General features: G+C 54.8%; 1 protein-coding gene across 7 annotated transcripts; it reads left to right on the top strand.

The window, feature by feature from the left end:
• The first annotated feature begins 16,338 nt into the window (after positions 1–16,338).
• Positions 16,339–42,742, top strand: CTDP1 (CTD phosphatase subunit 1). 7 transcript variants are annotated; one of them, XM_061131122.1, is made up of 15 exons: positions 16,860–18,186; positions 18,276–18,357; positions 18,920–19,008; positions 21,716–21,799; positions 22,302–22,395; positions 23,598–23,726; positions 25,448–25,598; positions 26,480–26,570; positions 28,102–28,268; positions 29,052–30,029; positions 30,226–30,367; positions 30,886–31,086; positions 36,161–36,323; positions 37,505–37,659; positions 41,942–42,742. In XM_061131122.1, the coding sequence occupies exons 3-15, from the start codon at positions 18,974–18,976 to the stop codon at positions 42,081–42,083; spliced, it is 2,532 nt and encodes an 843-aa protein (XP_060987105.1). In that variant the 5' UTR covers positions 16,860–18,186; positions 18,276–18,357; positions 18,920–18,973; the 3' UTR covers positions 42,084–42,742. The 7 variants fall into 7 exon arrangements, with proteins under 7 accessions (XP_060987101.1, XP_060987100.1, XP_060987107.1 ...); XM_061131121.1 differs by having other exon boundaries at positions 18,276–18,367; XM_061131123.1 differs by lacking the exons at positions 16,860–18,186; positions 18,276–18,357 and adding an exon at positions 16,706–16,788.
• The last annotated feature ends 27,550 nt before the right edge of the window (positions 42,743–70,292 follow it).

Genomic DNA, 70,292 nt, shown 5'->3' with positions numbered 1-70,292 from the left:
ACTCGGACGGCAGGGGCTCCTGCCAGTGGACATGCTCCCACTGGGAGTCTGAGTGGGAGGAGAGGGCAGGTTTTATGGGACTTGGAAAAGAAGAATGACAACCACTTAAAACATGTCACAAATTCCTTTCATGAGATGGACGGAACGTGGCCAGCCACACTCTCGGAGTGAAAGGGCGGGGAAAGGGCGAGGACACGGCCGCTGCGCACGTCCAGGGGAAGCGGCCATGCCAGGCGCTCGGCTTCTCCCCAGGGCCCTGCAGTCCGTGTCCTGGCAGGTCCTCAAACACCTGCTGCGAGTGCTGGTCCGGGAACCTCACTGTGAAGCTGGAAAGATGCGTCTTTGCTGCCTGAAGATCGAGCCTTCTGAGCAGCCCTATCACAGTACAGTGACACCCAGCTGTATTTCAATATGTGACTCCATCTCTCTCTAAGCTACTTGTGACACAGGTTTGTAAAACAACTCATTCAATACAGTGTGCTGTCCCCTCAGCTGTGTCTGACTCTTTCAACCCCATGGACTGTAGCCCACCAGGCTCCTCTGTCCACAGGATTCTCTAGGCAAGAACACTGGAGTGGGTTGCCGTGCCCTCCTCCAGGGATCTTCCCGACCCAGGGATCAAATCCACATCTCTTGCGTCTTCTACATTTGCTGCTGCTGCTAAGTCACTTCAGTCGTGTCCAACTCTGGGACGGCAGCCCATCAGGCTCCCCCGTCCCTGGGATTCTCCAGGCAAGAACACTGGAGTGGGTTGCCATTTCCTTCTCCAATGCATGAAAGTGAAAAGTGAAAGTGAAGTCACTCAGTCATGTCCGACTCCTAGTGACCCCATGGACTGCAACCTACCAGGCTCCTCTGTCCATGGGATTTTCCAGGCAAGAGTACTGGAGTGGGGTGCCATTGCCCTCTCCAGCCTACATTTGCAGGTGGGTTCTTTACTATTAGTGCCCCCAGATACATCTGTAATGACTGTTTTTGACATTGATGACCAATGTCATCTTCAAATAAGTTTTCTGCTAATAAAAATCTGTGATGAGAGAGAGACCTGAAGGGGGAGAAAGGGACTTTGGAGCCCTTGTCAGCTCCCAACCCAGGCCTCATCCCTGGCCGTCCCAGCGGGTAAGCGCCTCTCACCCGCTCCTGTGGGTGTGGTCCCCTCCTCCTCTGCAGCCCCCACATCCTGGACACCCCCCCCCCCAACTCACACAGACCCTGCTCTTGAGTCTCAGGTACTGCCTGACCTGTGTTCCAGGTTTTTCATCTCAATGACTGGTGAAGACTATCAGACCCCCATCTGGATTGAGTGGAGGGTAACGCAGAGAGCCTTCAAAGGCTCCAGGTGGCCACAACCCCCAGGCACCTTCTAACATCCTCACCCCAAGCCTCCCAGCCCTGCAGCCCCTTGGTACCAACCACCACCCTCAGGTTTTGATGGCTTGATGCAGCAGCCCTCGTGAGGCCACCAAGACACTCACCTGAAGACCCCCTGCCCCCCATCCTGCTGTGTTACAAGCAGGGCACTCGCGCGTTCTCCGTAACTGGTGACAGGCGCCCTGCGCGGGGCAGCGGCCGGGCCCGGGCACAGGAGTCAGCGCCTGAGGTCTGTGCAGCTGGCACAGGCTCTGCTTCCCGCCCGTGCTGGGCCCTGCATACGCCTGGTGCTCCGTGCCTTCCAGGTCCTCCCCAGAGCCCTCTCACTTGCTCTCCAGCCAGACGAGAGCACGGCTCTCTCCTCGGCCCCGGCCTTTCCTCCCCTTGCCGAGCAGACGGGGTTTTGCCATTATCACGTGGCAGATACTGACGACAGAAGTACAGATTTCCTCTTGCACATGTACTTCTAAAGGCAAATTGTGCCCCTCTGTGGTGACAGGAAAGAGTGCAAACCAGGGAGCCTCACTGCCACGTGCCTGTGACGACTGGCTCGAGGTCTGATGGCAGCTGCAGGAGGGGACCCCACCGGGGATGGGCAGCTGCCTGGCTTCCCTGCAGAACCCTGCATTTTGCAATGATGATAGATTTTGTTAGCTTGTTAATTCCTTCAGACCAGGTACTGTGTTTATTATCTAATTTATTAATTCATTCATTTGCTCTTTATGCGTGTATAACACCCTCTCCAGCATGGTAGGCAGACACTTTTCTCTAGCACGAGAATAACCCCTTTATGGAATATGATCACCCAGTTCAACATTTCATTCTCACAAAGGCAATTACTGCATGAATCCCCCTCTTCAAACTTGCAACACTTTATGATGAGAAGAAATGCTTCTTCATTACAAGTGTTTTCCCCACAAAAAAGCTGGCAGTTACCATGACAGGCGAGTGACGTAGGTACTTGTGTAAGTGCATTGTTGTGCTAGGGTGGAAACAAACGTAAGAAAGAATAATACAGTAAATGAAAACCTGGAGTCAGAAGACCAAAGTTCAAACGCCGTTTCTCCAGGGACCAGTTAAGTTGCTAGCTTCTCTGGACGTCAGTTTCCTCGTCTAGGAAACAAGGATGAAGCAACCTCCTGCCTCTCATGGATGTCACAGAAATGAAATCAGAGAGGGGGTGAGCACATCTTGAGGACACCTTGGGGGCAGGCAGCTCACTGTAGGGAGGTGAAACCTGGGCAGAGAGCCGCTGAAGAGCACGGAGCCGCTCACCCACTCCGTACCACTGCTCAGGGCATTTCCAAATCCTGGTTTGCAGCTGAGCCTGGATAACTGCCGTCCTGCCCAGTGCTAGCGTGTGCAGGCCACAGTCAGGACCCCAAGCACACACAAGTGGCCTCTCGTTCTACAAGCATCGGCTTCCAACTGGCTGTCCAAACGACTGAGGGCAGCTCTCCCCATCTAGGACCATCCCAGAGCACAGAGGAAACCAAAGGCCTCCGGCTGTCGGGCCTGGGAGGACCAGGCAAATAACCTGGGATTACTCCCCCTGACCAGCACGGGGAGGACGCCCCTCCAGACATGAGAGGATCTTTCGTCTCTGGAAATGAAATTTCCCCTTCTCATGGTGGGTAGGGGTTCTTACCGAATCCTCCCAAACCTCAGCACTCTGAGCGCTCACACAACTTTGCCATATTTACACAACACTTGTGCTATTTAGTTACTTAATAATTTTCTTTGAATTAATTTTAAATGTAACCCTTAAAAAAAAAAACTCGTCCTTATCCTAAGTAAAATGAATAACATCATAGGCTTAATATATTTGTTGTATTTTTTCTATTACACATTCAGACAAATACATAATAACTATGTAATGAGTAAATTAAAACATGTCTGTCCGTCAGCTCAGTTCAATCGTTCAGTCATGTCCGACTCTTTGCGACCCCTTGGACTGCAGCACGCCAGGCCTCCCTGTCCATCACCAACTCCCCGAGTTTACTCAAACTCATGTCCATTGAGTCAGTGATGCCATCCAACCATCTCATCCTCTGTCGCCCCCTTCTCCTCCTGCGTTCAGTCTTTCCCAGCATCAGGATCTTTTCCAATGAGTCAGTTCTTCGCATCAGGTGGCCGAAGTATTGGAGTTTCAGCTTCAGCATCAGTCCTTCCAATGAATATTCAGGACTGATTTTCTTTAAGATTGACTGTCCCTACGCTACCTAAAAAGTCTCAGCGTTTCAGTCTGGGAAAACCGCTTGAAAGAACCCCGTTTGCCTTTGGGGAAGGGCGAGAGGGCGTGGCAGAGCCCAGACACCCCGCGCCGGAGCGCCTCTCTCCCCACCCCCACCCCGGCACAGTGCTGGACCGACTTCGCGGAGAAATTCGCTGAAGGAACGTCTCCATCTAGTGGCAGAGACCTCTCATTACAGCCGGAAGGCAGCTCTGGCTAAAAGGCGCCGGGGGTTTCCTTTGAGGGGGGACCGAGTTCTGGAGAGTGAGGACGGCTGCTTACCTCACTGAATATTCTAAAACCCTCTGAACTGTACACTTTAGAGGAGTGAGTTGCCTGGTAAAAATTGCATCTCAATTTTCAAAAACAGAACGATTACGGGAGGATTCAATATGAACAGAAAGAGAAAACACTGCCTGTGCCTTCTCCTGGTGAAATTATATCATCTGAAGCGTGGCAGTGAGGGCGTCTTTTTCTTCGCTCTGTCTTGGGGATGTGAAGTTTACATCCAGGGGCCAGAAGTCCTACCAAAAATAGATTCTTTCATTTGTTTGTTTCATTTGTTTGTTTGTAAACCACGGCTATAGCTCCTATTAAACACAATTTTCCCATGAGTCCTTTAGCTGATATTCTAAAAAGTTGTCTCTCTTTAAGGCCTTTTTACCCTAAAAAGTGCTTTCAAGCTGCAATTACACAGATCTGAAATGTGCAGCCTGTGCCTTCACATTCACTTCACAGTGGAGTTGGTGGGTGTGGTTAAATTATGATGTTTTATTCTAAGGGGAGGCTGAGAAACATCTGCTCCTTGATGGAAACCATGTGTTGTTGCAAGACACTACCTCAGGCAGTTTAATACGATGTATCCCTTACAATTACAAGTGCTAAACAGAACCCGTTACAGAATTCCCACTCATGTTCTCGTCACACACCAACTCAAGAATCTTCCCCTGTAACTCGTAGGGGATTGATCAGTGCAATTATTTTGTAAAGGTCTTTGTCAGTGGATTCAAAATAACCAGAAACAGTAATTATTATTATTTAGGATTCAAGTGTTGATTTTCCAGCTGAGATGCAGCCTTAGCCTCACGCGGCTACAGGTGTGGATAAAGCAGATAGCAAACCCTTCTGTGTGCAGCACATTTTCTGGGAGGGCCTCTCACCCTGCCGGGCATATGCTCCCACTGCAGTGTGTAGGAAGGTGGTCCCAAGACTTCCAGACAAGCCAGTGTGAGCTCAGTTCCGCACCGGCCACAGCTCACGTCCTCACGCCCTAAGCAGGTCTCCCTCACTGGGAGGCTTGAGAGAAGGTGCCTTCCCCAGCCCACCCCCTTCCCCTCCTCCCCCCCACCCAGAGGGCTTTGCTTGCCCTGCTGCTGTAGGAGTGAGGCAGCCCCTCCAACCTCAGGGCCTCAGCCAGAGCTGTCAGGACAGGGGGAGAAGCCGGAGCAGCGTCTGGCAACAGCTCTCACAGCCCCAACTCCACTTCCCCCAACCTCAGTCCTGCTTCCTCTCACGTCTCATACCCCGAGGCCCGTGTACACATGACGTCTGTAATGTACAGGATGAATTATTTAGCCCAAAATGTCATTAGTTCTCTAACTAACGAGAGAGATCTCATTAGTTAGAGTTCTCTAACTAAGTTGAGAGATCCAGAGCTAAACTGGCCAAGGAAAAAGAGAGGAGACAGTGAGCAAAACTGACAATGGAAGAGGAGCTTTCACAAGAAACCATGCCAGAAATAAAGAAATGTTACGATGAAATGGACAAATCCCTAGAAAGACACAAATGACCACAACTGACCCAAGAGGAAACAGACAACTGGAATGAACCCACAACAAGCAAAGAAATTCAATTGGTGATTTTAAGTCTTTCAACAAAGAAAAACTCAGTCCCATGTGGTTTCAATGATGAATCCCATCATATATTAATATTTAGAGAAAAGCCATGAAATTAAAAGATGCTTGCTCCTCAGAAGAAAAGCTATGACAAACCTAGACATAGGTTATTAAAAAGCAGAGACATCACTTTGCTGACAAAGGTCATTAGAGTCAAAGCTAAGGTCTTTTCAGTTAGTCATGTATGGATGTGAGAGTTGGACCATAAAGAAGACTGAGCACCGAAGAATTGATGCTTTCGAACTGGGATGCTGGAGAAGACTCTTGAGAACCCTTGGACTGCAAGAAGATCAAGCCAGTCCATCCTAAAGGAAATCAACCCTGAATATTCATTGGAAGGACTGATGCTGGAGCTAAAGCTCTAATATTTTGGCCACCTGATGACAAGAGCCGACTCATTGGAGAAGACCCTGATGCTGGGAAAGATTGAGGGCAGGAGGAGAAGGAAACAACAGAGGATGAGATGGTTGGATGGCATTACTGACTCAGTGGACCTGAACTTGAGGAAACTCTGGGAGAGAGTGAAGGACAGGGAAACCTCGTGTGCTGCAGTCCATGGAGTTGCAAAGAGTCGGACACTACTTAGTGACTGAACAACTGTTGGGGAAGTCATATTAGGAATTTATATTTGATTATGACTCTTTTGTGCTGTGTGCTCTTGCATGAGGGCTAGTGTCACTTTAAGGACCCCACAAGCCACTTGGCCAAACAAAATGGGTGCTGAGATAGCAACAGTATGGAGTAGCTTCCATTTTATAAGAATACAGTATATAATACTTACAACGTACAAAATATGTATTAATCGACCAGTCGTGTTATCAGTAAAGCTTCCAGTCAACCTTAGGCTTTCAGTAGTTAAGTTTGGGGAGTCAATAGTTATACACAGATTTTTGACTGCACAGAGGGGTCAGTGTCCTGTTCTTAAAAAGTCAAGTGTACTGTCATCAAATAACCTGAAATGAAATTAAGAAAATAATTCCAAAAAAAAAAAAGACTATAATTCAATGTACAATAGCATCAAAAAGAAATAAAGTACCTAGCATTGAATGTAAAAAAAAAAAAAGAAGTTCAAAATTTATTCACTGAAAACTGTAAAATATCACTGAGAGAACTTATAGAAAACTTAAGTGGAGAGATATCCCACGCTCACAGAATCAAAGATTCAATATTATTTATATGTCAGTTCCCTACAAATTATAGAGAAACAGTGCAGTCATTATCAAAATCCCATCATGTTTTTGTAGAAATTGACAAACTGATCCTAGTGAATATGTGGACATGAAAAGGACCTAGACTAGCCAAAATAATTTTGACAAAGAACAAAGTTGAAGAACTTACACTGTTGGATCTCAAACTCACTATAAAGCCACAGAAATCAAGATCAGCTGGTGTTAACATAAGGACAGACGTAAAGGTCAATGGAACAGAACTTGAAATTCTAGGATGTTCATGGTCTGTATCGTAAAATTTAACACAAAATAACATTTTAAAGAGTCATTGGAGAGAGATTTCTTCCTATTAAGGACTCTCTCAACCCCATAGTTTATTCTTATGTCTGTCTTGTGCTGGATTCAGAGCAGGGACCGGTGGGAGATGACTCCAACCCATTCCCTGCTGTGAATTACACGAACGTGATTGTCTTGGGACCTGCTTTTTAGAAACTCTCTCTCCAGCAGCTGTAACGGAAATTTGGTCATAAGATGAGAAGCAAATTAGGAGGTAATTTGTACATAAAAAATCATGTGGAATTCATGCAGGAACATTACTTCCTATCACACAACATCGTACTTTTTATTAGGAAAGTTTTCAGATATGCAAAAATACCAGCGTTCCTGATATTCCTCTGATCAGGACAGAACCTACCTTGTTCAATCACACTTCCCATTCAGTAGGCCTGATTGATTAGAAATAAATCCCAGGTATCCTATTATTTCATCTGTAAATATTTCATCACACATCTTTAAATGATAAAGGTTGTTCTTAAAACGATACTCAAATAAATCACCAGTAATCTCCTATAGGTGGAGAAGGAAATGGGAACCCACTCCAGTATTGTTGCTGGAGAATCCCATGGAAGAGGTGCCTGGTGGGCTATAGTCCATGGGATCGCAGAAGAGTTGGACACGACTTAGCGACTGAACAATAGTCTCCTACAGGAATTGAAACAGTAAAAGGAAGCAATCCTCTGTAAGCTGCACAGACTCTGCCTATAAAGTCTAGCTCTCTTTAAACAACCTTTTTATACCCATCTGATGATGTAAAATCAAATGAGTCTCATGTTCATTTTTCCAAAAATAATAAACTTTTCCGAGCAGCACAGTAAACAGCAGAGCGTGCCGTGGTCAGGAGCCTGCTGTCCCAGGGGGACACAGCAGTGCCTGCCGATGCACCCCCTTCTATGGGAGCACACCGGGCCCAGCTCGGACCTAGGAAAGTGGACCCTCAGTCCAGAACAAGGGCTGACTGCCTAGTTCTAAACCTGATAAAGAGAAACTTCTAGTGAAAACCGCTGGCTTAGAGATGTGAATCACATTCACTCTATCTTTTCTCAACATCTGACTTGAAATAATAATTTAAAAAATTAAACCCAAGCCTTGTGGGAAGGGATTCCAAGGTGGCTCAGTGGTAAAGAATCCACCTGCCAATGCAGGTGGTGTGGGTTTGATCCCTGGGGCCAGAAGATCCCCTGGAGTAGGAAATGGCAACCCACTCCATATTCTTGCCTGGAAAATTCCGTAGACAGGGCTGGCAGGCTACAGTCTATGGGGTCGCCAAGAGTCAGGCATGACTGAGCAGCTGAGCACACCTTCACATGTAACTGCCTCCAGGCCGCCTCTCCCCACCGTAACAGACAGCGTGCCGGGAAGATGCCAGGAGACCAGTGCTGCTGACCCGCCACTAGTCATCCCTTCATGTGAGTGGTGAGTGCTACACTACCGTGGCTTAACCCAGGGAACACTGACTCTCCGCTCCCACGGGCTTGGCTGCACAGACAGCATTTTACTGTGGTTGGTCCAGGAGATCCCAGGGGACACCACAACATCCCCCTTTACTGGGGAGTAAGACCATAGAGAGAGCAGGGAGACTCTCCTGATCACCCAGCCACCCTGAAGGGCCGGGACATGCTCCTGGTAAAGTCGCTGTTCCTTTCCCCCTCCCTCTCTTTTTCCCTCTGGTTTTCTCCCTTTTCTGTCTGTATTTCAAGGTACTGGTCTAAGAGGAGTCATGTGCTCACTGCCCCTTCTGTTTTGGTGAGTGGGGCAGAGGGAAAGCTGGAGATGGAGATAGTTGCTGTTAGTGGGAGAGCACTGTTGACATGTCTGGGGGCTCCCCCCAAAAGAGATTCCTGGGAGGGGAGGAGGGAGTGGGGGGAGAGAGTTGGGAGGAGGGGAGAGAGGGGGAGGGGAGGGAGTGGGGGGGGAGGGAGTGGGGAAGGGGAGGGGGAAGGGGGGAGTGGAGGGGGGATCACTTTTGTCCTGTGATCCAGTTAGAAACAGAGAAGAAAATCTAAGAGGTTTCCACTTTGGGTGGGACAGCAGTCTGGAGACTCTAGGGGCCCCATACTAAGAACACTTAGATTTCTGTCTAGGACATGAATTTCCATGACAGCACCAGGTTTGAAGGAAGCTAGGGACATCCTGAAAGTGAAGGTGAAAGTCGCTCAGTCATGTCTGACTCTTTGCAACCCATGGACTATACAGTCCACTGAATTCTCCAGGGCAGAATACTGGAGTGGGTAGCCTTTCCCTTCTCCAGGGGATCTTCCCAACCCAGGGATCAAACCCAGGTCTCTAGCATTGCAGGCAGATTCTTTACCAGGGACATCCTGAAGTCTCTCAAACCAAGGAAATCCTAATGACCTTGACCCAGGGAGGGAAGTCCAGTAAGAAAATACAAGAAGCAGAGTGGCCCTCAGGGAACTTGCCAATATCACAACTACTGATTATATATTATGCAAATATTTCAGATATCCATCATGTGGTTGGACCTGTTTCTTTTCATTGGAATGTAGCTCTTTCATAATAATTACCCAAAAAAGGAAGCTATGAAAAACAACGGTGAGAAACAAATCGGTTAATATGGTGGTAGTTCAGTCACTAAGTCGAGCCCATGGACTGTAGCCCTCAGGCTCCTCTGTCCGTGGAATTTCCCAGGCAAGATAACTGGGGTGGGTTGCCATTTCCTTCTCCAGAGGATCTTCTTGACCCAGGGATTGAACCTGCATCTCCTGCATTGCAGGCAGATTCTCTACCGACTGAACCATCAGTTGGTAAACATAGGTTAAAGAAAAACAGTCTATGAAACAATGACTAACTTGGGAGTTGTAAAAAAAAATGCAGAATTAAAATATTAGATAATTATAGTGTATAAGTCTGAAGAACAGAGGTATAGTGTTTTGAGATCTATATGGTGTTTGGAAGGAAAGTGGAATATTAACTTTACATTTAGTAAGTTAGGAATGCAGGTTTTTTGGGTTCCTGAACCCAGTTCCAGTTGTGTGTGTGTGTGCAGGCTTCCCTACATCAACAAGCAATTCTTGGATGCCAGCAGGATATCCAGGAATCCAACTCAGTCCTGATACTGTCTCCCTAGAGACAGAATCAGACTACAACTTAAAAGGCTCAGTCCCACAAGACAGCCCTCCACTTCAGACTCCAGTCGAAAGCCCGGGTTCTGTCCTCCTTACAGACTCATCCCGAGGACTCCTCCACCTCAGGATGTCAATCACAAGACCAGTTGTCACGTGCACTTCTGACCAGCTGGCTAGAATCAGAGGTTCCCACAGCCCCCTCCTCAGGTTGGATTAATTTGCTAGAACAGCTCACAGCACCTGGGAGCTTTCTTACTGGATTACCAGTTTGTTTTAGAAGGATGTGGCATCAGATGGAAGAGAGACACAGGGTGAGGCATGGCAGGGGAGCAGGGGGTGTGAAGTTTGCATGCGCCCTGCAGGTATTAATATAAAACTTGGAAAGGAAGTAATTAAACAATAATTTGTAAATAATATGAAAACTCCAAAGAATCTACTGATATACTACTTAAAATAATTTATTAAAGTAAATGGATCATTGTACAAAAATCTGCATTTTTACATACCACCACCAGTCAATTAGAAAGTATCAATTTTTAAAAGTATCATGCATTGACAAAAGTATCAACAATGAAAAAAATGGACAAAAGTGTCAACAACAAAAAATAAAGTAACTAGGAATAAATGTAACCAATATACAAATCCTACATGCAGGAAATCATAAACTCTTATTGGAAGATTTTGAAGAGGGCCTAAATAACTAGAGTAAACTCTGGGAGTTGGTGATAGACAGGGAGGCCTGGCCTGCTGCGATTCATGGGGTCACAAACAGTCGGACATGATTGAGCGACTGAACTGAACTGAACTAACTAGAGTGATATACTCTTTATAGATGGGGAGATTCAAATCACAAAGACGTCTCTTCTTCCCAACCAGAATTATAGATTCCATGTAGTTCTGAGCAAAACTCTTAACAGGTATAATCAATAAATTTGAAACATTAATTTAAAAATTTATGAAGCAATGGCCAAGAATAGCCACAAAACTTCTTTCTAAATAAATAAACTAGGGGCAATTGCCCTCACAAATACTATGCCTTACTATCACTCCATAGCAATGAAGACAAGGCAAGAACCCAAAATAGAAAGTCCCAAACAAGCCCATGTATTTATAGAGGCTCACTGAGTGTCAGAGGTGGCACTGCGCTCAGTGGGAACAAGAGAAGCAGTTCAGCAGCAGTAGGGCTGGTAGTAACAGCCAGTCGAGCTTGGACAACTGGTAACCCATGTGGGAAAGAAGCCATATCCCTGCCCTACACCATATACAGAACATCCATTTCTTATTAAAGACTGAGCTGTGAAAGGCAAACTCTTATAAAATTAAGGAGTAAAAAAGGAAGCTATCTTTATACTCTCAGGTTAGGGGATACATTCTTAAAATTAAAGACTTCTGTTCTCAAATGACCATGAAAAATACAAGTCAAAAACTGGTGGATGATATAGGTAACATAAACAATAAAAGATCTGTTTCAGGAACCACAAGGAACTACCACTGCTCAACAAGAAAAAGACAAACAACCCAACAGAAAAATGAGTGACAAACTTGAATAGACATTTTGCAGAAAACACAAAAGGCACATTTATTTTAAAAAATAGGAAGACACTAAGTCAAAATGGCTAGCAGATGAATACAAATTAAAATCACAACTTCATTTTAACAATTTTCATTTAGATTGGCAAAGATTAAGTAGGATAATAGCAAGTCATTGAAAATGTGGTGAGAATATAAGCTGAGACAACAATTTTGACATATCTTATAAATCTGAACACTTGCATATCCTGATCAGCAATTCCACATTATTATACATATCCTCAGATTTCAACTCATTATACTAAGAAACATGCAGAAATATGTTCATTGTAGCAATTTCCATATTACCAAAAAGGGAAAACGATCTAAACGTCCTTCTATAAAATAATGTATAAATAAATCCTGTAATATTCCCCCAATGAGCTACTATATAGAAGTCACAATAAGCTGTACCCATATAAAATAATACAAATAAAATTTGGATACATAGTGATGAATGAAAAAACCATCCACAGATTTAAAAACATATGATGCATTTTTATAAACATCAAAAACAAGCATGACTAAACAGTATCTTTGTGCATGCTGCTGCTGCTGCTAAGTCACTTCAGTCGTGTCTGACTCTGTGTGACCCCATAGACGGCAGCCCACCAGGCTCCCCGTCCCTGGGATTCTCAAGGCAAGAACACTGGAGTGGGTTGCCATTTCCTTCTCCAGTGCATGAAAGTGAAAAGTGAAAGTGAAGTCGCTCAGTCGTGTCCAACTCTTAGCGAGCCCATGGACCGCAGCCCACCAGGCTCCTCTGTCCATGGGCTTTTCCAGGCAAGAGTACTGGAGTGGGGTGCCATTGCCTTCTCTGATCTTTGTGCATACATTTACACAAATGCAGCAAAACATCATACAACAAGAAAAAGACAAACATGAATTTGAGGATGGCCGATACCTCCGGTGGGGAATCAAGGGGATGAGATGGGATTGTAAGGAACACGTAGGTAGCTGTAACAATACTGGTCATGTTCAACATTTTCAGACCACGGATAGGTTCATTTTAGGATTGCATCATCTTTGGTATGTACATAATTTACAGTTATTAAATAAGGGGAGGGGAAGAACAAAGGGGGAGAGAAATCCAGCTAAAGACCGTGACAGGTCTACCTTGGAGATATGAGGGGTTTGGCTCCAGACCACTGCAGTAAAAGTGAATACTGCTAAGTCTCACAAAGTTTTGGCTTCCCAATGCATATAAACATATTTCTACATTATACTGTAGTCCATTACGGGTGCAATAGCATTGTGTCTATTTTTTTTAAAAAGTGTACATACCTTAACTTAAAAATGCTTTATTGTTAAAAAATGCTAACCATCATCTGAGCCTTCAGAGAGTCGTAATCTTTTTGCTGGTGGAGGGTCTTGCCTGGATGTTGATGGCTGCTGACTGATGAGGGTGGTGGTTGCTGAAGGTTGGTGTGGCAATTTCTTAAAATAAGACAATAGGGATGTTTGCCACATCAATTGACTCTTCCGTTCATGAACAATTTCTCTGTAGCATGCAATGCTGTTTGATAGCATTTTACCCACAGTAGAACTTCTTTCAAAATTGGAGTCAATCATCTCAAATCCTGCTGCTGCTTTATCAACTAAGTTTATGTAATATTCTAAGTCTTTTGTGGTCATTTCAACAATCTTCACAGCTTCCTCACCAGTAGATTCTGCCTCAGGAAACCACTTTCTTTGCTCATCCATAAGAAGCAACTCCTCATCTGTTAAAGTTTTATCATGTGATTGCAGCAACTCAATCACATCTTCAGGCTCCACTTCTAATTCTAGTTCTCTTGCTATTTCCACCACATCTGCAGCTACTTCCTCCACTGAAATCTTGAACCCCTCACAGTCATCTATGAGGGCTGGAATCAATTTCTTCCAAACTCCTGTTAATGTTGATATCTGAACCTCTTCCCATGAGTCACGAATGTTCTTAATGGCATCTAGAATGGTGAATCCTTTCCAGAAGATTTTTAGTTTACTGTGCCCAGATCTATCTGAGGAATCACTATCTATGGCAGCTAGAGCCTTTCGAAATGTATTTCTTAAATAATACAACTTGAAAGTTGAAATTACTCCTTGATTCATGGGCTGCAGAATGGACACTGTGTTAGAAGGTAGGAAAACAACATTAATCTCATTGTACATCTCCATTAGAGCTCTTGGGTGACCAGGTGAATTGTCAATAAGCAGCAATATTTTGAAAGGAATCTTTTTTTCTAAGCAGTAGTTCTCAACAGTGGGCTTAAAATACTCAGTAAACCATGTCGTAAAAAGATGTGCTGTCATCCAGGCTTTGTGGTTCCATTTATACAGCACAGGCAGAGTAGATTTTGCATAGTTCTTAAGGGCTCTAGGATTTTCGGAATGGTAAATGAGCATTGGCTTCAACTTTAAGTCACCAGATGCATTAGCCCCTAACAGTAGAGTCAGCCTGTCCTTTGAAGCTTTGAAGCCAAGCACTGACTTCTCCTCTCTAGCTATGAAAGTCCTAGATGGCATCTTCTTCCAATATAAGGCTGTTTCATCAACATTGAAAATCTGTTGTGTAGTGTAGCCACCTTCCTTAATCATCTTAGCTAGATCTGGGTAACTTGTAGCTTCTCCATCAGCACTCACTGCTTCACCTTGCACTTTCACATTATGGAGACGGCTTCTTTCCTTAAACCTCATAAACCAACCTCTACTAGCTTCAAACTTTTCTTCTGCAGCTTCCACACCTCTCTCAGCCTTCATAGAGTTGAAGAGAGTCAGGGCCTTGCTCCGGATCAGGCTTTGGCTTAAGGGCATGTTGTGGCTGGTCTGATCTTCTATCCAGACCACCAAAACTTTCTCCATATCAGCAATAAGGCTATTTCGCTTCCTTATCATTCGTGTGTTCACTGGAGTAGCACTTTTAATCTCCTGTAAGAACTTCTCCTTTGCGTTCACAACTTGGCTAACTGTTTGGCGCAAGAGGCCTAGCTTTCGGCCTATCTCAGCTTTCGACATGCCTTCTTCACTCAGCTTAATCATTTCTAGCTTTTGATTTAAAGTGAGAGATGTGCGACTCTTCCTTTCACCTGAACACTTAGAGGCCATTGTAAAGTTATTAATTGGCCTAATATCAATACTGTTGTGGCTTAGGGAACAGGGAGGCCAGAGGAACAGAGACAGGGTACACAGGTTGGTAGAGCAATCAGAACACACACAGCCGTTTATCAGTTAATTTCCCTGTCTTACCTGGGCGCAGCTGTCAGCACCCCAAAACAATTACAGTTGCAACATCAAAGGCCATGAATCACAGATCATTGTAATAAATAGAACAAATATGTTTGAAATACTGTGAGAATTACCAAAATGTGACATTCAGACACAAAGTGAGCAAATGCTGTTGCAAAAATTGGTGCTGATAGACTTGCTCCATGCAGGCTTGCCACAAACCTCCAAGTGGTAAAACAAACAAAAAACATGATCTGGGAAGCATAATAAAATGCAACAACAGTATGCGGATACTGAGTTGTCCGCCTTCCTTAAATTGTGTCAGTTTTTGCTTCATGCACCTGCGGTGGGGGTGGGGGGGCTCTTGCTGTTGGGACAGGTGCTTCTGTCCAAAATCTCGGCAGAGAAAAAGCAGCTCTTCAGAAATCGTATCAAGAAAGACCTTTTGAAGGCCTCCGCAGACGACTGCTCCCGGACTGAATCAGCTCGTCTCCGCGGCGGCTCCCGCTGTCTCCGGGTAGTGCACCAGGTCTCCCAAGGCGGGGTAAAGGCGAGGCGGACAGTGCAGTTAAGTTTCAGCCGGAAGAGACCCCAGAACACGCACTCCGGGGCGAGGAGGAGACCTGGCGACCAAGCCCCAACCCGGCGCCGCACGGGGCACGCTGGGCCAGCGGTCCACGACGCCCGCTCCGCGCGCCGGGGTTCACAACGCAGCCCGGGATTCCCGGGGCAGCTGCACGCCAGGCCTCGGACCACCGGACTCCAAGGGTAATGGGAGAGGTCGTGGGACGACAGCCGCTGCGGCGTGCCGATACCCGCGGCGCCAAACGGGGCGAGTGCCGAGTGCCGGATCTCCGGCCCCGCCGTCCTGAGACGCCAGCCAGCCCTCAGCGCGGAAAGGGCGGCGAGGAGCGCTGCATACTGGTACTTGTAGTTCTCCTGGCACCGTCCCCGAGCCTGCGATGGGGTCTGCGGGGCAGACACCCTGTTGCATGCCGGGACTCCCGGCGCCAGATGGTTACTCGTGATCCCTAGGGGCGCGCTGCATGCTGGTACTTGTAGTTCTCCTGGCACCGGCCCCGAACCGGCGATGGGAGCTGCGGGACAGACACCCCTGTTGCATGCCGGGACTCCCGGCGCCAGACGGGGACTCGTGATCCCGCGGGGCGCGCTGGACGCCGGGACTCGTAGTCCCAGGACGTCCAGCCGCAGCGCCTAACACGGTTTGCGGCCCGGGGGCCCCGCTTTGCCTGCCGTCGCCAGTCCCGGATGCTGGTGCTCACGGTGTCAACGCGGCGAAGGTGCCTCGTTCCCAGCAGGGCCAGCCCCGCCCGCGCCCTCCAGGCAGCGGCCGGTTCCGGGGACCCGGAGGCCTCTCAGGCCCCGTGTGGCGTGCGTCTGCCACGGCCCCCGGCGCACGCGCGCGCGGCGACACGTGACTCCGCACGCTGTCCCGGAAGTCGGCGCGGGACGGGCGGCGGGTGGAAGCCGGTGCGGGGCTGAGGATCGCAGCGTTACCGCCGTTGTCCCCTCCTGGGCCGGGGTCTCCCGCCCGCGGCGAGGGGCGCCGGGCCCTGAGCGTCTGCCGGCGCCCTTCCGCAGCGTCTCCGCCCGGCTGCGATGGAGGCGCCGCCCGGCGGCCGCCTTCCCGCCGAGGGCTCCCAGCCGCCGGCCGTAGCCGAGGTGCGCTGCCCCGGCCCCGGGCCGCTGCGCCTGCTCGAGTGGAGGGTGGCGGCTGGCGCTGCCGTGCGCATCGGCTCTGTGCTGGCTGTGTGCGAGGCCGCCGCCTCCACGCAGCCCTCCGGGCCCGCCCCTGTCCGCACCGGCTCCGGAGGTTGCGTGCGCGCGGAGCGCAGGCTGAGGTCGGAGCGCGCGGGCGTGGTGCGAGAGCTGTGCGCGCAGCCGGGCCAGGTGGTGGCCCCCGGGTGAGTGGTAACGGGGGAGGAAGCCAGGTCTGGAGGGAGCTCTGGGCCTGGGCCGGGAGGGGGACCTGCGCTGAGCACTGGGTGGGACAGGGTCTCCCGGGCTGCAGCTGAAGGAGCTACGCTCGGGGAGAACTTTGGAAGGTAGGTCGCACAGTTGCGCCTCTGCCTGTTTTTCTAAGGCTGGATGACAGTTCCTGCTAGTTATCTACTGACTGGAGGCAGCAAACTTAAAAAAACAAACAAACAAAGCCCTGTGTCACCGAAATTGCACTCTTTGAAAGACAGTTGCGTTCTTTTCTGTCTGTGACAGGTGTCTCCACCCAAGACTTCACGTTTATAAGTCAGGAAAACTAGGGGTCATAGCGCATACAGGAAGAAGCAGGCGTGCTCCTTGCTTGTTGTCGCAGCGTTAATTGTTGGGAGGCGTGCACTTGTTAAGGTCCTAGTAAACCTTGTGAAGCGCGGCTGTAAAACCTGGCAGTTCTGCTTCATAGCTCAGGAAGGGGGTGTGGCTCTGGCACAGGTAGGTCAGGGCAGGCAGTAGTGTCTCCTCCTACCATGGCTCTTGCTGTCCTACCCCTGTTTTAACCTTGTGAAGGGATTTTTTTTTTTTTTTTCCTTTTTGAAGTGTATGAACCTCTTTATAAGTTGACCAGTGTTGTGCGCAAAGTTGTGTACACATGACTGGTGTGGTTGTTTCCATTGCAGGGACGGAAACCTGGGGCAGGTGAGCATCCCTGCCTCCTGTTCAGTGGCTGGGGTGCAGTGTCCCTCTGTGGGGCCCAGTGCCCTGGGCACTCAGTTCCCTTTCTCCCCACCCTGGCCCTCCCCTGGAGAGGTGGGCACCGGCCCCTGCTGCTCTCCCGGTGGCACAGGTTCATTCTCTGACTGTTGAACATTTTCCACCTGGTTCCACATGGCTAGAGCCTGCCTGCCTCGCAGTCCGGGGCACCTCATCCCGCGTCCAGTTCTCTTCTCTCATCTTTGGAGACGGAGCCAGGTCTTCAGCCATCTGTACCTGCCGCAGAGTGCAGGGGAGGTGGCTGGGCTGCACTCTCATCTGCCACCGCCAGAGCCATCCGCCTGGCCTTACGAGGGAGAGGCTCGCTGTGTGTGACACCCCGGTGTGCTTTCAGCATTGCTTTGAAGTCAGGTCTTCCTTGACCATTGCTTGGGCCCTGAGGAGCCTGTAAACCCGCCACCTGGACGATGGACATGCTGCTTGATGTTGCCGTTTCACTGGGTAGAAAACCCCTGAGGGAAAGACCTCTGCTCCATGCTGTTCTGTTACTCTGACTGCATGGAAACGACCCCGAGGCCCAGGCAGGCCGGTCACTGGTCACAGCAGCTAGTGAGCCTCACGTGCAGCCGCCCTGCAGAGCAGAGGAGCCCAGTCAGGTAATGCTGCCAGTCAGCCCAGTAGCTGGCCTAGTGACGAGTTCCCAGCTGTGCGTAATTTTCTTTTCTGTGTGTTTTTGGCGTTTCAGGTCTTGGGGTATCTTACTGCAGTGGTTCGTCCCGGGGCCTTTTGAGACTCTGAGCAGTGGTAGCATTTCTCCTGGAACGCAGGTGTGAAAGGGTGTGTAAAGCACCAGCCCGGAGCCAGGCTCTGTGGCCGGAGTTGTCCTTGTGTCCATCATCACTGTCACCAGCTGGCCTCGTCCTGACCACACCAGAGGTTGTTCTCCGGCAGTGAACAGTTCCAGGAATACAGAGACCTTGTCTCTGGATGTAGTGGCAATGGCAGACGCTCTTTTGACCTGTGATGGGATTGCGTGTTTCTGTAGCGCTCACACTGTCGGGGAGAGCGGGGATTGTTCTGACCTTTTAGAAAGAGGAGGGAATGGGGTCCCAGCAGGTTCTGACATACCAATCTGGTCCCTGCTGGGCTTCCCCGGGTTTCCTCCACACTGCTGTCTGCTTAGGCTGCATTTCACCCGGAGCATCCCCGTGCGGGAAGTAGATGGAATAAGGGTCTGTTTCTGTTCTTGTAATGCGTATGTGGATTGAAATTATTTTGATTTGGAAATATTCTGACAAGGCACTGTTAGCAGAAAGTATTTCTGTTAATTATTTGTCCTTTCTTTTTACTTGTCTGCTTTTTTTTTCAATTCATGTGGATACATTGAAGTCTCCAAAGGAAAGGAAAATATACACATAAAATAATAAGGAAACAAGCCTGGTGATGGATAAGGACCGGCACAGGAGGAGGCTGTGTAGGTGCGTGCTTGCGTCTTTTCTTGACATCCAACTAGCATTATCTGTGCCCGGTAGCCTGTCTGTCTGAATCTGCTGTTTGTATTAGGATTGTACAGTGGTGATGTTTTTAATTCCTTCGTTTCTTCTTCCTTTCTTGGTTGGCTTTCTACTGTAAGAAAAACTAACTTATTGGCGTGGACTCATGGGTGCTTATTCAGTGGATTATAGTCCATTCCAGTTACTTTCTCAACACTCAGATTATCCTGGACTGGGGCAGCAGGCACCCTTCCAGGTCCTGTTTCCTGACACAGCCCTGGAATCAGCCTTTCTCAAGTCCTGCTTCCTTTCAGTGGAACCGTGGTCTGGACGTCTCGCCACCCAGTGCTCTTCAGTAGTCAGATGTTTACTGCTCTGAAGAGGTCCCTTCACCCCTCACCCATCTGACCTGCCCAGATCCAACAGCTGGCAGCACCCTGGGACCTGCTCCCTGACGCTGCGCTCCTTCCGACACAGCTGGTGCCCTCTGAGCTCCCTGTTAGAGCAGACAGACGCTCCTGAGCACAGAAACCTCCGGAGAGCTTGGTCCTTGTGTGCTGAGGGGAGTACCTTGTGTGGGGATTGCACGGATGATTGTCCTGTGGCCTCTCCTCAGGTACCGGCCAGGGAGGTTGGCCTGTGTTGGTGATTGGCTTGCCATTCTGAGGCTCGTCTCCTTGGTTGAAGTGTTTCTGGAGTTCACAGCACGTCAGTCCCTTGACTGTGCAGTGTATTGAGGGTAGAACGACCCTGCCCGTGGCAAGGTCTGCAGAGCTGAAGAGGGAGGACATCTCGTGCTAAAAGGACGTGGCTCTTGCTCCTCTCTGACCCCCTTTCCCTCTCTGGGGACTGCATCTCTTTTGGGGGATATTTTTTAAGCCTAAGCAGAGATGCAGAAGTCAGCTGGACAGATAGTGTCTTACCCAGCTCTGACCCTGGAGGGCAGATCTGAGTGGTCCTGTAATTTACAGCAAATGCAGTCGGCCCTGCCTGTCCACGAGTTCCCCACCTGTGTGTTCAGCTGACTTTGGGTCAGAACATCTGAGCAGTGAGGGTAGGGATTCAGAAAGTTCCAAAAAGCAAAGCTTGAATTTGCCACATACCAGCAGCTGTGATAGTGCTGACCTTGTGGTGGGTGTCACCAGTGACTGGGGAGATGGTCCATGTACACAGGAGAGTGTGTGTACACAGGAGGGTGTGTGGAAGTTGTGTGCACACACCGGGCTGTTTTCTGTAAGGGACTAGGGCATTCTCCGACTCTGGTACCTATGGGTCCTGGGAGCAGCCTCCCGCAGATACACACCAGTGACTGTCAGGTTGGCTTCCCTCTAATGTGGGCTGGGCGTTCCTGCAACCTACCCGGCAAGTGTCAGCCCAAGCTGTGCCTGCCGAGAGGAGCGGCGTGTGGGGGCCCCCAGCCCGTGAGCCCACCAGCCGCTGCGTCCCTGTGGCCTCAGGGGCAGCAGGTCTGTGGGGCCTGTGACCACAGCGTGAGCAGCGTTGGCAACATGGTGGACGAGCAGTCACTGTTTCTCCCCCGCCTGCCACCTGCGGGTGTCCCAGGAGGCAGGCAGCAGGCTGTGCCCAGGTGCCACAGGGCCCACAGCGCCCCGACCCGTGAGCAGATGCTGGAGGGCACCCTCGACCTTGAGTGGAGCACCTCCGTCCACTTGCCGGCTCCACTGTGCGGTCTCAGACAAGTCCTGGACCTGTTCCCCCCTCGTGCGCAGGAGGGTCCTTGGCAGGAAGGGATCTGGGAAGGTGGGTGGGGGCCGCGGTAGCAGTGGCCTCACCCCAGAACCGAGGGTGAAGCGGGCAGGACCCCAAGCCGGCGCTGCTGACGGGCAGGGTCACCTGGAGGAGCTGCGTGTGCTCAGGGCAGGGGCTCATCCACTCCCCCAGCCTGTCTGGGGTCAGGGTGAGAGGGCAGTTTCAGGGAGGGGTTGAGATGGCGCCTACGGTGGGCCCTCAGGGAAGGGGCCATGCTGCCCGCCAGGCACAGGCCTTGGGGTGGCCCGGCGGGGGGCTCATGAACAGCAGGGATGGGGCGGGGAGAGGCAGGAGAGGCCCCAGAGACACCCCGAGGGCCCCGCACGCCGGGCACCCGGGCCCTCACCCGCCGGGTCGGGAGGTAGGACCACGCTGACCTGCGCGGCACGCTGACCCACAGCCGTCAGGTTGGGGAGCTGGAAGCCCCCTTCAGAGACTGCTGCCAGGCCACAAGGGCTTGAGGTGAATGTACAAAGAAAACGGCAATTTCTGTGTTTATGAAAACTAGGGATATTAGTCCTATCAGAAAAATTTAGATTAATCACAGCCTTTCTCTAGACCGGGAATGACTATGGGAGACAAGAATCATTTATTGTTTGTATTTTAACGAGTTGTTCCTTTTGTCATATTAACATTTCAGTTTTTCTAAGCTGTTTATCAGAAACCATAGGTGAATCCCATGTAAGCTTCTCATGCATTTTGAGACAGTTTTCTGTTATCTGACTGGACATCCTGAGTCCTTTCTGTTGTTCCTTAGGTAGTTTTGCTGTGTTTCATGTGAAGGACCCACGGAGGGGAAAGCCCTTCAGTTTATCACCAGAGACACGGCCTGGGGGCGGCGTGACCCCCTTAGTCCTGGGGCACCGATGAGCCCAGGGGTTGCGGCTCTTGCTGACGTGTGCTTGTTCTCCCCCGTTTCCAGGGCGGTCCTGGTACGCTTAGAAGGATGTAGTCACCCCGTCGTCATGAAGGGCCTGTGCGCCGAGTGTGGCCAGGACCTGACCCAGTAAGTGCTGGCGGCTCGGGAGTGGTGGGGCCTGTTGGGGTGAGGGCCGAGGGCTGGGGTGCAGGCCACGGCGCCACTGTCCTCCACATGCCACAGGCCGGGCTGCCTCCTGGGGAGGCGCGTGCCCGGTGTGGTGCGTGCAGCTGTGATGAGCCCTCCTCCTCGTCCCTGCGGGCCGGCCGGCCTGGGCCTGGCCTGGACTCCCCGCCCGGCGTGTCCCAGCCTGGGTGGGTTTGCCCCCATGGTCGAGGGTTCCCTGGCGCATGTGGAGCAGTGTGGACCCATCTGTTTCTCACGCTAGGGGCCTCTGGGACCACCTTTATTTTCAAGGGGAACTTTGTGAGTGTGACTTAGTTTCTTCGTCAGTGTTCCTGTGTTTCCAGATGGGGAAGACACTTCAGCACTAGGCCCGTGGTGCACATCCACTAGAATTAAACCAAGCTGAAGTCCCCGTGTGAGTTAGCGAGCTAGAGCCCTGGCCCCAGAGCCCCTCTCTCCACAGGCTGCAGAGCAAGAACGGGCGGCAGCAGGTGCCACTGTCCACGGCCACCGTGTCCATGGTGCACAGCGTCCCCGAGCTCATGGTGAGCTCCGAGGTGGGTGTCCTGGCAGGCCGGGGCTGGGAAGGCGGTCCTGGGGGCACTCCTCAGTCAGGGCGGGGGCGGGGGAGGAGATGGCAGGCCTGTTCTTGTCACTGTCGTGAGTGACCATAGTGCACGCATGGTCTGTGGAGCAAGCGGCCTGCCTTTGACGGGGGCTGCACCTCTCCTGTTGTCTCCCTGCCTTTGAGTTGGGAGGTCTCCGGGATGCTGCCGCCGGAGCCTGGGCTCAGAGGGGAAGACAGCCTTCGGCGGGGAGCCCCGGCCAGGCAGGGTCGTGAGCTGGGGGCACCGGAAGGCTCCTGCCTGGGAGCAGGGCTGTGCGGGAGGTGAGCGGTGTCGGCTGAGTGGTGCTGGCCACATGGGCGTGGGGGCCCAGTGCATGCTTTCACGAGCAGACGTGCATGTGCTGCGGGGAGGTCTGGGAACAGAAAGCTTGCTCATGTACATTGCAAGAGTCACGTGGCCATGCTGACCAGAGGCCTCCTGATGCTGAGTCAGGGCCCACACGGGCGCAAGCATCGCCAGGACCGGGCACCAGCACAGGCCCCGTGAGGACTGGCTTCTTATCTTGTTGAAGGAGCCTTGGAGCTCTGCATTTCTGTAAGCTGTCAGTAGAAACACTGTGCTTGTAAACGACATATGCCTACTTTGTGTTTCGTGGAAAAGACAAAATACCAGAGACGTGATTCTGCCTTCTCTGAATTACTGAAATCTAAGCATAAGTACGTAAGCGTGTTTAAGACAAAACAAGGAAGTCTGAGGTAGAAAAGAGAAGGAAGTATTTCCGCTGTTTCTTCTATAACAGAGTAGCTCTTGGCCTTTCTGCATAAACTCTTTGGGGAACACAAGGTGGGATTCCTGTTGCTCATCAGGACAGCTGCAGCCGCCCCGCGGCTCAATGGCATCTCAGTCCTCGTGCGCCCCGCCCTGAGCGACTCTGTATAGACTCAGCCTCTTGCCTGTCTGCCCCCGATCACTGGTCCACACGTAACTAGAAGTAGTCACAGTCAGAGTGGCTTGAGGACATTTGAGCAAATGGAACAGGCTGCAGGCACCAGGGCATCAACTCCGGGCCACTGGGCGCATGGGTGTGGTGGGCACCCCCGGCTTCCTGTTCTGTTTCCTGAAAAGACGGAGCGTCACCTTGCCTCCACACGGCCTTCCTCAGTCAGTTCTCTTTCCCTCCCCGGCTGTAGCAAGCTGAAAAGCTGGGGAGGGAAGACCAGCAGCGCCTGCACCGCAACAGGAAGCTGGTGCTCATGGTGGACTTGGACCAGACGCTGATCCACACCACGGAGCAGCACTGCCAGCAGATGTCCAACAAGGTGAGCGCGGGCGGGCGTGGCCAGCAGGGCGGCCGCGGGCGTCCTCAGAAGGCGCCTGGGTGTTGGGCTCAGGAAGTGAGCAGGCTCTGCCCTGAGCTCGTGGCCACGGTGGGGGACAGTGGAGAGCTGGCGGGGGCTGGAGTGGACCCTCTCCCACAGAGCAGCGCCGGTGTTCGATGGCTCTGCCCTGAGCTCGTGGCCACGGTGGGGGACAGTGGAGAGCTGGCGGGGGCTGGAGTGGACCCTCTCCCGCAGAGCAGTGCCAGTGTTCGATGGCTCTGCCCTGAGCTCGTGGCCACGGTGGGGGACAGTGGAGAGCTGGCGGGGGCTGGAGTGGACCCTCTGCCACAGAGCAGCACCGGTGTTCGATGGCTCTGCCCTGAGCTCGTGGCCACGACGGGGGGACAGTGGAGAGCTGGTGGGGGCTGGAGTGGACCCTCTCCCACAGAGCAGCGCTGGTGTTCGATGGCTAGTGTTTCTGCATTGTGAGATCTTCTGGCCCCTGCCAGGTCTCCATGTTGGCTGTGCTGTCACCTGCGGATGTGTCTCAGGGTTTCCTGCATCATGACCACCGCATTCACGGGCGGCAGAGCTGGGTGGGCAGGGATGGGGTGCTGCGGTGGTGACTGCAGCCACTTGGGGCTTGTCCGCCGCGGAGCAGGACATTTCCATTCATTTCATAAGAGTTTGAACGGTTGCATCACACCCAGTGAGAGCACGTGTGGTAGTAAGGTGTCCCTGGGGCCACGTGGACCATGCCCACTGCTGGCAGCTTCCCTGTGCCCCGCTGATCCCCCACCACTGCCGCTCCCAGACCTGCAGGACACCTGGCGGGCAGCACCTAGAGAGGTGGGTTGAACCCTTAACCTTGGAGACCCTCACTTGGGATTTGAGGATTTTTCTGTTGCAGCGTCCAGACGATTTACCGCTTAGCGTGGGGCTGGGGCGGCGGGGGCAGTTGTACCATCTCGACTCCCAAGTGTTTTACCAGAGTAGCCCCATCGTGAACAGTGTGACAGTTATAGCCAATCAAAACTTAACAATGCCTCAGTCATTTCCTTTTTGAGTTTATTATTACTGGGAAAATGAATGATAAACAGAATTAAAAGGATCAGAGTTTAACTTTCTAAGGAGAGTAGACTCTCGTGCATGTTGGTCACGTGTGAGCAGGTTGGAGTTACTGATCTCATCTGTCTCCTAAAGGTGGACCTGGTTTTTGTGCTGTAAGTCAGTGGAGTTGCATCTTACAGCCGTAAGGGAGTTAGGCTGAGTTGTGTGGGGCTCTTCACTTACCTTCATCTCTGGCTCCGGGAGGCGCTGTGGATAGACCCTGGAGTCTGCGGTGGTTGGCTGCCTTCCCCGTGTGAAGTCACCCACTCAGGGTGCTCGTGAAATGGTTAGGACATGCGTGTCCACCACTGTCCTGAGACACTTGGTGAGGCCCCCGGTGCCTGGTCCTCAGACAGCTGAGGCACCGTAGCTGTCCCAGGAAGCTATCGCAGGTCACCTGGCTGTTCTGGGCAGTCACTGTGATTGTCCGGAGTGCTCACCCGGGCGGTTACTGCAGGAAAGGGCTGAGCCCCCTTACAGAGCGTGAGAGAGGAAGGCGTTTGTGTGGCACGGCAGGCCGTGCTGCCCTGACTCCCCCTGTAGCCCCCGGCCGGGCAGCGGTCACCTGCCGCACATCAGTGCCGCCCTCTGACCGGACCTCCGCTCTGCAGGGCATCTTCCACTTCCAGCTGGGCCGGGGCGAGCCCATGCTGCACACGCGCCTGCGTCCCCACTGCAAGGAGTTCCTGGAGAAGGTGGCCCGGCTGTACGAGCTGCACGTGTTCACGTTTGGCAGCCGGCTGTACGCACATACCATCGCAGGTGAGCGGCCCACGGTATTCTGTCCTGCTCCGGACACTCACGGCCGGCGTGTGGGTGTGGCTCCTCTCCTTCTCAATGGTGGGCCCTGCAGATGGAGGGAAGGTCAGAGGCTCTGCCTGACTCTGCCTCTGCCCCGCAGTGGTGGTGGGGGCACGGGCATGGCCGGTCCTCCAGAACCTGCACTCCGCCCAGTCGGCAGTCACGCTCCAGTCCTGAGTGCAAGCCCCTGTCCCTCCATCAGCTGCACGCCACGGGCCCCTGGAGAGGATGGTCAGGATCACAGACACGTGGGGAAGGAGAAGCTCTCTGTAAGGGCTTTCTTATACAGGCAGAGGCCCTCAGGGCTGCCAGCCTGGTCACCGGGGACACGTCCGTCTCGGTTGACACAGACAGCAGTCGGCATGGGTGTCGAGTTTGACCTCGGGGTTCTGTCACAGGGCTGGGGGTCTGGTGGGTGCACAGTGAGCCCAGGAACAGCTGAGTGGTGCTGCATGCGGCTGGTTAGGTGCTTCCTCATCCATGTCCACGCGGTTCTGCTGTCGGGAGCGAGTTTCAAAGCGCTGCCCGGACGCCCTGCTCTCCCCTCTGCTGTATGAACTTGCTGGCCCAGGGACGCACAGAGGCCATGGGCCCCTCCCGGGAGCCGTGGTGCATGTGGGGTCCCCATGCTGCTCACCAGCAGGCCCTGGGCTCCTGGGGCCGCACTGAGCTGTGCTCACCCCACCTGCCGAGCCAGCAGGATCCGGGTGGGGGCACTCCGTCAGCATCTGGGCTGATCCCCTTCCCCTAAGCGGGGGCGGGCTCCATGTCTTCCCGTCTCTCATGCGATGGGACGGCAGCGCGTCTCAGACATGTGACCTTGTCCTGTTTTCTTTTCAAAGGCTTTTTAGACCCTGAGAAAAAGCTGTTTTCTCATCGAATATTATCAAGGGACGAATGTATTGACCCGTTTTCCAAAACAGGGAACCTTAGGTAGGTACCTGGCTGTGCGCTTCCCGTCGTAAAGTCTGCATCTGGAGCATCAGGCCCCTGGTTCTGTATCTCCTCTCCTGGTCCCCAGCGTCCACTCCGGCATGTGGACAGCCACTGTCTTCTAACCAGATCCCTCCCTTCTCTGCTTTCCCTGAATGTCCAGGCAGCGATGACTCCTGGGGGGCTCGGGCTGGAGCCCGGGATCGCACGTGTGGGAGTGAGCGTGGGGCAGGGGGCAGGGGTGTGTGGTGAGCGCCTGGGGTGGGACGCCTGGGGCACCCCGGCCACCTCTAGGGCCTCATTCCTTTAGGGCCTCGCATGTGCTGACCCTGACATCGGTGTCCTGCCTCCTTCCACCCCATGGGCCCCTCCCGTCCTGGCCTCTGACCGCTCACTGAAGGCCTGTTTTGCCAATTTTTTGCTCACCCTGTGTAAGGAATTTCCCCGTTTCTACCCAGAGAGAGGCAGCCTCCCCCCGATAAGGGGGTACATACCGCTATCTTGGTGTGGTCTTTTGGCCAGTGTTGGTCACTCTTAGCTGACGTTTCAAGATTCAGATTTAGGATATTCTGTTCACGTCTGTAGTACATAAGAGAGCCTGAGAGTACTCGTCCGGAAACAGTGCTCACGTTTACCAGTTGAGCATCCGAATGAGCAGATACAGGGACCAGGGAAGGTGCGATGCTTGTCAGGGGAGAAGCTGCCTGAGAACAGGGTGTCCAGGGACAGGGCTCCTGGCAGCTGCAGGCGGGGGTGCTTGGCAGGGCAGGTTTCTGGCCGCAAGCTGTTCCTGGTCTCGCTGGAGTTAGACGTGCTGAAAGCATCCCCAGTGTAGATCACTGTTGGTACCCTGTGCCTGTGGAAACAGACTCGCAGAAAATCATTTCGGACACGTAAACGTTTTTCCTGCCTTTAGTGGCAGCTAGAAAACCTGAGCAATGGCAGGCGCTTCTGCTGGGTTTGTTCCTCGGGCCTGGAAGACGGGCAGGAAGCACTTGTCCTCTGACTCTCGTGTCTTCACGCTTGCCTGTCTGAATGTCGGTGTTTGGGGCAGAAACCAGGTGACGAGGCCCCAGAGCGGGCCTGTGTCCCTCGGGCTTTCTGGATCCTTGGTGATGTGTCTGCCCCCCTGGCACCCCAGCGTCACTGTTCTGTCCTGATGTCACGTACGTGCCCAGGTGAGACACCAGTGGGGCTCTGCATCCCACCTGGAGCCGGTAGCTCTCACGGGGCGTGGGCCAATGATCTGCTGGGCCGGGACACGGCCGGGCCTGTTGGTCCACTCCAGCTTCCCCTGGGCAGAGGGCTTCCTGCTCCTGCCCTGAGGAGCGCCACAGTGGAGAAGTGTTAGCGATCTTAGTGTCACTTTCTCTGGAAATCTTGAGTCTTGTGTTTTAAACAAGCCCTTCCATGCGGCTCACGCCTGGTCCTGGGTAGTCTGCTGTCTGTTGGTTCCACGTGAGAGACGATGTAAATGTTTGGTGGGTGGTGACTTTCATAAGAGGTGATAGTGATGCATGTTTACTTTCAGAAACCTCTTTCCCTGTGGAGACTCCATGGTTTGCATCATCGACGACCGAGAAGATGTCTGGAAGTTCGCCCCCAACCTGATAACCGTGAAGAAGTACGTCTACTTCCAGGGCATTGGGGACATCCATGCCCCATCTGCGCCCCGGGAGCCCCCAGCGAGGAAGAGAGGTGGGTGGTCCCCGGCAATCGGGGAGTGTGCCAGCCTTGGTCCCGTCTCAGCTGTGGCTGCTGCTCGTTTGGGGCTCCATTTGGTTTTGTTCGGTTACTTGTGTTTCAGTGTCAGAGAGGTTGTGTGGGTTTGTTTGTTACACTGATAGTATTTACTTTCTGTGTAACAGTATTAGCCTGAGCGTTTTTTCCTGTTGAGTCAAGAGTGAAGAATGCTGCTTGACTTAATGCATCTGAACGCTCCCTTTCCTCCTAGTTGTCCCTGGAAAGAACAGCTCTGCCCAGGGGTGCGGTCTGGGGGCTTCTGCAGAGGCAGGGCCGCTGCGCCCTACCCAGACCTGCACAGAGCCCCTCGGGCCAGTTGAGCCCAGAGTCTGGAGAAAGTTTGAAGTTTCGGTTTAAGGTGTTTCTGATGATCTTTAGCTTTTAAATTATTTTCAGAATACAGTTGTTGCTGCAGGGCTGAAGCAGAACTTTGAGACCTGGCAGGGGGAGGGAGGCCCCAGGGTGCCCCGACAGCTGAGGCAGGGCCCGTCTGACCACAGCCTGGGAGCCAAGAGTGGTCCGCACGTCTTGGACCCTGTGGAGCCCCTAACACAGTGACCAACGAGGCGGCCAGCCTAGAGTGGTTGCCTGCCGGCCGCCTCCCGGTGTGTGCCGCCATCCAGAGGTGGCTGGAGCTGCAGGCGCGGGCAGGCAGCATGTCCACAGGAGGCTTCCTGTTGCTCGCTGAGTAACGGTGGCCTTGTCTCCTGTGTCCTCGCCTGGTCGATCCTCCTGAAGGTGCTGACGCTGCAGAGCAGCCTCTGTCCATCAGGGACTCCGAGGAAGGAAGGCCAGCGTCTGCAGTGGAGAGTAATGGCCTTGGGAGGCCCACCCGGGAGCTCAACGGGGGCCTGGGCCCTCGGGGGGTCTGGCCCTGCCAGGAGGAGGAAAGGGCTGCCCGGCCCACCACCCGCACCCCCTCGACTGACAGCCGTGGGCCTTCGGTGGGCGCCCAGCTGCGTGGAAAGACGCCGCCAGAGAAGAGGCCCATGCGGGGTCCAGCCGGCCCCGACCCAGACCCGGACGTGCCTAGCGACAGCGGGAGCAGCAGCGAGTCTGAGGGCCAGCCCTCGCCCACCCCCTCCGACGGGGAGAGCAGGGAGAGGAGGACCCGGAGGAAGCCCCAGGCTGCCCTCGACGCCGGGAAGGCCACGCAGCAGGGAGGCCCCCCAGGTCCAGCCGGGGAGCGACTCGCAGGCGCCAACCACTGCGGGGAGCCTGGCACTGGTGTGCCGGTGGATGCGCAGGAGGACGGGGAGCGGGACGGGCTGTGCGTGTTGGGTGGCGGATGCACCGACCGCAAGGAGGCCGAGACGGAGTCCCAGAACAGCGAGCAGTCGGGCATCACGGTGGGCGAGTCCCTGGACCAGAGCATGGAGGAGGAGGAGGAGGAGGACGCCGACGATGACGACCACCTGGTGCACCTGGAGGAGATCCTCGCCCGCGTGCACTCCGACTACTACGCCAAGTACGACCGCTTCCTCAGTGGCGAGAGCTCCGAGGCCCCTGACATCCGAAAGATCGTCCCCGAGCTGCGCAGCAAGGTGCTGGCGGATGTGGCCATCATCTTCAGCGGGCTGCACCCCACCAACTTCCCCGTGGAGCGCACGCGGGAGCACTACCACGCCCGGGCGCTGGGCGCGCGCATCCTCACCCAGCTCGTGCTCGACCCCGAGGACCCTGCCCGGCCCACCCACCTCATTGCCGCGCGGGCCGGTGAGTCACCCTTGGCCCTCCCGCCACCGAGTAGGGGGTCCAGGTGTCCCCGAGTCCTGAAGTCCCGGGCCGGAGGCTCTGGTTGGGGGCCGAGAGGCAGCATGGGCAGGTCAGGACCATCCCAGGACAGGCCCCGCCCTCCGTCTCCGCCCCGGCACCCCCCCTCGCGGCTCTGAGTGGATGAGTTTGCCCGCAGGCACGGAGAAGGTGCGCCAGGCCCAGGAGTGCGGGCAGCTGCACGTGGTCAACCCCGACTGGCTGTGGAGCTGCCTGGAGCGCTGGGACAGGGTGGAGGAGCAGCTGTTCCCGCTACGTGACGACCAGGGCAGGGCGCAGAGGTGAGCTCCGGGCCGCCGCTCTGCGGAGACGCCCGCCTGTCTCCCCTGTCCCCGCCGTGCGGGTTGTCACCCAGAGCCCTTCTCCCTGGCACCACCTGGAGAAGGGGCAGAATCACTGCTTCTAAGACACGAGACAGCGTTCCCCCGTGATTCCTGGTTTGCAGGTGTTTCGAGGCTGGGAATGCTTCTGTCGCGTCCCATGGTCTCTGCAGAGTCCAGCATGGAGGGAGGTAGTCTCTGGCGGAGGGCGGGTGCAGAGGCGCGAGGGCCATGGTGTAGGGGGACTGGGCTCGTGGGCGCCCCTCTCCGTCAGAGCGGGCACTGGGTTTAGAGGCAGGGCTGCAAACAGCCCAAGAGACAGCAGTGCTGAGAACGCTGTCCTGTGTCCCACGCCACGGCTGAGCCCCAGGCCTGACCAGGAACCACGTGCTCCCGTGCAGAGTCACGGTCCCGACAGGAGGGGTTGCTGGGGTCCTGTTGGTTCCAGCCCCTCTCACGGCCCTCTTTCTCGCCCATAGGGAGGACAGCCCCGCGTCCTTTCCCGACAGGCAGAACCTGCTCCCCACCACCCTATTCCACCCGACTCCTGTGCACCCCAGGGCCCCACCTGGTCCTGAAGTCCGGATCTACGACGCCAGCACGGGCAAGCTCATCCGCACAGCTGCCTCAGGCCCCGGGCCACCCGGCGCCCTGCCCCACGCGGGGCTCTCTTCCTTCAGGTACTTGCACCCACTTGTGGGGAGGTACCCCTGGGCCGCGGCCGGCCGCGAGGAGCAGGCTGCATGTGGGGCAGGCTGGGGCCAGGCCTTCTGCACTGTCTCCCGTCTGTCTCGGGTGCAGTGCTGGGCTGGAGGAGGCATGGTTCTGCCTAGACGGGTACGCGGCCTTCCTCTGCCCAGGGCCAGCAAGGGAGCAGGAGGCAGCCCTGGCCCTCCCGCTTTGCCCTGCCAACTACATCCCCAGGACACGGGGTGGGCCTGTCGGGAGCAGCTCCCACCCTGTGCAGACACACGGGCCCTGGAGACTGTAGGCTGTGTGTCTGTCCTGATGCTGGGCTCCAGGTGTGGACAGACAGACGCACTCAGTGGTTGAGGCCAGTTTCAGTTGGGTGTTGGTTGGCGGTTTTGTTATTTGAAACTAAGAGTGTGGTCACTGATAGAGCTTTGATTTTTTTGTTTCATGACGACGTGATATTTAATCATTTGAATAGATGCATTGTGACCCTGTGTGCTGCTTTTGTTCCCGTGGCGTTGCTTTCTAGCTGGGTTAAAGGTCATGGACATCTTTGATTCTGATAAATGGGGGAGTTAGTTGTTTCGCCAAAGGCTCGTTGAGCTCCGTGGTCCCACCCGGCAGGCTCTGGCCCCCTGCCTCCCGGCCCTGGCCTGTCTCAGACACACGGCTGCGCTCTGACGCACCTCCAGCCTCTGCAGCCCTGTGGACCCGCCTCCACTTCGCTGGCTGTCGTCTTGCATCCTGAGTTAATGCTTCTTCCTGGCTGGCTTCTGGGAGCTCTGCCCCGGTCCTCCAGGGTGGCAGTCACTGTCAGAAGGCTGCGTCACTGCCTGGGTGCAGGACGTGCTGGTCCCGTGCTGGCAGCCGAGCAGTGCTGGCCCCTCGCCCACGTGGACATGTGGCCTGCCGGGGTTTTCTTTACGGTGATTGTCGTGTTCTCTCAGGTCCTTCCTGACGGAGAGCAGGTGTTTGGGTGGCACGTTGAGGGGGGCCCTGGAGCTGCGCTGGCCTCGGCACGTGTTTGTGGAGGTTGCGCTATCTGGACAAAAGTGGCCCAGTGTTTCTAGAGTAACTCATGCAGGTTATCCTAAACAGCGTTTGGGTTTTGGGGTGCAGCTCTGTATTCTGTCATCCAAGAAGCTTCATGGGGCTCTCCTTCTGTGGAGCTGATCTTGTCGCTCCTTGCCCACGCGCGTGTGTGGGACGTCCTGCTTGTCGCCGCATGGTGCATGCTCACTCTGCGTGCATCCTTACACCGAGCTGTTCTCCGAAGTATTGCAGTGAGCTCCGTCTCTGAGGTTCCTCCTTGTGACGGTGAGCCCGATGGGGTGCAGGACTCAACCTCCGAGCGCCCGGCCCAGGCCACCCCCTGGGTCATCTGCCCTTTCTGGTCCTGTTTGCTGGAGGTGGCGCCTCGCCCACGTGTGTGTGGAGGGCAGGGTGGGCTGCACTCCCGGGGGCAGCATGCTGGCCATGTTCTGAGCTGGAACCCCAGGGCAGACCCGATTGTGACCAGACACCGCAGCCGTTGGGCAGTTGCTTCAGTCTGATACTTGTTTGGGAGTCGTAAGTCTTGGGAGCTCCTGCCTTGATGTTCTGGTTCTGGGCTAAGGTGCCAGCCCACAAGGGGCCTGGAGTCAGAGGTCCTTGGGGAACATGGGCGGAGCATGTCTCATGCGGGATCCCCACGTGCAGGTCACCGCAGGGACCGTGGAGTGGAGAGTAGCTGCCGTTCAGAGCCCCTGGGCTGGGGCCCAGGTCCAGGCTGCCCATGTGGCAGGCACAGCTCCGTGGGGTCGCTGGCCTAGGGCCGTGTCTGGAGAGCAGGGTGCGAGGTCAAGGCCACAGCAGCACACCTCACATGCGTCTCCCAGTGGGTCAGCCTCTGAAACAGCTTCTCCTATGCCCTCTGTTAGCTGTGTGCTGCGGGTTGTGAATGTCTTGTTTTTTTAAGTATAGGTTTTCTTTGGAGATGGTTGTACGGGAACAGGCAGTTAACAGAAATGACAGAGCACCCAGGGACCCTTTAACCATCTCCCCCTAGTGGCCACATCTCCAGACCTGCAGCCCGTGTCAAGCCGAGATGCCCGCCCCAACGGTCCAGACCCAGAGCGGCCACCCACTCCAGGCCCCTTGCCACCCCCCCAGCCTCCCTGCCCCACCCCCACCCCTCCTTGCCCCCCAGACTCCCGCAGCACCCTCCCCCTCAGTCTGTGCCCATCCCTGTCCTGTCGTCCGAGAGCGCAGGCTGGTGGTCTGACGGCTCGCAGCTCTGCCCGGCTCCGCTCCCTGGAGACGCTGCCCCAGCGTCGCTGTGCTGACTGCTCAGAGGGCGTCGTGGTGTGAGCTGTGGCAGCTTCTGCGACTGTCCACCCACTGAGGACACCGGGGGCATGTCCAGCTCTGGACTCTGACCGACAGGGCTGATGTAAACATGTGTGTGTCTCTGTTTCTCCTGGGTCGACCATGGGGGCTGCTGTGGGCTTGCTGACACCAGGGCAGGGAGTGGTCTGTGGCCATGTGACCCACGCCCCCCCAGTCTCTGTAGGTGGTGCGGGTGTTCCCGCCTGGGGAGCCGTGCAGGCAGCGTGGGATGCCGAGAGCTGGCGGGAGTGGTGGGGCTTTGGCGACTGATGGTCGCCACGTTAGGAGACAAAGTGGAGACGTCTTTAAAATACTCACTTTTCATTCTTCCTAAAATAGCAAACTTCTGCATGTTAGCACCACCTTAATAAAGAGCAAGTATTTTCCAGTTCCCTGGTGCCTCAGATAGTAAAGAATCTGGCTGCAGTGTTGGAGACCCAGGTTCTAGCCTTGGGTCAGGAAGATCCCCTGGAGAAGGAAATGGCAACCCACTCCAGTGTTCTTGCCTGAAGAATCCCATGGACAGAGGAGCCTGGAGGGCTACACTCCATGGGGTCACACACGTCTGTTTTCCAAGTAGAAAAGAAACGTACTGAGAAGCGTGGCTTGTTTGCGTTTTGGGGACTCTCTGGCTGATGAAGGGTGGGTGCCGCTCGCCCACCCGGTGTGACTGCCTTCTGGCAGGGGAGGCCGTGAGGGGGAGTGGTGGCCGAGCCGGCCTGTCCCTGGAGCAGGGAGCGTCTTGGTGGTGCCTGCAGGATGCCGGGAGCCCCAGCCTGAGGCAGTGAGCGGCAGGAGCGCCGGGCGGAGTCTGCACCTGAGGGGCCGCCCCAGTGGAGCCCCGGCCTCCGCCTTGCGTGGAGGGCGCTTATGTTCCCTCCTTTCCCTTTCTCGATCTGGCGGGAGGCTTAACAGGCGTGTTTTCAGTAAAAAGATACTGTTGCTGTTTTTCCACGCTCATGAGAGCTGTGGCTGTTGGGAGCTGACGTGGGGCCGTACAGAGATCTTGTGGCTGCTTGACCTCACGTGGAGGGCAGATCCCCCCGCGCTGGCTTCTGGGCAAACCCTCCCTGTCCACCCCGCCAGACCAGCGCTGAGTAGTGTGGTTTTTTGATTAGAGAGGAGGTCAGTGTCTGCTTTCAGCCCGAGGACAGCAGAGCCTGACCTGCCGCATTCTGGCTGGACCTGCTGGGCTTTGGTTTCATAAATAAAGACTGATGAAACCTGAGTAGGCACCACCCACGAGGCAGTGTGTGTCTTCACAGCTCAGGTTTGCCCTGTGTGTGTACCCCGTGTGTGTATATACACTGTGTATGCTGTGGGTGTGGGTGTGTTTACCTCAGGTATATTTATATGCTGTGTGTGTGTGTGTTCCCTGAGTGGGTATGTGTGTATACCCCGGGTATGTGTATATTCTCTGTGTGTGTGTACGCCGGGTATGTGTATGCCCTGTGTGTGTGTGTGTGTGTACCCTGGATGTATGTATACCATTTGTGTGTGTTTACCCCGGGTGTGTGTATAGCCTGTGTATGTATGCTCTGTATGTGTAAGTGTGCCCCAGGTGTGTGTGTGCACCCTGGATGTATGTATACCATCTGTATGCATGTGTGTACCCCAGGTGTGTGTATATTCTGTGTGTGTGTACCCCGGGTGTGTGTGCGCTCTGGATGTATGTATACCATCTGTGTGTGTGTGTGTGTGTGTGTGTGTGTGTGTACCCCGGGTGTGTGTATATTCTGTGTGTGTGTACCCCGGGTGTGTGTGTACACCCTGGATGTATGTATACTGTGTGTGTGTGTACCCCAGGTGTGTGTGTGCCCTGTGTGTGTGTACCCTGGATGTATGTATACTGTCTGTGTGTGTATGTGTACCCCGGGTATGTGTATATCCTCTGTGTGTGTGTGTGTGTATGCCCTGTGTGTGTACACCCTGGATGTATGTATACCGTCTGTATGTGTGTGTGTACCCTGGATGTATGTATACCATCTGTGTGTGTGTGTGTGTGTACCCCGGGTGTGTGTGTGCCGTGTGTGTGTGTGTGCACCCTGGATGTATGTATACCGTCTGTATGTGTGTGTATACCCCAGGTGTGTGTATATTCTCTGTGTGTGTGTGTGTGTGTACCCCGGGTGTGTGTGTGCCCTGGATGTATGTATACCATCTGTGTTTGTGTGTGTACCCCGGGTGTGTGTATATTCTCTGTGTGTGTGTGTACTCCGGGTGTGTGTATGCCCTGTATGTGTGTACACCCTGGATGTATGTATACCGTCTGTGTGTGTGTGTGTGTGTGCGCCCTGTGTGTGTGTACCCTGGATGTATGTATACCATCTGTGTGTGTGTGTGTATACCCCAGGTGTGTGTGTGCCCTGTGTGTGTGTACCCTGGATGTATGTATACCGTCTGTGTGTGTGTGTGTGTACCCCGGGTATGTGTATATTCTCTGTGTGTGTGTGTGTACCCCAGGTGTGTGTGTGCCCTGTGTGTGTGTGTGTGCCCTGTTTGTGTGTGTGTATACCATCTGTGTGTGTGTTTTCCCCGGGTGTGTGTATAACCTGTGTATGTATACTTTGTAAGTGTGCCCCGGGTGTGTGTGCACCCTGGGTGTATGTATACCGTGTGTGTGTGTGCATGTGTACTTGTCCTGAGAGTCAGGCTTGGGCCGGCTGTTCTCACGGTCTGTGACTTCCCTTCCAGGGCGGTGCAGCCACGCCCCCAGCAGGTGTTTGGTGACGACCTGCCCGACAGTCAGGATGGGGAGCAGCCTGGTCCTTCCCGGAGGAAGCGCCAGCCCAGCATGTCGGAAACCATGCCACTGTACACGCTGTGCAAGGAGGACTTAGAGAGCATGGACAAGGAGGTGAGCCCGCACTGCCCTCTGTCCACCTGGGGGCGGCTTGGCGGGACGTGACTGGTCAGTGTTTGGGCAGCGCAGGAGGCAGGTTTCTGACCCCACCCGGGGACCACGGCGCTTGCCTGTGTGCTGCAGGCAGCCTCTCAGAGGAGATGGTAGACTCTCTTGTAGTTCGGGTGCTCCATGTCTGTGGACGTGTGGGTCTGTTTGGGGCAGTGAGTGCCATCTGTCAGCACAGGCGTCCTGCCTCACCGCCCATTGTGGGTGTTCTCACGTTTCATGGGAGAAATGGAGGCCTTCAGCTTAACCGAAGAGGGTGGATTACGTGTGAAGGCCTTGTGAAAGTGGTAGTCGGTCAGTCATGTCTGACTGTTTGTGATCTATGGACTATAGCCCACCAGGCTCCTCTGTCCCTGGAATCCTCCAGGCAAGCATACTGGAGTGGGTAGCCATTCCCTTCTCCAGGGGAGTCTTCCTGACCCAGGGATCAAACCCAGGTCTCCTGCGTTGGAGGCAGATTCTTTACCATCTGTGCCACCAGGGACGCCTGAAAGACCTTGTGGGCCCGGCAACAAAGCCAGCCCTCGAACTGTCACCTCAGCGTGTGCGCTTTAACTCGCCGATGCACGTGCCTTGTCCCTTCTCAGCTGTACGTGTGGGTTTGCAACTGGAGACATCGCTGGTCTGAGCCCTCCGCCGTGGCGGTGGTCCCTGCTCAGAGCTGCTCTACTTGGGGGTGGGGTGGGGTGTCCTCCCTCACCCAAATTTCATCAGAGGGTTTTTAATCCTGGCCAGGCCTGGTTCCAGGGTTTTCCTCCAAGGCATCCCCACCATCCACTGTGCGTCCACTACTTGCGCAGGGAAGTGGGCCCCATAGAGCCATGGGGGGGTACACACCCGGGACGGGGCTCCAGGGGCACCAGCCGTCATCCTGGGCTCTGGGCCTCCCTGACTCAGGGCTCAGGCAGAAATGGTACTTTGTTGGGCTTTGGAGTTCTCCATGGCGGTGAGGGCACAGCCCAGGCTGCCCCTTCCCGCCCGGGGCCGACCCCACATCGGAGCTGCAGGGAGCTGCTGCGTGTCCTCCCGGGGAGCAGGCGGCACTGAGACCCGCCCTTTGGGAGGGGCCGCCGGGCAGGTTCCTTAGGAAGATGCTGCGTCTGTGCTGACGCTTGGCCCCTTGTCAGGTGGACGACATCCTGGGCGAGGGCAGCGACGACAGCGACAGCGAGAAGAAGCCTCCAGAGGAGGAGGAGCCGGGGCTCGGCCTATTGCCTGAGGCCCTGGGGGCGCCGCGGGGGTGCCGGCTGGAGAGGAGCGCTGCAGATGGCCGGGGACTCAGGTGAGCACAACATCCTGTTGGGTCTTCCCGGTGGCAGGGACCCTGATGGGAGGGGGGAACCCTGAGGGGGTCCCCAGAGGGCAGAGGCCTCCCCCTGCTCTTTGAGCAGGCGGCTGGGTCCAGGCTCGCTGTGTGAGCGCCTGTGGGTGTCTGCATCTGTGTCCTCTGGGCCGTCTGGTCTGACTCGCAGGCTGGCCTGTGGGTGAACTGACCTGCGGAGAAAGTACGGCCCCTTCAGGCAGGCACAGAGCAGGGCCCTGCCAGAGCCCCACAGCAGGCAGAGGCGCGGGACCACGCCCTCCATGTGCAGGAGCCCCCTCGGCGCCCTGCACTTCCCCGCTTCATAGAAGCGTTGTTCGTGGGTCGAGGCGAGAACTGTGAATTCTGTTCTGGGTGATCAGCCGCACAGGATGGTTTGACTCCATGTCCTCGCACATGGGGAATTCTGCCATCAGGGTGGAGGGTATGGGGGTGCAGGCGTCCTGGGCCCTGCATCTGCGCCGGGTGTGGGGGGCAGGGGAGCCCAGTGCTCCGTCCCACAAGGGCTCAGAAAGCTGCTTTTGTCATGAAATGCACTCGGACTTTTCAGAAGCGATCGAGCAGATGAAGTCTAGATAAGCTTTTCTTGGAGTGTGCCCTCTCACCCCGCGGTCCTTCCCTGGATCACATGCCCTGGGGCCCCGGTGCCATGTTACGCGCCCCACACGTGTGTCTCTGAAGACACGCAGAGCCTCCATTGTGGCCAGGCCAGACTGGGCGGGAGCCCACCCAGGAGCAGCATCTGCTCGGCCTCAGGGCCCCAGTGGCTTTCCACACCACAGGGCAGGCGCTCCTGGGGTGCTCAGCTCAGGGTTTGCCAAAACTGCTGGATCAGATCAGGTGTTTCCTCATTTTTGTAATAATGGCCATGTTTCCAAATGAGAGAGACATTCTTTTCAGGTCCTTTCGTGTCCTGGTGGCACCAGGTCGCCATTCCGTCCCGACGCCCTGTTCCCGGCACACTGCCCTGCACCCCCCTGCCCCCAGCATAACCTCCATTTAATGCACACATGCACGGAAATGACCATCTACTCCACCGTGAGTGCAGCTGGGACAGCGGTGGAATACAGACCTGTTCACACACACACGCGTGCACACACATGCACCCGACGTGGCCTTGATGGGTAAACTAGTGACCTTACCATGTGCAGTGCTGTCCTTTTCTTTTTGCCAAAAATACCCAGTGGATTGTAACTAGCAGTTCAAACATACGTGCTTTATGGATTTTATCTAATCTGGGTTAGGTGTTGATACAAAATAATAGTCTTTTATTTAGTATTTACTAAGTAGCAGACTTCAGATGTGGGTCTACATGCTTTTCTTCAGCAAAGTGCTCAGACACTGGACTGTAGGGGAGGAAATTTGCATGTGTGTTTGTGTTCCTGTTCACATTGTTGCTTTATTCCACATCAAATCTGAGATGACTCTCGGGCCTTAAATTTCTCCAAATTAAATCTGTTAGCGTTTCCCTAGGGAACTGTGCAGCTGGTTGTGGAAACAAAACACAAATATTGCTTGTTCTGCTGGGAGGAGAGGAAGCTGGTCTCAATTACAGGCCTTTATTAACCATGGCTTGCAGCTGTTTCCAGGCTTTGAGGTAATTTAAGCACTAAAACTCAATTGTGTTGGATGTGAGATTACTCCAAACATTGTGTAACCGGGACTGAAGGCTTGCCTGTTCCACCAGCGGGCACTGCCTCTGTGGCCTCTGACCTTCGTCCCTGGCAAGCCCTCCCACTAGACCCCAAGGTCCCCCAGAGCCTTCCTCCTGTGGACCCCCGGGGTTCAGCAAGTTGACGTTCATTTCTGTGCGGAGGCTGCAGTAGGTTGCAGGGTCCCCCCGCCTGGCTGGCTGCGGGTGTCTCCGTGGGACTTGCATCTTCCTGGCTCTGAGGTCCACAGGGTCCGTTGCCCTGAGAGGGGAGGGGCAGCAGTGTCTCCAGATGCACTTGAGAAGGTTTTATTGACAAGTGGCCTGGAGTGCCCCTCGTGGGGACCTGTGCTTCTGCCCCGGGGCCCTGCCCAGCCCCACCCCCACCCCAGGGGGCTCACCACTGATGGCCTCAGCTCCTTGTCGAAACACCTTGGGGCACGTGAGGGTCTCTGCACCTCATGTTTTTTACTTCCAGGAAGGTTGCCCCCTCCCCAGTGGCTCACTGAGGGTCTCCCAGCACACAGAGTAGAAGGTGGCCGAGAAGGAGCTGGAGGAACAGCCGGTGTCCCCACGGTCTCGCTGCGGCTGAGGCCGTGCAGCCAGGGGTGGGGCCTGGGAGCCAGCATCCACAGTTGAGCAGGACTTGCCTGGGGCCGTCTGTTCACTGCACATGTGTTATTGCTGTGCACACGTGCGCACCCACACACACGACCTCCAGTTCTGTCCCTGGGAGGTGGTACCCCTGTGAGGAATGTGGTTAATAGGGTTGTTTGCAGTGGTTTGAACGATAAAGAAGGAAGCAGTCTTTCAAAACTGTCTCTACGTGTTATTTCTAAATGTATCTGCATGTTTACCACTTGACAAAGAGAAATAATCTGCGTGCTTCAGATTAATTACACTTAGTAACAACTTCTGTTCAAGCATCTCTGCACATCCAGAGTCAATGCTGCAGTGTGGGGTGCCAGCCCAGGGCCCTGCATCTGCTCTGATTTGGTTTGAGAGCTGCGGCCCTGCGTCCACACCTCCCCCCACCCGGCGCCGGACCCCAGCCTGGCTGGCACCTTTGCTGGAAGCATTGAAGGGACCCACTCAGCCCCGTCCTCGTGTCCAGACGCTGGCACCCTCCCCTCTTCCCAGCCCAGCCCCCTCAAGGTGTGACCGGGGCCTGAGAGGACGGGTTCTTTCCGGGTGACTTGCCCTTCCCTGTCCCCCGCCCCGTGGGGCCCGGCGCCCAGTTCCCGCTGGGGGCACGGAGGGGAAAGGCGGCTGTGGCCTGTGGCTGTGCCCTGTCCCGCGTCAGCCTGTCTGAGGTGGGTGCGGCTGCTGCAGGGCTGTTTGTAGGATGAGGCAGGATGCCCTGGGGGCCCACTGCCCTCCCAGACCCGGCTGCTCCACACGGCCTCTGAGCTCAGGCCCCAGAGACCTACAGTTCACGTGTCTCTTCATCCCGCCACCTCACGTTTCTCTATGTGACGGCGTAAAACGGAGTGGTTTTTTAAACGGAGATGCGCCTCACCCCAAGGCTGCTCTGCCTGCAGCTCTTGTAACCATGACAACAGTAGAGTGTCCAGAGTGACGCTCCGCTTACCTGCTGCAGATGAAAGTCTGTGACTTAGACACATGTGTCCAGTGCCCGCTCCTTTTCTGGGATGTGTCCCTCTGGGTGGGGCTGGAGGCGCAGGATGTGGGGGACCCTCAGCCTCTGAGCTTGGTGTGGGGGAGTGTGACCTCAGGGTGGGGAGCGGGTCCAGGCACCAAGCCGTGAACGCGTTGACGGGTCAAGGAGCTGAGGGCACCAGGCTCCCGTCCAGCGACCACCCCATGGCACCTTGCTGGACGCGGCTGGGCGGCCGTCCGGGGACATGTCTTCTCACGGGGAGACGTGCCTGCTGCACATCCCGGCTCGGGGACTCACTTCCCAGGGCCAGTCCCACTCCCACGCAGGGCCCAGGGCCTCCCCTTGGCTCCTGCCAGCCTGAGGGGTGAGGTGCTTCGTAACTGCGCCTCTGTTTCACTTTCCAGTTAAACGTCGCACTATTTTTTCCGTGTTTATTGTCCTTTTTGAATTTTCTATTTTTGGGGGTCAGTTGTTTTCTGTTTGGGGAGTGTTTCTCACGATTAGATCGTTTATTGTCTGTTGTAGAAGCATCTTTGTGATAGAGCTTGAGTAATAGATGACATCACCTTGTGTGTGTGGCTGCTGACAGTGCCTTTTGTGTCTCTAAGAGTTGCACTTTTGGGAGTTTTCTTCTCTTTGGAAGGTTTTCCCAAACCAGAGGTGTGTGTCGGGATGTACATACTCTTATATAACTGAAGTTTCCTTTTCAGTAAATGGTGCTGCAACAATTAGATGTCCAAATGTAAGATAATCTTGGCCACAGTCTGAAATTTACCCAGAAATTAACTCAAAGTAGATTATAGGCCTGAACCATGAACCTGTCTTTTGGTGACTGTCCCCGTGTCCCTTTCCGGCGCCTTGTCGTGCCCTGCCCTCTCCTGTCCTTAGGCGTCACAGGCACTGTGTCACCTGCTGTGGGCCCTGGCCGTCAGGGCTGGGAGCATCTCACAGCGTGTCTGCTTCCGTTGCAGGGGCCACAAGAGGAAGCTGAACGAAGAGGACGCGGCCAGCGAGTCTAGCGGGGCATCCAGCTGCGAGGACGAGGAGGGGGGCAGCTCAGAGGCGGACGAGATGGCGGCTGCACTGGAGGCCGAGCTGGGTGACCTCATGTGACCTGGGATGGCCCGCAGCTCACCCACAGAAGGATGTGTCTGTTTGCAGAGCTCCACCTGCAGAAACATTATTTTGCAGAAATAGATGTTTTTAGAAGTTACCACAGGAAGGCCAACTTGTTAAGGACAGCATTGTGGGGAGCGCGGGCCACACCAGAGACCGTCGTTGAGGTCAGCCGGGCCACACGGCAGGGCCGAGCATGGGGTCTGTCATCAGAGGAGGGGTGTGGGCTGGAGCGTGGGGTCTGTCATCAGAGCTGGGGGGGCGCTTATGATGTCAGTGCTGCAGCACGTCACTTAGGGTGAGGCCTGGGGCCCCGACAAGACTCAGGGGATGGTGCGTGGGAGTCCGGCGGCGTCCTGGCTCTCCTGACGGAAGTGGCGGCGTGTGCAGGGTTTGAGTGAGGCTACGCGGCACGCACACACCTGTGCAGAGCGTGGATGGGCCAGGGGGTGCCCAGCATGCTGTGGCCCATGGGGGCCCTGACACCAGGTCCCATGGCTCCGCGCCCAGGCCGCCTCCTCACTCCCACGGGCATCAGGACAAAGGCCACCGCCTTCAGCTCCTTCGTGAGATCAGATGTAAAGTTTTGTATATCTATTTCATATGTGACCCACCGAACAGATTTTTCTTTCATTTAATAAAACTCTTTTTTGTAAGCCTTCTTCTCTGCCCTGTTCCCTCCTCTCAGAGTCCAGCCACCCGCCGCCCCACCCCAGCGCCTGTCAGGGAGGTTGTGGGCAGATACGTGGGGAGGTTCATGGGTGAGTGAGCGGGGCCTTGGGCATTGGAGTGGAGAAGCAGGGTCCTCCTAAGCTTGCCCATGGCTGTTGCTTGTTCCATACGCACCAAAGCTTTAGAAAAGCTAAGGACTGCTGCTATTTCTAGTAGATTTATGAAAATTAGATCTAACACCGAAGGAAAGCAGAGCAATTCTGATCCTAGGAGCTCAGAGCTGACAGGGTTGTAAAATTCGTCACGTATGGCTTGTCAGCCAGCAGCATGGACAGCGTGGTCCTGTCCCCGGGATCTTGGGTCTCACCCGCAGGCCTGTGTGCTCAGATGGCCCCAGTCAGAGCCCCCTGGGACCGCTGACCCGAGACCCTGGGCGCTTCGCCTTCAGCCTCCGCACGCAGGGCAGCATGAGGGCGATTTCACCTTCGGACCTCCCCTGAGACAGCCCTCTGGCCCTTCCTGGTGACCCCAGGTTGGCCTGCAGGTGGAGGCACAGAGCCCGGGAAGGCCTGAGGAGCCTGCAGCTTGCTGTGTGGGGCAGAGCCCGGCCTGGGGCGTCAGCTGAGCCAGTCTGAGGCATAGATGAGTGCCGGCACTGTTGAGCCACCAGACGTAGAAAGCATGCCCGCTTCACCTCTAAGTCAGCAAGCAGAGCAGACCTTTCTCTTCCCATTTCCTGGGGTAATCACCAGTTAAAGGCGAGGGTTGGCTATGGCTGTATCCTCACGTGCAACAGTTGTAACAGTCACAGCTCCACTGGGCTTGTCTTCCTCTATTGACTCGCTTGTCTAAGAAGTAAGGTGTAGCTTCATGTACAGCTGGATCCAAAAGTCCATCAGATGCTCAGGTGTCTGGGAACCTGACTGCCTCTCCATGGTTCGTCCTCTCCTGGATCCTGACTCCCTCCCCACGGTTCTCTCTCCTGGAACCTCACTCCCTCCCTGCGGTTCTCTCTCCTGGATCCTCACTCCCTCCCCGCGGTTCTCTCTCCTGGATCCTGACACCTCCCAGTGGTTCATCCTGCACAGACACATTCAGAGGCACAGCCTGGTCTCTAAATAAAGCGTTTCCATTTTGAAACTGCTGCCCAGGACTTCCCTGGTGGTCCAGTGGTTAATTGTCCACCTGCCAGTGCAATGGACAACAGGTTCTGTCCCTGGTCTGGGACAATCCCACTTGCCTTGGGGCAACTAATCCCATGTGCCAGAACTCCTGAGCCGGTGCATTCAGGAGCCTGTGCTCTGCAACCATGAAGCCATCGCAATGAAAAGCCCACTTACGGCAACGAAGACCCAGCACAGCCAACAATAACTAAATACTAAAAATCCTGCTTTAAAAAAAATGCTGCCCAGGTGGAAAATTTTTCAAGTAGAAAAAGGAAACAAAAGACACGCAGGGTAACAGTCACAGTCAGCACTTACGGCGCTTTCCTGTGGTCATGTGCCTGGCTTTTTAAGATAAATCTGATTGTGACCTTTTAACATTGACACTGAGGGCAGAAGGAGAAGAGGGCGGCAGAGGATGAGATGGTTGGAGGGCGTCACCAGTTCAGTGGACATGAACTTGGACAAACTCTGGGAGATGGTGAGGGTCTGGGGTCAAAAAGAGTCAGACATACCTTGGCCACTGAACGATGACAACATCGACCATGAAAGATGGAGAAGGAAAATGGCTTCAGTCCACTGAGTGCACCCGCAATAACATTTCAAAGTGGTTTTTTTTTTTTTTAGTTTCTTAAACATACTGTTTTTATAGAATTAATTTTTAGAGCAGTTTTAAGCCTAGAGGACAGCTGAGGGGAAGGTTCAGAGGTTTCCTGTGCATCTCCCCTGCACACGGCCTCCCCCGCCTCTACTTTCCCAGCAGACAGGACATTTGTACAACTGACAGACATCAGTACATCGTCACCCAAGTCCACGGCTCATGTTAAAATTCCCTCTGGATGTTGTACGTTCTGTGGGTTTGGACAGATGTGTAATGACACGTATCCATCACGATGGGGTCATTGAGAGGCTTTCACTGCCCTAAAAATCCTCTATGCCCCCCTGTTCATCCCTCCCTCCCTGGCTCCTAGACCACTGACCTGCTCCATATGACTGTGTCCATAGTTTTTCCAGAACGTCCTGTGGTTGGACGTTGGACACACAGGGCAGCCTTTTCAGATTTCCTTCTTTCACTTAGTGGCACGCACATATGTCTCCTCTGTGTCTCTTCACCAATAACCAACAAAGGCAGGCTGCCAGAGACTCGGAGAGACACCCTGGTTCCTTCAAAAGGTAGTTCTCAGGAAAAGCCAGAGAGATGGAGCATAGTGCACGCGGTGCAGTTTGAAGACTGAAGCATGTCAGCCAATCCCAGTGTCTGGGCTTGTTTGGATTCTAATTCACACAACTTGAACATGCACAGACACACAGCATGACAACAGAAACTTTAAACATGAACAGATGTGAGATATAGATGAATATTGTTCACTTAGGTGAAGTGCACCTCTTTCCAGAGCCCCCTTTTTAAGAGAATGTCCTGAAATATTTATGATAAATGACATGATGCTGGGGTTTGCATTGGACAGAATGAGGCACAGCGGGAGAGCTGAGGCTTGGAGGGGTGTGAGGTCAGCGCTGTTTTCACAGGAAAATCTCAAGTTCTGCCTACTTTGCATGTGTTCAGAATGTTCTGTAATAAAAAGTGACAAGGCTATGAACAAAGTCACTCAGTCTGAGTCTTAAAGATGCACAGAACAAGGCCAGTTGCTTTGAGGTAGATGGACAGTTCTGTGGTCCCTGCACCTCCAGCTGCAGACCCACTGGTCGGCAGCCGTCTGCCTGCTGTCTGCCTCCCATGGGGCCCCTGGACCTGAGGTCAGCAGTGTCTGTGGCCCACACTGGACATACCTCAGTGCATGCCTCGCCCTGGAGAGCTTATGGAGCCCCTCTAGATACACGCACACACATGCCACGGCCCATGTGGGCTAGCACCGTATTCACACGATGGCTTCCTCAGGCTCCGACCTCTAACAGCTGAGCACCTGCCGTGGCCTGGCACCAACAGGACTGCCTGAGTGGAGACGAAGGCCCCTAAGGATCTGGCCTTGGAGTCTGAGCTCCGCACAACAATGCGAGCTGATGAGGTTACTGGGTAACACGTCACCTGAGGGGCCAGACCGAGCTCCAGAGCACTTTCTGGACAGCAGCCTCTTGGCCCTTGCAGCTCCCCTGAGACGGCCGTGTTCCAGAGAAGCAGGCCCAGATTTGAAGTCAGGGACAGTCTGGCTTCCTGCGTGTGCTGCGGGGAAGGGAGCCCCTGGGACTCATGGTCAGGACATATATATATATTTATATATATGTAAGTATAACGTATTTAGCAGTAGTTTCATTTCTGTATCAGAAAAAGTATACACATGAAACCCACACGTGTATGAACTTAACTGTTGTTTGCGTTTGCATTTGCTGCACTATAAACACATACATGCATCGAGAGAACAGTGCCTGGACCCGGCCACACGCAGAGCCAGGCCAGTGGCCGGGGCGGGGCCGAGGCAGTGGGGGCCCTGACCCTCCGTGCAGGTCCACAAGCGCCCCTCTCCGCTGCTGAGTCACCCCAGCAGTGCCGAGTGGGCAAGCGGACAGGTGGGCCCTGGGGACAGCTTGGCGTTGAGCTCTCACTTGAAATTCCTCCCCTGTGTTGGCTATGCCAGCCCAAGGGGCATCCCTGGATGCCGGCAGCTCTCACCAACAGCACACCCTTCAACACACGTGTTAGAAAGTGTGTGAGCCAGCGAAACTGAGCTGGTGATGGGGCGATGGTACGGGACAGCCCCTTCCGCCAAGGGGCCTGACACTGCTGGACGTGGGGTGCTGACCCGGGCGGCCGTGATGACCGACCTCCAGGACAGCAGTTAGGAACCGGTGCATCTCCTGTGATACGTTCCTTCACGGTTGGTTCAGAACGTTCATTTTAATAACAGCACGGCCATGCAGGCCGCCTGCACCTCCCTGCGCAGACGTTAAACTGCCAAGGTTCGTCATCAGTGATGCTTTGTGGCCTGTTTGGGGAGAGGCCTCGGCTCTGCTGGTCCCTTTATGACCTCTTCAGCGTCTTCCTTCGTTTCGTAGAATCAAATCAACGCAGAGCTGCCTGGGGTGTAGAGACAGGAGGCCCAGCCTCTGGAACCTGGCCGCATGCGGATGAGTCATCTGGGAGCTGGTACGATGAGCCCCAGGCCAGGGCGGTGCCAGAGACCGGTCCCGCAGGCTCCGGGTGCAGCTGCCCCCTGCAGACCAGCAGCAGCCCGCTCACCCAGGTCAACCCTGACGCCAGACGAAATAACGCCATCTCTGCTGATTTTTAGCTCCGTTCAGTGCACTCACCTACACTTCCACACAGACTAAGCAGACCTCAGGAATGAAGAGAAACCCCTCTGTAAGGTGACCATAGTGTGAGATCCATCTGCAACCCACATAGGGGCGTGACCCCAGCCCTTACTGCAGACACTCGCTCTCCTGGGTCTCGCTCTGAGCCGTGACCTGGGGAAACGTGCTGCTCAGCACCAGGACGCTGTGGGAACGGCCACCGTCAGGCCTGAACCACGCTGGCCTTCCTAGACCTTTCCCACAATTTCCATGCAAGAACCGGCCTGCGCTTCATCAGACAGCAAACCGGATTCTGGAGCCAAATGACCCCCCCAACACACACACCCAGACACACAGAGACACAGAGACACATACAGGCACACAGACAGACACATACACACACACACACAGGCATACACACAGACACACATAGACACATACACAGACACACAGGCACACACACACAGACACACACACGCAGACACACACACAGACACACACATGCACACACACACACAGACACACAGGCACACACACAGACACACAGACACAGGCATACACACACAGGCACAGACACACATACAGGCATACACACACAGACACACACACAGGCACACACACAGACACACACTGTGTGCTGGCTGAACACACCACATGGCATGCTCCAGGCTTGGTTTGCAGCCATGTTCTGGGCTCTGCCACCCCCACCCATTGATCCATCCCGGCCCACGGTCCGGCACCCCGGGGCCTCCCCTGAGAACTGTCCTCTGCGTCTCCCTGTGGGCAGCCCCCTGGGTGCACGCTGACGCTCCGTAAGGGGTGGGGCTGCTCCCTCTGGGCTCCGCAACCACCCGCCTCACTGCCCTCCAGCCGCACCCTGTCCAGGGCAGAGCAGGGCCATCCACTGGGCAAGCGGGGGCCCCACGCCCTCCCCTCCGTCTCCTCAGGAACTAAGGCGGGACAGCGGCTGAGGGTGAGAGCAGGGTCCGCGCCCGAGGCGGCCTCTGGGCCCGAGGACGCCCCGCGAAGCTCCGGCCTTGTCGGGGTGTGCCCACCTGGGCGCGTCTGCTCCTGTGATGAAGGTAGTGACTCTGGGGAGCTTTCAGTTACGTGCTGGCTATATTTGGAAGGAGTTATGGCACAATGCATCATGAGGACACTCTCTATGTGTTTCATAACATTTGTCTTCTAGGACCTGGTAACACTCTTGAACCAGTGGGCTGTCGCATTTCCTTCTAAAATCTACATGCTCAGCTTTATAACATGGCCAGTGTCCAACTTGACAAAACAGAGGCGTCTAAAGCTAGCAGCATTGGGTATTTTTCCTCCCGACTGAACTGTTTCTCTAATTGCTTGGCTGTCTTCGAGGCCCTGCCGGGCCGTTGGAGGAGGGCTGGGAGCCTTCAATCACTGCACAGCGCCTCCTTGGAAAGCTGTGGGGCGTCTTTTATTTTTGGTTCTGGTAATCTCTGGTTCGTAGGTGTTGACGGATGGGGAATTTTCCAGTCACTCCACAGCAAATACAGGAAAATAGGCGAGCAGGGCAACCCTTCAAATACTGGTCCCTGCCTTTGGAGCCTCAGTGATGCCATGGTGTTCCCAAGACATGTTGGTGTCCAGCAAGGGTGGGTCAGCCATGGACGTCCCGGCGCCACTCACCCTGAAGGGGGTCTGTCTCAGCACCGGGCCTGTCCCCACGAGGGGCCGACCTGGCCAGGATGGGTCCCTGAAAACCACTTGGAGGGACACATGAGTGTCCACAGTTAATGTGAACAAAGTGACAAGTTCCTTGGCAGTTTCAAAGGCAGCACGTGTTGGACGGCTGGGTTTAGCATCACCTGGTGGGTGGCAGGCTGTGGGCTGGGAGGGGCTGGCCCCCCGTCCTCTCAGCCCTGGTCTCTACCCCTGTGATGCTGACCCTGATTCCTGCCCTGAGGTGGCTGTGGGAGCCTCACTACATGGTGCTTGGGTGGTGGGGGTGGGCAGGGGGTTCGGGGCTCCAACCAGGCACCAGGAACTGCAGGCTGAGCCCAGAGCTGGGGCCCCAGCAGACCCCCGTCCAGGTCACCTGCAGGGACGCACATGCCTCTGCAGGATGAGAGGCATCCCCAGGGCGTCGCTCACCTGCCGTCAGGTTAGGGCCCACCGCTTGGTTAGGAGCTGACCGGGAAGGCGGGGGCGGCAGGGGGTGTCCAGCTAAGAGTTGGTGGGAACGCTTAGAGGACTTTCCAACTTTCTTCTCATAGCTCTTTCCAAAAAGCGACTTCCTGTCAACACTTGTTACCTTGCTGTCAAAGAGTAAAACTTTATACCCAGAGCAGACGTGGAATCAGCACCCTTGGCCTGTTTCCAAGGAAGATTTTTACTCACAGTTCCTCACCTGGTAATTGTATTTCCCACTTCTGATAACAACTGGGGAAATTTACACCATGGTGGGGGAGGAAGGGACGCAAGGGGAGGGAGAGATCTGAAGGGCAGTAGAAACACCTGAACCAGCCCGAGGAGCGTCCCCTCACCCCTGTCAGCATCGCCCTTCACTGTGCGCCTGCTCCATTGTGATGTCACACAGGCTGATGATGTCACACTTGCTATGACATCATGGGAGGGCGTCCCGTAGGATGGGGCCCATTACCTGCCCCTGAGACCCCAGTCCAGCCTCCCCTGGGGGGGATGTGGCCTCAGCATCTGAGTCACCAGGTCCCATTCCCACAAGGATCCCAGAGTCACCCCACCTCTCTGTCCTGCAGTCATGGCCTACCCTCTGGACATGGCAGCCCAGGTGACCAGGGCCCACCACTCCGGCCTGTTTCATCGAGAAATGACCCTTCTCTCCCTTCATCCAAATGCGGAGCCTGCCCCTGGGTCTGCCCTGTAGATGTCCCCGCAGGAGGGGCTGGGGTGATGACGTGTCCTGGGGTCTGTGGCCGGCACACCACCCCATCAGAGAACTCTCTCAGCATCCGACAGGTCCCAGTTGGGTGCTTGGGGTGCAGGTGCATCCACAGATGGACCCCCCTCAGGCTGGACGTGAACACACAAGAAGCTGTCACTCTCGGGGCTGTGCTTTGTCCCGGAGAAAAGACAGATGGTGGCTGGGGGAGCCTGTGGCAGAAGCAGGGGCCCCAACCTAGGGACTCCGTGGTCCCAAGCCCTCGGAGGGGCAGCCACACAGGGCATGTCCCCCCAGGACACGCCCCAAGCTGGTGCCCACAGACACCCGTGGCTCGGGCACTGGGCGCTCCTCCCAGGCTGGGTTCCTCTCTGTGGGTGCACTGACTGCCCCCCAGCTGAGGGGTTAGCCCAGACCAGGGCAGGGCCCCCACTGCACCCCAACACTATGGCCGTGAGCATCATGCCCAGCAGTGTCCCTGCAGCAGCCCGGCCCTAGTGGGCCTGTGTCCAGTGTGTCCACCGACAGCTGAGGACATGCTCACTCCCTGTAAAGAAAGCCATGTTTTGGTTTGGTTTTCCATGGCCCGTGCATTTCTGGACCACACTTGCTCCCCTGAGAGGGCAGGCCAGGTCGGGCCCCGGTCCTGCCGGAACCTGAGCGTCTGCTCCACCGCTGAGCAGAGTGGACACAGCCTCCCAAGGAGGGCGTCACAGTGCAGCCTTTCCACTGTCTTCACAGAGCTTGCAGTTGCAGAGCAGGTTCACAGGTCACCGGGGCTTCTCCTGGGCCCTTGAGGGAAAAGGGCCCTCGGTCAGGGGACCCACAGGAGGTGTGGCCCCTTGGGCGACCTGGGGACAGGTGGGAAGGCTGTGCGCAGCGGCTGGAATGCAGAGACCTCGTGGGAGCCCTGGAAACGGGAGGCTCTTAGAGCAAGCCCGGGCCACCTGGCCCCGCCCGAGGCCCAGCCGCGTCCAAGGAGTGTTTGAAGGACAGGGTCGTGTCTGACGCTGAACTTCCCGTCCCCTCAGACACAGAGGAGCCTCCCTTGCAGGCCTTGCTCCTCAGGGAGCTGTCGCCTCATAACTGGGGCAAAGGCTGGGGGAGGCCGCGGAGCTCGGCAGGGGCACAGGGATGTCAGGAGGCATCAGGGAGCCTCGGAGCAATGCGGTCGTGCGGAGCGAGGTGCGCGCGAAAAGTAGGCCAGAGCAAGTCAGCAAAGCCAGGGCGAGGGCGGCCTGCGGGTGGGCGGAGGAGGCCCATGGGGGCCTCGGCCTCTCACTACCCCCACTCCAACCAGTGAAAGGGAAGCTGACCCTGCTTCCACAGCCCTCCCACCTTCCTGTATGGGCTTGCGGCCTGGCCAGGTGTTGGCTCACCAGGGTTGGGGACTGTGGGTAGCTTTCCCCACCTTGGAGGAGACATGCTGAGCCAAGACCCGTGTGTGACAAAAGAAGTGTGTGCCAGTGACCCGAATGCCTGCACAGCCATACCTGTCTGCTCACACAGCCACACTGTCTACCTGCCCAGCCACACTGTCTACCTGCACAGACACACCTCTCTACCTGCACAGTCACACCTCTCTACCTGCACAGCCACACACCTCTCTACCGGCACAGTCACACTTCTCTACCTGCACAGACACACCTCTCTACCTGCACAGACACACACCTCTCTACCTGCACAGCCACACCTCTCTACCTGCACAGTCACACCTCTCTACCTGCACAGCCACACACCTCTCTACCGGCACAGTCACACCTCTCTACCAGCACAGCCACACACCTCTCTACCTGCACAGTCACACCTCTCTACCTGCCCAGCCACACCTCTCTACCTGCACAGTCACACCTCCCTACCTGCACAGACACACCTCTCTACCTGCACAGTCACACACCTCTCTACCTGCACAGACACACACCTCTCTACCTTCACAGTCACACCTCTCTACCTGCACAGACACACACCTCTCTACCTTCACAGTCACACCTCTCTACCTGCACAGACACACACCTCTCTACCTTCACAGTCACACCTCTCTACCTGCACAGACACACACCTCTCTACCTGCACAGTCACACCTCTCTACCGGCACAGTCACACCTCTCTACCTGCACAGACACACACCTCTCTACCTGCACAGTCACACCTCTCTACCTGCACAGCCACACCTCTCTACCTGCACAGACACACCTCTCTACCTGCACAGCCACACCTCTCTACCTGCACAGACACACCTCTCTACCTGCACAGTCACACCACTCTACCTGCCCAGCCACACCTCTCTACCTGCACAGACACACACCTCTCTACCTGCACAGTCACACCTCTCTACCTGCAATGTCACACCTCTCTACCTGCAATGTCACACCTCTCTACCTGCACAGTCACACCTCTCTACCTGCACAGACACACACCTCTCTACCTGCAATGTCACACCTCTCTACCTGCACAGCCACACACCTCTCTACCTGCACAGTCACACCTCTCTACCTGCACAGTCACACACCTCTCTACCTGCCCAGCCACACCTCTCTACCTGCACAGACACACCTCTCTACCTGCACAGCCACACACCTCTCTACCTGCACAGACACACCTCTCTACCTGCACAGACACACCTCTCTACCTGCACAGTCACACCACTCTACCTGCCCAGCCACACCTCTCTACCTGCACAGACACACACCTCTCTACCTGCACAGACACACACCTCTCTACCTGCACAGTCACACCTCTCTACCTGCAATGTCACACCTCTCTACCTGCACAGTCACACCTCTCTACCTGCACAGACACACACCTCTCTACCTGCAATGTCACACCTCTCTACCTGCACAGTCACACCTCTCTACCTGCACAGTCACACCTCTCTACCTGCACAGTCACACACCTCTCTACCTGCCCAGCCACACCTCTCTACCTGCACAGTCACACACCTCTCTACCTGCACAGCCACACCTCTCTACCTGCACAGACACACCTCTCTACCTGCACAGACACACCTCTCTACCTGCACAGCCACACACCTCTCTACCTGCACAGACACACCTCTCTACCTGCACAGTCACACCTCTCTACCTGCACAGCCACACACCTCTCTACCTGCACAGCCACACCTCTCTACCTGCACAGCCACACACCTCTCTACCTGCACAATCACACCTCTCTACCTGCACAGTACACTCTCTACCTGCACAGTCACACACCTCTCTACCTGCACAGACACACACCTCTCTACCTGCAATGTCACACCTCTCTACCTGCACAGTCACACCTCTCTACCTGCACAGTCACACCTCTCTACCTGCACAGTCACACACCTCTCTACCTGCCCAGCCACACCTCTCTACCTGCACAGCCACACACCTCTCTACCTGCACAATCACACCTCTCTACCTGCACAGTACACTCTCTACCTGCACAGTCACACACCTCTCTACCTGCACAGCCACACCTCTCTACCTGCACAGACACACCTCTCTACCTGCACAGTCACACCTCTCTACCTGCACAGACACACCTCTCTACCTGCACAGCCACACACCTCTCTACCTGCACAGTCACACCTCTCTACCTGCACAGTCACACACCTCTCTACCTGCCCAGCCACACCTCTCTACCTGCACAGTCACACACCTCTCTACCTGCACAGCCACACCTCTCTACCTGCACAGCCACACCTCTCTACCTGCACAGCCACACACCTCTCTACCTGCACAGCCACACCTCTCTACCTGCACAGACACACCTCTCTACCTGCACAGTCACACCTCTCTACCTGCACAGACACACCTCTCTACCTGCACAGACACACACCTCTCTACCTGCAATGTCACACCTCTCTACCTGCACAGCCACACCTCTCTACCTGCACAGTCACACCTCTCTACCTGCACAGACACACACCTCTCTACCTGCAATGTCACACCTCTCTACCTGCACAGTCACACCTCTCTACCTGCACAGCCACACACCTCTCTACCTGCACAGTCACACCTCTCTACCTGCACAGTGACACACCTCTCTACCTGCCCAGCCACACCTCTCTACCTGCACAGTCACACACCTCTCTACCTGCACAGCCACACCTCTCTACCTGCACAGACACACCTCTCTACCTGCACAGCCACACACCTCTCTACCTGCACAGACACACCTCTCTACCCACACAGACACACCTCTCTACCTGCACAGTCACACACCTCTCTACCTGCACAGCCACACCTCTCTACCTGCACAGACACACCTCTCTACCTGCAATGTCACACCTCTCTACCTGCAATGTCACACCTCTCTACCTGCACAGCCACACCTCTCTACCTGCAATGTCCCACCTATCTATAGGTCCCCCAAGACACTGCCTGGTGGCGAGTTTCCCCCAAGAGGCCCTGTTGTAGCCCTGGATGTGGCAGGTTCCCTGTGCCTCCCAGGCCTCAAGCTGACGGTCCCCACGTCATGTGCTCTCTCAGCCCTGGATCCCACAGGGCTCGAGAGTGGGGGGCTCAGGGCGATCCATCCACAAACATGCCAAAGGGTAAAGCGCTGGCAGCTACGGCTTATGAAATATCGTAACGGAGCTGGAATTGCTCAAGTTGGAGAAGATGGCTGCATTTGTCACCCAGAACACATCTATTTTTAGCTCCTGCAGTTCGTGTTCTTGAGGTTTGGGGCTTTGAAGGACCGCTGGGGGCCGTGAGCAACTGGGCGGGCTCCCAGGGCAGCCCCTGCCGTGTCCACACGTCCTGCCCTGTTTTCTCCTGTGTCCATCTTCATTCCTCTCAGTCCTGACGCAAGAAAAGCAAACCAAGCTTTGCGGTTTCTACCGCTCCAAGCTGTGTGAGACTTTGGTAACCTTCCCTCGCCTGTGAATGAGACGGGACCAGACAAGCTCTGAGATGAAGTCCAGGCGACTCCCAGCTCATTCTGGCCCTGAAAGCCATTTCCTTTCTTGGTTTAATGGAGAGTTTGGGGTGTGGACACTGTTCACCATGATGTTGCTCGCCTGGGGACACTTGGCCTTGGTTAAACCACTGGGGGGCCCTGGGATCTCGTGGGGGAGGGACGTGCTGAGCACCCTCAGGCTCAGAGCCCCATCCATGGAGACACTCAGCAGACGCCGAGGGAGCACGGCCCGGCCCACCTTCCCATGACCCCAGCCTGATGTGCCAAGAGCGCATACCTCTGGACACAGTGACCCATTTGGGGGCAGACATAGAGCCAGACCCCCCGGGAGTGTTGCCAGGACTTTCTCTCCCCTCAGAGCCCTGAGGGGCCTCAGTCCAGGCGCAGTCCTGCCAAGAACAAGCGGAGGGGTGGGCCAGGGACACGGGGCCTGACCACATCGCACGCAGCCTCAGCTCAGGTCCTTGGCCATGAGAAGCGAGGTGTGGGTCTGTGCCGGCCCACCTGCTAACGCAACAGCTGTGTCTGGGGAAGGGGCTGCCTGAGTAAATAAAACGTCAAGGCCTCAGTGTTTAACAGTGCTCTAAGGGGAACACGTGTGTTCTGGCCAAGCCCATATTCTCTGATCAGATCTGAAGCTGGAAACATGATCATAACTCCCCAAACAGGGAGGTTATGAGGTTGGAAATGCGATTTTCTGGAAATTCACACTAAAGCCCTGTCTACTTCAAGAGGTAAGGAATGTAGCCCTTGTGATGAGCAGAGAGCTGGTCAACCACTTTTGAGTGGGAAAACTGCGGCTGAAGAGTCCCCAGCTTGAGACTCAGACAGGAACTTGGGAGCCAGGACCTCCAGCCTCAGGGCCATAGCTGGAGCAGGTCCAGCCCGCGGGCACGCGGCCCTGTCAGTCCTTCACACGGGGCAGGGGGGCTCCCTGACAGTGGGGCTGTCCCTCAGGGCAGCAGGCAGGTCCTCCCCACAGCGCCCCCACCCCATGGAAGGAGGAAACCTGGAGACTGGGCCCCTCGCCAGCCCTTCAGCCACGGCCCTGCTGCCTCCACCCGTGTCCCCGTTCCCCCACCACGAGGCCCCTAGGCCCCGAGCTGGCCGGGCAGACACAGATTCTCCCCAGAAGCCAGGGAAACGCATTCCCCGTCAGCCTGGCCCTTCTCTGCTTTGGGGTTCACTGGGGCCACTCTTCTGGAGAGTCCCTCCCATCCCAGCCGCTCTCAGACAGGGTGTCTGCCAGGTGCTCACACCCAGGGGCCGGCCCCCACCCACCCACCACAGCACACATCTCTGAATCTGGGGAGGGTCCTCCCCCAGGACAGTGGAGGGGGGCAAGGAGGTGCGGGGGAGGGGGAGTGGCCAACTCAGGACGGAGGAGCCCCAGCAGTTCCCGCAGGAAGCACTGTGTCTGTTCTCTGAGCACACACGCCAGTGCCTGCCACTCCAGGCGCACATACACACTCACACACCCACCTCACCCATGCACAGGCACACGGACTGTCTGCCCAGGGCTCTGGGCCTGTCCTTGACACTCCTAGGAAGCTGACCGGACTCCTGGTCCCCAGGAAGCACAGAAAATCCTAGATGACTTGATGCGTTTCATCCCCAGGGAAGGCGCTGCACCCCGGCCGTGTAACCACTGTGGGCGGCCTGTTCCCCGGTGGCAGATGCGAGCAGGACAGCACAGATGGAAGTGTTGTCAGAAATGTGGGAACTCCTTGTAATTAGTATTGGGCGTTGCTATTCCTCAGCAAAGAAAAAGCCCAAAGCCAGCATGGAGCACGAACCTCACATCCCCACCAGGGTCTTTGTGGAGGCCTGGAGCCACGTCGCTGGTCGATAATTAAAGACCAGACAGGCTGAGGCACCCACCTCAGAGGCTGTGAGGATGAATGTATGCAAGGGAACCGACAGCAAGGGTGCAAAGTTGAACACTCATCCAGGGAAAAGCCCAAAGAGCAGGCACTTCTGCCTGAAATACGGCACCTGCTTACAAGCAGTGATTGTGCTGAGTGCTGGGTTTAGCGGAGCGGAGGTTTAAGAGGAAAAGGCAGCAAAACGGTCCACAGGCAAGATGAACGGCAGGCAGTCCTCTGAAGGTGGCAGTGAGAGTCCCGGCGAGGCCACAGGCAGGTCTGATCTCAGCAAAAACAGCACCTGGCCACCTGGGTGGACTTGAGGAGACCAGCTTAGGCAGAGGCATTCATAGACAGACAAGGGTCACGGCGCTGAAGGTGGGGGACTTTCTGTGTTTGCTTGCCTGGCTTTCAGTTCTGAAGCTCTAAGCACCATCCTGGTGAGGAGGCGGCCGGAGCAGCCGTGGAGGGTGTGGGGGTGGTTGCAGCCTGGGCTGACGGTGGCGGCTGCTGCCCTCTGAGGGTGAGGAAAGCGCGGTCAAGGGCGGCTGGGAGGTCACAGCTCTGGCAACTGTGTTTATTTCTGTCTTATCCACCCTGCTGACCCTTCTCTGTCTCCTGTGAGCTCCCATTACTTGCTGGAAATCTCCGTCTTTCCTGGCCGTTCCTGATTCGCTCACTTTCACCCCAGGCCGAGGGACACCTGCAGCCTGTTGCTAGTCCATCCAGAACAGCTCTTTGTTCTGTTGCGTGTGCATGTGTGCACATGTGTGTGTGCGTGGGTGTGCAAGCACATGTGGTGGGGATCGGGGCAGACTGCAGCTTCCCCCTGTGTCTCTCTTCTCCTCACTGCTGTTCTATGACCTCACACCACTGTTCTGTAGAGATCGGTGTGTGTGGTGGAGGGTGCAGGAGGCACAATGGTTTGTTCATGTTTTGGAAGGAAGAATTTAAAGCTCATTTAAAAGCTGAGTCAAGACAGAAAAGCCCCAAGTGTTAATATTCAGGTGCTTCCCATCTTGGGCTCTGCTCTCTGAGACTGCCCTCCCCCCGCACCTGGCTACCGCAGAACAGGCTGTCCAGCCCGGCCGCAGGGAGCAGGCGTGAACAAGGACTTGTGAATTGGGTGAGTGTGAGTGGCGTGTCCGTGCACGGGACTAGCCCAGGTCTCTGCCCTGTTCACTAAGGCGAGAGAAGTATTTCTTTTCTGAGTGTCACTCATGCTCAATGACTCAGGAGAAAAGCAAGTCCCATTCGGTCAGACCCTCACTCAGCACTCTGTACAGGGTTAAGCAATTCAAATCATTTAAAATGTTACTGCATCCAATCTGAGGCCGCTTCCAAGAAGGATGACATGAGTGAAATTGAATATTAAATTCACAAGCACAAAACTGACAGAGGCAGAAAGACACCGGCACCACCGTATATTTAAATTAAACGACGAGGGGCTCCCGAGGAGACCCCTAGGTGTCCTGGGGTCACAACCTCTCACAGCGAGAGAATGCTGAGGAGTGTCATGAGAATCACTCACTGAGAACAGATTCGGAAGTTTACACACAAAACACAGCCAAGCAGGGTCCACAGCCTGGACGACACACGGGTCAGGAGAGGAGGACCCTGGCCTCCGAGGGCCTGGCTCCTCAGATGCGGGGGGTTAAGAGAATTCAAATATGTGGGCCCCACCCCCTAACTGGGTCCCATCCTCTAACCAATGTCCGACCCCATGGACTGCAGCACACCAGGCTTCCCTGTCTGTCTCCAACTCCCGGAGCTTGCTCAAACTCATGTCCATCGAGTCGGTGATGCCATCCAACCATCTCATCCTCTGTCGTCCCCTTCTCCTCCTGCCCTCAATCTTTCCCAGCATCAGGGTCTTTTCAAAAGAGTCAGTTCTTCACATCAGGTGGCCAAAGTATTGGAGTTTCAGCTTTAGCATCAGTCCTTCCAATGAATATTCAGGACTGATTTCCTTTGGGATGGACTGGTTTGATCTCCTTGTAGTCCAAGGGACTCTCAAGAGTCTTCTCCAACACCACAGTTCAAAAACCATCAATTCTTCGGTGCTCAGCTTTCTTTATAGTCCAACTCTCACATCCATACATGACTACTGGAAAAACCATAGCTTTGACTAGACAGACTCTTGTTGGCAAAGTAATGTCTTTGATTTTTAATATGCTGTCTAGGTTAGTCATACCTTTTCTTCCAAGGAGCAGACATCTTTTAATTTCATGGCTGCAGTCACCATCTGCAGTGATTTTGGAGCCCAAGAATAAAGTCTGTCACTGTTTCCATTGTTTCCCCATCTATTTGCCATGAAGTGATGGGACCAGATGCCATGATCTTCTTTTTTTGAATGTTGAGTTTTAAACCAACTTTTTCACTCTCCTTTCACTTTCATCAAGAGGCTCTTTAATTCTTCTTCACTTTTTGCCATAAGGGTGGTATCATCTGCATATCTGAGGTTATTGATATTTCTCCTGGCAATCTTGATTCCAACTTGTGCTTCATCCAACCTGGCATTTCACGTGATGTACTCTGCATATAAGTTAAATAAGCAGGGTCACAATATACAGCCTTGACGTACTCCTTTCCTGATTTGGAACCAGTCCGTTTTTCCATGTCTGGTTCTAATTGTTGCTTCTTGATCTGCATACAGATTTCTCAGGAGGCAGGTCAGGTGGTCAGGTATTCCCATCTTTTTCAGAATTTTCCACAGTTTATTGTGATCCACACAGTCAAAGCATAGTCAATAAAGCAGAAGTAGATGTTTTTCTTGAACTCTCTTGCTTTTTCGATGATCCAGCAGATGTTGGCAATTTGATCTCTGGTTCCTCTGCCTTTTCTAAATCCAGCTTGAACATCTGGAAGTTCTCAGTTTAGGTACCGTTGAAGCCTGGCTTGGAGAATCTTGAGCATTATTTTGCTAGTGTGTGAGATGAGTGCAGTTGTATGGTGGTTTGAGCATTCTTTGGGATTTGTCTTTCTTTAGGATTGCAATGAAAACTGATCTTTTCCAGTCCTGTGGCCACGGCTGAGTTTTCCAAATTTTTTGGCATATTGAGTGAAGCACTTTAACAGCATCATCTTTTAGGACCTGAAATAGCTTAGCTGGAATTCCATCACCTCCACTAGCTTTGTTCATAGTAAAGCTTCCTAAGGCCCACATTTCTTTGCATTCCAGGATGTCTAGCTCTAGGTGAGTGATCACGCTATCGTGGTTATCTGGTTCATGAAGATCTTTTATGTATAGCTCTTCTGTGTATTCTTGCCACCTCTTCTTAATATCTTCTGCTTCTTTTAGGTCCATACTGCTTTGTCCTTTATTGTGCCAATCTTTGCATGAAATGTTCCCTTGGTATCTCTAATTTTCAAGCTGATTGGCAAAACTGTATGGTGCACACGTTTCGGAAGGACCTCTGTTTCCTGGGTGAACCCCACCCTGTTCGTGAACCACAGGTTCAAGGAGGTTCAGGCCTTCCTGGATGAAGGGCTGAAGCAGACGGCGTCCCTTCAGCAGATGGAGCCCCTGCGTGGAGCTCAAAGTGAGATGAGGAAACGGAAGAAGAGAAGCACAGAGTAGGGGCGGCAGTCGGGGGATGAAAGGGGTGAACAAGGGAGGAAAGCTAAGGCAGCTCAGAGTGGTAGTGGCATCTGATCATCAAAGCGGAGCACGAAGCGGACACAGGAGCCAGACGGCCACCCGCAGCTGGGGAGGGAGGGGGAGCACAGATCAGGGCCGCCTGTGGGAACTGCAAAGTGAAAAGAACATGTGCATTGCCGCAAGTGCTCTGGAGAAAGAGACATCAGAGGCGAGAGAGGCAGGAAGAGAATGGCTTCCAAGTAGCAGTCGAGTGAACCAGGGAAAGGCAACTCAGGCTGGGGAACCATGACGGCGAGAGAGCTGGCTCCCCGCCACGTTCAGGTGGGGAACTGACACGTACAGGAAAAGAAAGTGAAAAAGAAAGCCAAGAACAGGCAGACAAAGAGTCAAGTATCTGGAAGGCTGACAGGGTCCAGGAGCTCTGCTGCATGCAGGAGGGACACCTGGACAGCTAGACAGATGGACACGTGGGCAGATGGACACATGGACAGATGAACTGAAAGGGGGTCCATGTCACTAGGGACTGGGATTCTTTAGGCGGAGGTAGACATGTTCTACCATCGGTTGTGACGTCTCTATAATTCTGTGAACAACCTAAAGCCCACTGGATCACATACTTTACAGGGATAAATTGTATGGTGCCGGAATTCTTCTCAATAAAGCTGTTACCAAAAAAAGCGGACTGATTGTGTCATCTTGTTTTGAAAAGGAGCCAATAAATGAAAATTCATGAAAGTTAAATATAAACAGCTAGAAGAAAATAACTAATTTGGAAAATATTGGTAAAGAAGGGAACTAGACGTCTACGTTTTAACAACTCTCATTCCCCTCGTCACTTCCACCCTCACAGTAAACACTTTCCAAACATATGTGGGTGCCAGGCCCCACCTGTGTGGAGGACAAGAAAGCAAAGATAAAAAGGCCCTGTGCAAGGGCCTTTCTGCCTGCTGAGACAGAGACAAGAAAATGCATGTCAACTTTCTATTTCTTCAAAGAAATTATTTCAATTACATTCACACCAAGGATTTTCCACTAATAAGATACCAGTCAGTATTTACTAATACACAACTATAGTCAAGAAAGGGGGTTAAAATATACATATGAAAGCCGTTTTGGTCAAAGTATTTTGTAACAGTAAAAAACTGGAGAAAACATAGATATCACACAATAGAGTTGAGTTACAGTATGGTACCAGCCACATGACAATCATTTAAAATTATGTTGGAGCCTGGAAAACATTGAAGATGCTCATATCCTGTTAAATCCAGTGAAAATCCAGGAGCTGTTTTGATGCTATTTTTGTATAGAAACAAACAAAAACATTCTTACATTTAAAGGGTACAAAATGTTTTGGTACCAAAATAGGCCCCAAACAGTAACAATGATAAAGTGTGGATGATAGAGCTGAGAGGTGTAGAGATTTCTCACTTTCTCTTTTGTGTTTTTCACAGAAGGTTTACTCATTTTCTACAACGGGCATGTATTACGTTCCAAAAACATTTTGCAAATGTTTTCTCCTTTCCTAAAACAGAAGCCACACAAAAATGCAAATACATCAACAAGCAATGAATTTAATATTATTTAAGAAAAGCAATGATGCACCATGTTCTGTAAGGAGGACACCGCAATCCACTCTGCCTGAAGAATCCCCATGGACAGAGGATCCTGACGGGCTACAGTCCATAGAGTCATAAAGAGTCAGACATGACTGAACAAACTGCAGGAAAAGTAATGATGCACCATCTTCTTCAACTTTGTCTCTGGTCTGTCCTGTGGACCAGCAGGCACTTTATAAAACATCAGCAGAGCTGGATCCCCAGACATGTGCCGCTGGAGTGTCAAACACCTGTATCCTACCCTGGGTTCATTGAACAGTGAGATACAGCAAGACAGTGTCCCAAAGAAAGTAGAAAATATGTGCTGCTGGAGCAGTCAGGGTTGGGTAAAGTGTCCCTGGCACTGTGATCAGGCAAGGTCATTGCAGTTGACTCCAAACAGAGGTAGAGTTCAGTGGAGCTCGCCTGCAAGCTCGCCTCTTTGGACAATGTTGAGTTACCTCTTTTCCGCTAGCTCAAGGTGCTGTTTAGTCACTAAGTCATGACCGGCTCTTTGCTGACCCCATAGATTGTAGGCTGCCAGTCTCCTCTGTCCATGGGATTTCCCAGGCAAGAAAGTGGGTTGGGGTGGGTTGCCATGCCCTCCTCCAGGGGATCTTCCTGACCTAGGGATTGAACCTGCATCTCCTGTTTCACAGACGGGTTTTTACCACTGAGCCACCAGGGAAGCTCAAGGTGAGGTTATAGCGAATGTGCTTTATGATAGGATGAAGCTTCTAAAACACCTGAGAGGCTCACCAAAGAAGTTAGTAAAAGCTGACAAACAACTGAAAAGAAACAAATACATTGAACCTAGATTTTAAAGAACTGTATAACTGAAAACCATAGGTCAGAAACCAAGAACAACAGCACCAACAGACACTGGGGAGATGCAGATTTTCATGGACTAAAAACCCAGAGTTGGCTGAGAATATGACATGGTGCCAGGACAGGCTAGTTGGTGCTTGGGCTAGATGAACAGAGGTGTGGTGTTTGGGGAGGCGGGGGACAGTTCATTTGACTGTGCTCCTCACAACTACCCAGGACTGGAAACAGGCACGGGGTCTGAAGGGGCAGCCAGGTGGCACTGGGTCTGGAAATTTCCCCCCATGGAGGGCAAGTGTCTGAGAAATCATACATACCCACCCACACACACCTATGTAACCCAGCTGCAGGGCACTGGTTGTGGGCCGGACATGGCCTGAGACTTCCATGAGCTATCTTGTTTGTTTAGTTACTTCTTAGTGTTCCTCAGGGTTGGAGGGGTCTCTGTTACAGGGATCCTCCATGGAGTTCTGCCTCAGCAGCTACAACATCCATTCCTGGTGGGCAAATGCTGCCCCCTCCCCCAACAGATTCTGCTCAGCTGGGCAGACTCTGCTGACAGATGGAGCTGCCTCAAACACGGGACAGTCAGCGCCCTGAGCTACCACTTCCCGTGGGAGAGGTGGCCTTTCGGGCTAGAGAGGTGGCCAGCCCTCTCTGGCTCTAAGAGGAGCCTGGCAGGCTACAGTCCACAGGGTCTCAGAGTCAGACACGACTGAAGGAGCTTAGCGCACACGCACATGAAGAAAAAAAAAAAAAAAACCCTTCAAGGTCTCAGTGTCCAGGCTCAAGCCCGAGAGGAGCATCCCCGTGTCTACGATGAGAGCCCCTCACAGAGGCCGCGTCAGGATCAAGGCGCAGCTCACGGGCATCTGGCGATGCCGGCCCCGGAGAGGAGGCTCTTCCGGTGACCGACCAAGCGTCTCCGGACCCCACAAGCGGCCTTCCTCCGGGCTCTGGCGACCACACCCACGTGGAGAGCCCCTGGTCTGCCCCTTTACACTAAGGGCCGCTTCGGCGTGTGGTTACGGGGGACGCCGTCTGCGCCTCTGGAGCCGCCACGGTGCTTGAGGGTGGGCGCGTGTGCCTGTCGCGTCGGAGGGCGCGGTGCGCAGAGAGGGGTCCGCGCCTCCTATGCCCCAGAGAGTTCCTCTTGGGGAAACACGGCCCTGGGCTCCTGGCTCCCGGCCGGACAGGCCGGGAGTCCGCTCGCCCTGGGGACCCGCGGCCGGGCGCGAGGGGGCGCCACGCCACCTCAGCCGGCGGATCGCCAGGGCCGGGCCGGGCCGGGGGCGGTGCGCGGGGCGGTGCCGGACTCCGCGGGCAGCGGGCTCCAGAGACGCGGCGCCCCGCCCCTAGGAGGCCGCTGGCCGGGCGAGTGGAGCGGCAGCCAGCCGAGTCGGGCCCCGAGGTGAAGTTGCGTGCGCGGTCGGGCCGGGCATCCGCACCCGAGGGTCCTGGGGCCGGGTTAGGGACGAGGGCGCAGGGTCCACACGGAGGATCCGATGCAAGAGCGGGGGCGGGAGGGCTCGGGGCTTCTACACGGGGTTCCGGGGCAGAGACCAGGACGCAGAGGGTCTACAGCGGAGGGTCCCGAGGAGAGAGGAGATAGGAGGCTGACGCGGCGGGAGAGGTCGGTCTACACTGGAGTCTCTCGGGGCCGCAGCGGGGACAAGGGGTCTACACCGCAAGATCCTGATGCAGGAGCGGGGGCTGGAGGGGCGCGAGCGTCCACCTCCGAGCGTCCGGGCGGGAGCAGGGCAAGGGGACCGCTGTCCGGCGCGCGCAGCCTCCACTCGGCTGCGCAGACGGGTGGGGGCGAAGGAGAGTCCGGAAGGGACATGTACGCTCCCCTCCCCCCAACCGCGGCCCCCGGAGCCGAGGGCGGTGCCGGACTGGGTGCCGACCCCAGCCCCTTGCTCGGCTCCGAGTCCCCAGCCGGGCGGGCGTCCGGCCCCAGGGGCGCGCGGGCTCGGGCAGCTTCGTGAGCTTCCATGGAGGTCCGGGCGGCAGTGGCCGAAGTCTGGTTGCAGCTGCCGCCCCGTCTGTCCGCGTGGGATCTGCAAGAGCTCAGGTGAGAGGAAGGATGGGCAACAAAGCGAGCGGGATGACCAGGGATCCGCCAGGCGCCCGTGCTGGCTGGTTGTGGGCGCACCGGGTTCTGCGCAGAGGGCGCGGGATGCAGTCCTTGGCACATGGGTGCTCTTTCCTCGCCCCTTCCTGCCGCCCCTGCCCTGCAGAGGGGAACGTCGCCCCCGTATACACAGCGATGCGCGCAGATGTAGTCTTACATACACACACGCACATACACACTCATGGTCTTGCCTTCTCCTGCCCGCCCGGAACTGGAGCCAGAGCGGGGACGCATACCGGAATCCCAGAAAGGGAGCCCCTCTCAGGCAGCCTTGAATTCTCTAACTCGGAGCCCAAGCGCCCCTGAGCCCCCCGGAGCCGAGCCTGGGAGGCTCCCACACTCACCCGCTGAGCCCCGGTTGGCGCCGGGGCTGGCGCAGAGAGGCCCGGGGTCCGCATAGAGGCGGGTGCCCAGAGGTCCTGGGCTTCAGCAGGGATGACCCGAGGCGTCTAGAAGAGCGAGCCGGGGTTCTCTATGCCCCGAATGCTCTCCCAAGCCTCCAGTCTTCCAGGACCCTGCAGTGTCCCGGGGCCTGAGGGTTTGCCTTCCTGAGGTTTTAGGTGACCCAGGGAGTCCCCTCCAGCCCCCCTCGCTCCAGCAGATGCAGTTTCTGGTTTCTGACTCTCAGGACATGACTCTGATCATGGGCTGTGGCCCCTCCTTTGTCCCCTCGTCCGAGCTTCTAGCCCCAAGCTGGGTTTGTGCTCGGGCAGACTCTCCTCGCCTTTGGCGTTCCCTGCGGGCCGCCCCTTCTCCTCCTTTCCCTGGGCTGCAAAGACCTGGTTTCCTCAGTCCTGCACTCAAAGCCAAGGTTTGGAGCCACTGGTTGTTGGAAGTGGGTTTTGACCCTGTTGGTGCTTGTGGCAGTGACCCCGCTGGGAGGTGGCCTCCGAGGGGCAGCAGTGGCAGCTGGTTCACCCCTCTGCTCTGGGGCAGCTGCTAAGGGGGTCAGTTAAGAGAACCCCCAAGGTCTTCCTCTCCATCCCTGCTGAGAAATCCAGGGTGGACCCCACAAGCCCAGACGGGTTCAAGCAGAAGAGGGCGTGCTCCTTACCCCACCCCCACCTCTAGAACCCTGCAGTGTACGCGGCCTCCAAAGGCTCCCCTACACCTGTAGTCCCCAGGCAGTCAGTGGATGGACTTGCTCTGGTCTCTCTTACACTGGCCCTGGGGAGCGCTGTGGCCCACTGGAGGCTGGAATCCACTTGCTCTGGATCCCTGTTGCTGACCAGCCACACACTCACCAAGGGTTATGCCATCAATGGAGGATGGGTGCACCTGCACCTTCCCTGGGCACAGGCTCGGAGAACAACCCTTTCCAAGGCCAGCGCCCAGGTGTTCCGACCCTTTTAGACTTAAAATTTGTGTCCTTCCACTTTGCAGAAGTTTTTTTTAATACCTTGGGATTTCCATAATTCAAGAAAAAAAAAATTGGATGTTTTTGTAGACAGGGGAGAAAAGGAGGGAAGCAAGTTCTTGGCTGGCACCGAGGCCTGCACAGGCCAGATGCTTAGAAAATATGTGCGGGTTGATTCATTGTTTGAGTTTAATTAAGAGTTTCTACCCAGGGTATGGCTGGGAGCTGCATTATCATAATTACAGGTGTATGTGCCATGATTAATAGGTCGTGCAGAACACATGGGATGGCAGGAAGTGGTAAAATGCTGGGGTTTGCCCTGGCAAAAGCAGGTCGGGTCTGTGTCCCTGGAGGGTTTTGCACCTGGGGTGCGGGCAGCCCCCCTTCTGCCCCCAGCTCTTCCATCCAGGCACCAGGAGCCGGGGGGCAGTTGGATTCTCAGCCTCTCTGCTGAGGGCCGGGGTGAAGGGGAGCAGGCGAGTCGGCTCAAGATGTGTGCATATGGTGGGGAGGGTCACATGAGCCAGGAGGGGCACTGGGGAGCCTGACGGATGGGCTGGTGGGCTCTGTGGGGGTCCGAGGAGAGCGGCCACATGCGTCTGCTCATTTGAGCACCGTGTCTTCATGGGCCATTCATGAAGAATAAGGACGCCTTAGGACAGAGCCACAGAGTCCCCACTGCCCGCCGGGTCCCTCAGGGTCAGGCTGAACAGGGTGTCCCCAGCTCAGGGCCGAGTGGAGGCGCCCCATGCCCATGGTTCCACGGAGGGCCCTGGGACTTGCAGCCTCACTGTTGAGCTGGTCAGGGTGCAGGCTCTGGTCCCGCCCGGCCCGGCAGTGGGTGACCGGTGTGCCCTTCACAGCAGAAAGGGGTCCCGCATGGGCATCGAAGAAATAGCTGTGTCTGTTTCACTGCCCAGCAACTCTTCTGAGAGCTTCAGCCCTTCTCAGCCGAAGCAGACAAGACAGAGGCCGGCTCCCTTCTCGGCAAGGCACCTGCGGGCGCCTGCGAGGTACAGCCAGTACTTGGCGCCTCGTGCCATTGACGCATGCAGGGAGGCGCGGGTGCGTGTGGCTGGGAGGGCAGGCATGGGCGTCCTGGGCCTCCTTGGCTCTGAGACGTGGGCAAATAGTTCAGCTGCTGCTGTTTTATATTTTCTGATTCCTCCTGTGTCAGACCAGAAGGCTGCTCTGAACCGTGCCAGCTCTCTTATTTTCAGAGGAGGAACCTGTGTCGTAAACCAGGGTCAGTAATGCATTCACTCAAAATGAAACTCCCAATATTTTGATTTGATTGTCTATTTAGAAAAAAGGAAAATTGAAATGTCATGTATACATAGTACAGAAGACCTTTATGTTGCTTTTTAAATCCATGGAGCTAAGACAGTAAGAGCAAACTGCACATGGAGGGGCAGATGGTCCCCTGGCCCCTGACACCCATGCTGCTCCTAGGGGTGCTGGGCCAGGCTGGGCCACCGCTCTGTGCCCCCCCGCTGGCCCTTGGCCTCTTGATGTAGCAGTCACACCCCTCGCTTCCCTCTGCACCTGCGCCCCCCCCCCCCCGGGCACACCTGCCCTGGCCCTGTCCTCAGCTCTGTTCAGCCTCCCTGGATAAGTCAGCTCAGGGAGGAAGCAGACAAGCGCTGGTAGCCAGAGCCCTGGGCTGCAGTTCCCGAAATTTAATGACCTTCCTGGCTATTTTTAACCTTGTCAGATATTTAAACAATGAAGTTTAAATCTTAGATTAGACTTGGGGAGTGCCGGGTACGTGAAAGCCAAGGCTGGGGTTCTGGGGCCCAGAGACTCTCAGGCTACTCTGAGTGGTGCACTGCTTCTGACCAAATTCTAGCTTGAAGAGGCAAATTTATTTTTGTAAAGGATTAGCCTTTTTCCGGTGGGCGAGGCTATGATCTCCGTATTCCTGACTCAGTTCTCACCGACCTGGCCACCTGGCCCCAGCAGGACTCGGGGAGGGTGTGTGGATGGAGGGCCTGCCTGTGGGTGGTGTGGCTTCCAGGGGCCTCCATGCCCCAGCTGGGGGTCTCCACGTACCCTCACCCCTCCCGCACCAGCAGGTGCCTGCGTCTCTCTGCGGTTCTGTCTGGGGGTTGGGGTGCTGCCCATCACTGGGACAGCGGAAACTGCTTTGTGGACTGTGTTGGCGTCTTTGTAGCAGGAGGACAGAAAGTACCAGCTTTGCACGTATTCCAGGTGCGGTTCTCTGTATTCTGGGTCACGACACTAAACAGGTTCAAAATCACAGAAAGCCCTGCCTGGACTGTGTCTGGAGGCCTGACCTCCTGGCTGAGCTCAGACAGGAGTGGCGGCTGGAGCCAGGCTCACAGCAGAGCACCGGACAGTCTGCCGGGTGCAGAGGGTCTGGCCCGGCACGGGGACTGCACCGGCTCAGACCCTGACGTTTGCTAAGTGCGCGCCTGCTGGCCTCCCCCACCCCAGAGCCCCCCAGCTCTGTTGGGGCTCAGGGCAGAGTTACCATGCGCCCGCAGGACAAGCAGATACATGTCATCTCCCTGAACAAGGTCAAACCTGGTTCTGGTGATAGCCAGGAAGAGGGTTCCCTTCCTTCTGGGGGGTTGAGGAGGCACGTAGATTAACACGGGGAAAAGTGCATGACAAGTTTTAAACCCAAATGTTTTATTTAACATCATAGCAATTAATGCAATGGAGTGAAATGCTTTGGTAAAATAAAATGCATTAAAAATTTATGCACTTTATGTAGATTAGCTATTTATTCTTCAGAAGGAACACCCTTCCTCCATAGCCTCTGATATTCGATTGTGAAGCTGTAAGGCCCATTTCTGGAGCTGGTTCACAGTTACTTCAAGAAAATGACTATTTCTGACTGTGAACAAATTTCCTTGATTTTTTTTTCCCCACCAAAAGGAAAAAAAGACATTTTTCCATGAGGAAATTTAGGAAATATGTATCATTGTCTTCTTTAATACATAACCAATTAGAAATAGAGGCTTCCCAGGTGACTCAGTGGTAAAGAATCCTCCTGCAATGCAGGAGACCCGTATTTGATCTCTGGGTGGGGAAGATCCCCTGGAGAAAGGAATGGCAATCCACTCCAGTATTCTTGCCTGGAGAATTCCATGGACAGAGGAGCCTGGTGGGTTACAGTCCATGGAGCCACAAAGAGTCGGGCACAGCTAAGCACAGTTAGAAAAACTCCGCTGTTTCAAAATGCTGAGCTGAGCTGGGCAGCACACACAATGAACAAGGTGAATTTTTGTCTCCAGGAATTGTGATGTGTTGCTTTAACAAGAAACCTACATCTGGTGGGGGTGCTTGTCGAGTAAGAGGCTCCAAGGGGCTCCTCACTCCAGGAAACACCTGCCTGCCTGCCGGTGGCCGAGATGCACCTAAGCCTAGGCCTGGTCCCAGGAGTGGAGGCGCCTGGTGTGTCCTCTGAGCAGGGCTGCCTGCAGACAGTGCCCAGTGGGTCGGCGTCCTTTCCTGGGAGATTATTTCACCATCAAAGGGAACATGACCAAAAAGAAGCCCTCTCTGCCCCGGAGGAACAGGTGGAAAGGTGAGGCCTCGTGTTTCCAGATACAACAAACACATACAGATCAATGGGATAGAGTTGGGGAGAGATGAACCTCCAAATCTCGGGGAGATTGATTTTCAACAGCAGAGCCAAGGCCATTCAGTGGGGAAAGAATTCAGTTCAGTTCAGTTCAGTTCAGTTGCTCAGTCGTGTCTGACTCTTTGTGACCCCCTGGACTGCAACCCCGCCCCCTAACTGGGCCCCACCCCCTAACCGATGTCCGACCCCATGGACTGCAGCACACCAGGCTTCCCTGTCTGTCTCCAACTCCCGGAGCTTGCTCAAACTCATGTCCATCGAGTCGGTGATGCCATCCAACCGTCTTATCCTCTGTCGCCCCCTTCTCCTCCTGCCCTCAATCTTTCCCAGCATCAGGGTC

This window comes from Dama dama, chromosome 27, assembly GCF_033118175.1.
Source record: "Dama dama isolate Ldn47 chromosome 27, ASM3311817v1, whole genome shotgun sequence".
In the NCBI taxonomy this organism is placed as follows: domain Eukaryota; kingdom Metazoa; phylum Chordata; class Mammalia; order Artiodactyla; family Cervidae; genus Dama; species Dama dama.
The sequence above is the reverse complement of the archived record's forward strand: the minus strand, read 5'-3'. Positions and strand labels throughout refer to the sequence as shown.

Bases quoted from the DNA above. Each gene is read 5' to 3' on its own strand.
- CTDP1 (XM_061131117.1), top strand. From the start codon at position 16,484: ATGGAGGCGCCGCCCGGCGGCCGCCTTCCCGCCGAGGGCTCCCAGCCG. The intron at 22,396-23,597 runs GTGGGTGTCCTG...CCCCGGCTGTAG, and splicing joins AGCTCATGGTGAGCTCCGAG to CAAGCTGAAAAGCTGGGGAG. The intron at 26,571-28,101 runs GTAGGTACCTGG...GTTTACTTTCAG, and splicing joins TCCAAAACAGGGAACCTTAG to AAACCTCTTTCCCTGTGGAG.